This window comes from Neltuma alba, unplaced genomic scaffold (genome assembly GCF_004799145.2).
Source record: "Neltuma alba isolate B1F8T4 unplaced genomic scaffold, ASM479914v2 tig00002420_pilon, whole genome shotgun sequence".
Lineage (NCBI taxonomy): Eukaryota > Viridiplantae > Streptophyta > Magnoliopsida > Fabales > Fabaceae > Neltuma > Neltuma alba.
In genome coordinates this window covers 30,048-90,995 of record NW_021632854.1, presented here as the reverse complement: position 1 = coordinate 90,995, position 60,948 = coordinate 30,048, and the positions used below count along the sequence as shown (strand labels likewise).

At 35.6% G+C, this 60,948-nt stretch overlaps 8 protein-coding genes across 8 annotated transcripts in view; 4 read left to right on the top strand and 4 right to left on the bottom strand.

Moving 5' to 3' along the window:
* Window positions 1-2,294: 2,294 nt before the first annotated feature.
* Window positions 2,295-4,441, bottom strand: LOC114726342 (glucan endo-1,3-beta-glucosidase 7-like). Its single transcript, XM_028912923.1, has 3 exons — window positions 4,315-4,441; window positions 2,918-4,213; window positions 2,295-2,782 (listed from the first exon to the last, which is right to left on the bottom strand). The coding sequence occupies exons 1-3, from the start codon at window positions 4,379-4,381 to the stop codon at window positions 2,748-2,750; spliced, it is 1,398 nt and encodes a 465-aa protein (XP_028768756.1). The 5' UTR covers window positions 4,382-4,441; the 3' UTR covers window positions 2,295-2,747.
* Window positions 4,442-12,821: 8,380 nt separating this feature from the next.
* LOC114726361 (small ubiquitin-related modifier 2) lies at window positions 12,822-15,466 on the top strand. Its single transcript, XM_028912945.1, has 3 exons — window positions 12,822-13,059; window positions 14,906-15,055; window positions 15,165-15,466. The coding sequence occupies exons 1-3, from the start codon at window positions 12,982-12,984 to the stop codon at window positions 15,228-15,230; spliced, it is 294 nt and encodes a 97-aa protein (XP_028768778.1). The 5' UTR covers window positions 12,822-12,981; the 3' UTR covers window positions 15,231-15,466.
* A 4,578-nt stretch (window positions 15,467-20,044) lies between these two features.
* On the top strand, window positions 20,045-22,337 carry LOC114726349 (small ubiquitin-related modifier 2-like). Its single transcript, XM_028912936.1, has 3 exons — window positions 20,045-20,243; window positions 21,717-21,866; window positions 21,973-22,337. The coding sequence occupies exons 1-3, from the start codon at window positions 20,166-20,168 to the stop codon at window positions 22,036-22,038; spliced, it is 294 nt and encodes a 97-aa protein (XP_028768769.1). The 5' UTR covers window positions 20,045-20,165; the 3' UTR covers window positions 22,039-22,337.
* A 2,522-nt stretch (window positions 22,338-24,859) lies between these two features.
* Window positions 24,860-27,406, top strand: LOC114725881 (endoglucanase 11-like). Its single transcript, XM_028912452.1, has 5 exons — window positions 24,860-25,102; window positions 25,184-25,396; window positions 25,823-26,023; window positions 26,150-26,404; window positions 26,729-27,406. Exons 1-5 carry the CDS (start codon window positions 24,860-24,862, stop codon window positions 27,404-27,406), a joined length of 1,590 nt encoding a protein of 529 aa, XP_028768285.1.
* A 2,517-nt stretch (window positions 27,407-29,923) lies between these two features.
* Window positions 29,924-31,449, bottom strand: LOC114726751 (uncharacterized). The gene is made up of 2 exons (XM_028913445.1): window positions 31,287-31,449; window positions 29,924-30,451 (listed from the first exon to the last, which is right to left on the bottom strand). The coding sequence occupies exons 1-2, from the start codon at window positions 31,365-31,367 to the stop codon at window positions 30,206-30,208; spliced, it is 327 nt and encodes a 108-aa protein (XP_028769278.1). The 5' UTR covers window positions 31,368-31,449; the 3' UTR covers window positions 29,924-30,205.
* Window positions 31,450-44,675: 13,226 nt separating this feature from the next.
* On the bottom strand, window positions 44,676-46,160 carry LOC114725862 (UDP-glucose flavonoid 3-O-glucosyltransferase 7-like). The gene has a single exon (XM_028912436.1). The coding sequence runs from the start codon at window positions 46,158-46,160 to the stop codon at window positions 44,676-44,678; it is 1,485 nt and encodes a 494-aa protein (XP_028768269.1).
* Window positions 46,161-53,588: 7,428 nt separating this feature from the next.
* LOC114725853 (chaplin-A-like) lies at window positions 53,589-57,430 on the bottom strand. The gene is made up of 3 exons (XM_028912426.1): window positions 57,220-57,430; window positions 54,025-54,246; window positions 53,589-53,887 (listed from the first exon to the last, which is right to left on the bottom strand). Exons 1-3 carry the CDS (start codon window positions 57,428-57,430, stop codon window positions 53,589-53,591), a joined length of 732 nt encoding a protein of 243 aa, XP_028768259.1.
* A 981-nt stretch (window positions 57,431-58,411) lies between these two features.
* LOC114726331 (TMV resistance protein N) overlaps window positions 58,412-60,948 on the top strand; it is a 6,079-nt gene continuing 3,542 nt past the window's right edge. The window contains exons 1-3 of the mRNA XM_028912914.1: window positions 58,412-58,917; window positions 59,465-60,571; window positions 60,675-60,948. The exon at window positions 60,675-60,948 is cut by the window's right edge and continues 5 nt beyond it. Coding sequence (XP_028768747.1) covers window positions 58,448-58,917; window positions 59,465-60,374 — 1,380 coding nt within the window. The 5' untranslated portion in view covers window positions 58,412-58,447 and the 3' untranslated portion in view covers window positions 60,375-60,571; window positions 60,675-60,948. The remainder of the gene's footprint in view (window positions 58,918-59,464; window positions 60,572-60,674) is intronic.

The window sequence follows — 60,948 nt, the reverse complement described above, 5'->3', positions numbered from 1 at the left end:
ATAATGTAAAAGAGTTGTCGCTTGTCAATAGTTTGGTGACCTAACGAGAAGATCGTTAAAAATAACTTATAAATAGCTCTTTAATAATAATTTATGAAATATAAGATAATATATAAAAAAATTATCTCAATTTATATAAAATATGTTTATATTATTGCTATTCTAAACCAGGTTTAAATCTCATTTTATTTAGAACTTTTATATACTTCCCGCTAATTTTTCCTGAAAAAAAAAAATCAGAACTCGAATAAAGTGAAAGAAGCAGGCCGAAGAAGGAAACCCGCGGCGGGGGGGCATCAGTGGACAACTGTGAAACGTGGTCTCAAAAATAAATATGTGGGCCCCGCTGGCATCGAATACCAATCGAGCAACCCTGCGCATTACGCAGGCCTTGCTCTTCAGGCTTCAGCTCACCTTCGCAGCGCTGAGGACGTGGGAAGGCGCGTGTGGGTCCCACCCACTTGGGACACGTAGGTCGGGGGGATGGATGAGGAAGCGGGTTCAACCCGGAAACTCCCCCGTTCTGGTGTCACGTTTCGATGTAGGGTTGGGTGGAGGACAAAGCGCGGGATCTAGGCGGGGCCCACCTGTCTCTGTGACCGCGTATTCTCTCTCTACTCGTGACCCCAACCGCCACCTGTACGTGGCCACATGCCTTTTATTCCCGCCAATTCTCATCCCACTGACACATGTCATTATTTTAATCACCCTTTGACTCTGTCTTTTTTTTTTTTTAAAAAAAAAAAGGTCTTTGGGGTGTTGAAATATTAAACGGGGACTGAATTCATTATGGCGTTGTGGGGAGGAGGTGCCCCCACCCGGGTTGCTTTGGGAAATTGTCCGGTGTGCCCCCGTGTTCAGGATAAGCCTATTTTTCCACCACTAGCATCACGCCATGTCACCACGCGCATAGCACGTCCAACACGAGTTACGACTGAAGGGGCATAAACTAAATTTTGATTTCAGCCGCCTCAAGTTGCGCATGATGGCCGCAAGTTGATGAGTTATCCTATTTATCATTTGGGGAGCATAGTTTTTTAATCATTGTAATAAATTTATTTAATGATATTGACATATATTTTTTTTCCAAGCATGATTTCAATGTTAACTGGCTAGCTGGAACTTATTTTTTGGGTAAATCATTTTATTTCTAATAATTTGATTATTTTTAGTCATGCATACTTGAATGTTTGGTCCTTTAAAGTTTGATGGTTGCAGTAGGTAATCAGAGGACGAAATGAAAATAAATTAATTTCTGGTGAACTAAAAAAATAAAAAGAATTAACAAAGATTAAAATAAAATGGTTAGCTCCGTTTAAAAAGTTGGAAGTTGAAAGACGGGGGTGGGTAAGCGAATAGGGAAGAGAGAGAGAGAGAGAGAGAGAGAAGGGGATGGAAGCGGGAAAGAGGAGACAGGAAGGAAAATAAGGAAAGGCATCACCTTGGGAACACGCTTTTCCGTTTCCCTCCTCTCTTTTGAGCTGCGGCCTAATTAACGCGCCAAATGTGATTCCATTCCACCAACTCTCTCTCTCTCTCTCTCATCATCTTGTCCCGCATCTCAATTCAACAACCCTTCTTCTCTCCCTATCCCCCTCCTCCTCTTATGTCCCTTTCTGTACCCCCCAAATTGCTTCTCTCCTCCTATCCCTCCTTTTCTTTGTTTTTCCTTTTTTGCCATAAAAGAAACACTCCCCCATTGGACCTTGGTTTTTTAACACGATTTAAGTATCCAAACAATCCGCTAATCCGAAATAAAGAAGTCAGAGTATGTTATTTTAATGGATTACTTCTCCTTTTGTAACTTATAGTTTCTTTCTTATAGGAATCGAAGCCGTTTACTCTCTTGTCCAATATGTTGTTGATTTTTTTAATAATCGAATTAATTTGTATTTACTTGATTGCAAGCCCATTACCGAAGACTTATTGGATCTCATTACATGGGCTGAAGCCCAAATCATAAACACCAGCCCGATTTAATTCAGCCTTAGCTCGGCCCAAATCTCCTAGCTACTTTCACTTCATTTTTCCTACAAGACTCGTACCAACATATGTTAGAAGAAGTGAAATAAGTTTCAGCATCCTTCGCCATAAAACAAGACTTTTTGTTAAGAGAGGCAAAGCTCATTTGTATGCTCTCTATTATGCATCAAGAGACATGCTACGCAGGCTGATGGAGAAGGAATTAGCTAAGGTCTTTTTTTTTGGGTCTTTCTCTAATTATGTAAATTTTAATTTCATAAATTTCAATCTACTCAAAATTTATATGAATATCATCACTCCCCCCCCCCCTTCTAGACATGGATGTGGACACCTCCCTCAAGGAATTCAATTTATCACTGTTTTTTACTCTCAACCTCGTCTAGACTAAATCCTACATAAGCTGGCGGCAAAGGATGTGCAACTCAAAACGGCACCGTTCCTTCTAGCACCCAAGACAGAGAAGAAGAGCAAATGAAGTCGGCCATTATCCAACCATATTTGTGTCGTCCGTCGGATTTTGGTAGCCGGCCATCCCTTTATTTGGACGTCTCTAGTGAAATATAAATATACAATATTATACGAAATACAATCCATTAATTAATCGTAAGCAATAGTGTGTATATATTATTTATGTAGATAAAAAATGTACCTATGAACAGATACAGAGAATAACTCAAACTGAGTGAAATAATAACAATGACTCTATGAACTTAAATCAACACTCCGGTGCAAGATCACCCCAAACTCCATCAGTTTTGCTCCCTTCAGTTTCCCGTGGGGAACTCGCAATTCCCGAACTCTGCAACCAAAAACACAGTTTTTAAATATTTATCATATTATTCTTCTTATTTAATTCATAATACTTTTATTTATTTAATAAAACGCGACATTGTCGTTTCAGTTGTATGTAGTCTACAAGAGATACGACACTTACTAGGAGGCTGAGTCACGACGTAGGCCGTCCCGCCAAAGTCGCACGTGCCGGTGCCGCGTGACTTCCTCTGGTAATAACTGTTAAACGCGTACGAAGCATGAGCCTCCAACGAGTTCGGATTGTAACACGTGGCACCCGGTTGAATCGGACGGCAATCGGCCCCTCCTTCTCCACATGCATAATCTAGCGCCGCCTGCAATTTCTCCATCGCAGATTTGCCGTTCGCCACACACCACGTTTGGCCGCGAGACGGACTCGCTGCCGGCTCTCCCGCCGCTGGTGTCTGATTCTTGCTTACGTTAGCCGGCGCCTTGGACGCATCCGCCGCCGTGAGTGGAACTTCATATACCTTCTGCTCGCTGGGATAAAAAAGCCCGTAGTTTCTCTCCGACGTGGGTCCTGGTTTCTGGTTCTCGTTGAACAAAGCGAACAAGAATACGTTGAGTGGGTCCTTTGGCCTCAAAGGGGTCCCACTCCCAGTCGAGACCCGCTTGATCAAGTTTCCGTTATACGCCTCCGCATTGTCAGCGCCAGCTCCGACCTCGTTAGAATCTCCCTTAGAAGGCCAACCGGTCTCGGACACCACGACCTTTACGTCGTCGTATTTGAGAGCTGACATGGCGGCATAAACGGCGTCGATTTGAGCGTCGAGGAGGCTCATGTATCGCAACCCGTTACCCGAATCCACGTTCCCCGGGTTCTGCTTGAACAGTGCGTAGTCCAACGAGATTTTGTTGGAGTTTGCTTCGTAGGCGAAAAACGGGTAAGCGTTCACCATGAGGTACGATCCGGTCTGATGGAGGAAATCCAGCATGGGTTTGATTACTGGTTCGATCAGTTCCGACTTGAAGGCTCCCGATGAGGGTGGGTATGAAGATTGAAGCGCTGAAAGGGCCACCGGCGAAGAGATTTTGATGTTGAGGTTGTGTTTGGCGAGGGAAGCTTGGACGTTTTTCATGGCGGGAACTAGAAATTGGGCTGTGTTCTTGGGGTCGACGAAGACTTCATTTCCGACGGCAATGGCTTCGAACTGAGTGGCGGGGTGGTACTGGGAGATGTTTGCTTGGACCCATTTGTCGGTGAAGGACTGGTCAGCTGCGGCGGAGGAGAGTAGCTCGTTGGGGAGAGCCACGACGACTTGGATGCCGGAGTTGGCCAGAGCATTGAGGACGTCAGCGTCAGTGTCATAAAGCTTGACCCTGGTAATACCGTTGGCTTTAAGAAGCTGCACCACCTTTGACGGCGGAGGAAGGTCGTTGGCCACCCTTCCATAGTTAATTCCGATAGAACCCGCTCCTGAAAAAACAGGGTAACAAAACGATCAAGTAAATACAGAGGTAAGAAAAGGACGGACAAGTTCTGTGAGATCAAATTTTCAAAGAGAGTGGAAAGTTAACCTGAAGAAGCAGAAAAGGAGAGAAGAATGAGGAAGAATGATAGGGTGTGTGAGGCCGCCATTGCCATGCTCTGTTTCAGAGAGGAAAAACAGAGCAGTAGAGAATGGAGAAGTGGGAGCAGTTACTTTCTGATGATAATGTTAATTTTATATAGAGAAACGGCTGAATTTTTTTTTTAATTTTTATATTAAAGAAAAACCGTAACATAGACGGCGAAAGAGTGAGTTGGTACGTGGTGGTGGAACGATTATTATGGCACAACGGACCAAAGAATTTGCTGAGAACTGTTAATAATTTTTTTTTCTTCCATAACTCGAAACTTAATTTATTTTTGATCCTTCCTCGTTATATTAGGTAGCCAAATTGAGACTCTTTAACCTAATTAATTATTTTCTAATATACAATATTTAATATACATATATTTTTCTAATTAGGTTAACCGTGCAAACTAAAAGGGCTTCAGCGGCGTCTCCAATAAGGAGTCAGAAGGAATGGTAATGACCACTTTATATTTCATAATTACGGTAATTATACAATGATCATACAAATAATTGTATGTGATATATATTCTCATCGTTTCATAGATGGTATGATTTGGTGTTTGGGCTTAATAACAATGACACTCTTTTTCAATTTTTTTATAAAATACTTCTCCGGTCCTAAATATAAAACCCTTATATACATTATATAAGGGTTTTATATTTACGATCGGATTAGTATAAAATCCCTATAACTAGAGGTTAGGAATTGAAATGTATTTAACGATTTTAAAACAAGAACATCAAAATGCACGTGAAAGTGAAAAATTCAACATAGTTGAATTTTTATGGAGTTTTTCCAATGAAAAAGCGATTAGGATAGCAGTTCAATGGGTAACATTATTAAATTAATTCCAATAATTAATCTTTTGTTAGTTGAACAGTCAGTGTTAATATCACTAACATATAAAGATTCTGTTGGAACATTATATTAATTTCATTGACACCCTTGATGAAAAGGCATCAAAATTTGAGCTAATCACTTCAAGTTTCCACGGGAATAATTAACAAATAATAATCGTCGCAAAAAAAAAAAAGGAAAGAAAGAAATCTGGGACGATGCACGCCTGCATACAATATATGAATATAATAATACGGTCGACAAGAATTTAATGAATTGAAACTGTTTTATATATGTCTCCGAAGAAAGAAAAAAATGGCAAGAGGATGAGAGTTCAAGTATGATACGTCTTGTTGAGATGTGAAATGAAGAAATCATTAATATGCGAAATCTGAAATGAAATGAAAACACAGGACTTGTGCGACAAATATATGTAAATAATTAAAGGGAAGTGTATGACCAAAAAAAAAAATCAAAGGGAAGTGGGGTTAGTGATGAAGAAGATGATGAAGGTTTGACAATGAACAAGAAGATAGGAAGGTGGAGGTGGCAACTTGTGCGTACAAGTGAATGATGATCCCTTGTGGTTCTCCCTGTTTTGTGTGTATTCTCTCTGTCATCACATAAAGTGGCAATAATAATTTTCCTATTTCTTCAAGTTTCAACTACAATGCACATTGGCCCTGACTAAAGACACAAAACCCACGATGGATTATTTTTATTGGTCTATCATATACTACCTCCCGTTCTAAATATAAGAGTTAGTTGATTAATTTGATTAAATAAAAAAATAAGTTAAGTTAGTTATTTGTAATAAATAAGTATTGTCTTTTTTAAAATATCCTGACTCATTAAGTTTATTGGTTAAAACTACTATTATTAGAATGCCTATCTTGAAAAAAATAGATAGATATGAGAAATAAATTGAATTGGGGTTTTATATTTAGAACAAAAATAAAAATCAAACGAGTTATCACTCTGTTTTATTATAGGTCACTCGTACCCCAAAAGTTTGTTTCAAAATATAAGTCACTTGTAGTATAATTAATGATCTTTTTCCAATTTTACCCCTATTAATTTAATAAAAAATTAATTAATCTCTCTCTCCATCTTTCTCTCAACTTTTCATTTCCTACGTAATCCATCCCCCTTCTCTCTCTCAACTTTTAATAAGGGTAAATATGAAAAAAAAAAGGGTTAATTTAATATATTTTTTGGTTTGCAAGTTTGGGATACAAGTGACTTATAATAAGAAATAGAGTAATATTATATTAGGAATAGAAGGTGGTACTTTTTTTTTTTCAAAAGGTTCCGGATAATTTAATCATGTCTTCTTTGCTGTATTTTTGTCATTAGTGTAAAAAAACTACTTTTTTTTTTTAAACTGCAGCTAAAAAGAATGATACTCTCTCCGTTCCTTTTTATAAGATTCTTTTTTAATTTTTCTGAACATTTAATGTATTATTACTTATTTTACTCCTAATTTAATGTATTTAATACATTCTCTTTTTTCACTTACTTTACTATTACTCTCTCACATCTACCTATTTATATATAGGGGTATATTTAAAAAAAATTACATTTACTATATATTAATTGCTTTAAACTAATTTTAACTATTTTCTTAAACCGTGTAATTTAGTTAAAGAATCTTCTAATAAGAGACGAAGTACTACTTCATATAGAGAAACAGATGAAATTAATTATTTTTTTTATAACTATTTAAACTATAATGTGTCTGTACCGTGTGTGTGAAACACGGCCACAATCGCACCAAAAATTATTTAATTAATTTAACTAATTTTTTTAGCTTCTGTAACTTAATTACTAATTTTTGCCAAGGGTTAAGGTGAATCGTACTTCAACTGTGAAACGCCAAGTTGTAAGATAGATTAGTATAAAATTTCTCACATAATAAATTAACCTAGTGGCTAGCTTTTCTTTTCTTTTATAACTCTACATTCTACGGCCATAAATTGGTGTTTATAGCTGTAAATAAATAATAATTTAAAATGCTAGCTTTTCATAAGGTCAAAACAAGAATGCTCTTATACATTGAATATTTTGTTAACTAGAAAACTTAGCCGTGTAATGTCAAAACTACAGAATTGTTTAATTATTGTGAAATTTTATTGAAAAAGTTAACATCAAACACATAAATTTGCACTTGCATTTTTTAATTGCATGATAGGTATGAAATACTTTAATTTTGAAAGTCCCCTCCCTAATACATTAATTACCCAAATGTGGACTTAAGTTTTGTCCTTAGAGTTAGATTATATTTTATTAACCTTTTTTTTTTTGGCCGACAGTAGCATCGTCTTATATTATATTTTTATTATAATATGAAATTCACGTTTTATATCGATATTAAACATTTGTTATGGGTTAAAAAAAACAAGTTGTCTTTTTCAGAAATAACTAGAGATTGGCGACACCACAGACTTCTTATCCGCAAATGTTCAAGTTGATATATTATACAGATTTTTTAGGACAACGATGTATTGCATATTACTGTAGTTTTTACAGCTATATTTCATATGAAAATATGATAACATGAGCATACAAACCATGACCTTATTTGATGAAAAAAATATAATTCATATTAATTTAGTATCCGTCGACATGCAGTCCAAAAGAAGAATATCCGTCGACATAATATTTTGATCATGAATTGTCCTTAAAAGAAGAGAAAGCCAGATTGGCACACAATTAATTAAATACTCCTCCGGTCTTTATTATAAGATTCAATTTGACTTTTTATTTGGTCCTAATTATAAGACCCAATCCATTTTCTCTCTTATATTTATGCATTTTTTTCCAAGATAATCCTTCTAATAATGATAGTTTTAGCCATTACACTTAATTAGCAAGGATATTTTAGGAATGACAACACTTATTTATTATAAATAATCAACTTAACTTATTTCCTTAATCTCCTCAAATAAATCAATTGGGTCTTATAATTAGGACCGGAGGAGTACTATTTTTAGTTCTAATTATAAGATCTCGTTTATAGTTTACAAACTAGAACTTATAATTAGAACTGGGCGTAGTATTTTGGAAGACATTCACAATACCACGATTTAAAATTTAAACTTTCAAAGGGAAATATGCCTATATTTATTATATCTAGTGTTTCGATTAAGATTTCTTTCACTAAGCGGATAACTATGTGCTAGCAAAATGTGTGTGTATATATTTTGGATGAATTATTTACAGAGCCATAACACAAGATATCAACAGCCTAAAAAAAAGTATTTCAAAATATTTTTATATAACGGGGGAATTCTGAATTTATCATTATTTTAGATGAAAATTCCTCAATAATGTCAAGAAATTCGTAACACAATTTTAGAAATGAACTGTAAGCTTTTGAAAGGCCAATAATAATTTGTTGATATATATGATGATTGGGTGAAATTAATTATAGAATTTTACTATCAATATCAGGTATTATATAAATCAATAACGTTAATTAAACGTCATTTTTGCAAATATTTTTATTTTTGATGTTTACCCCACCAAAATTGGCTTAGCACCATTATGTAGGCAAACATGTGATAGGTAGTTTTCATAGAAACCAAAACATGTGACATGTAGTTTTGTATTTTGACCCATCATGTGATACATTGTGACATGTATTGATAGCCCGATGATAATGTTATAATTTTAAATTTTTTAAAAAAGTGTTTTTCTAAATATTATAAGCTTTATTATTGGCATTTTGCAATTTTTGTACACACAGAGCAGTGTTTTGCTATATATACATCCTTCTTATCGATAAAATTTTTGATGGGAGACTTTTCTCTAATTTTTTTCTGTATATTTTTGTCCACTTCATTTCATTTTCTTGCTTTATTTATTTAATTTTCCTTTGACACAATGCATTGCCACCGTCCGTACAACTTGTACGCTAATTCAAATAACCAGATAAGCATATCGAAAAAAATAAAAATAAAGAAATTGCCAATTTGCAATTATAATCAACGAATTAAAATTGATTGAGATGTGCAGAAATGGACTTGAAAGGTGCCTGTGTAGGCACGCGCACACACCCATATATATATATATATATATGCAAAGTAAACAACATTGATTTTTTCTGTAATCATTGAGGTTGATTATTATAATGAATGTGATAATATATATATATATATGTATGTGACGCAAAACATAGGCTTGATTTTACCAAGGGATATGCATAGACACGCGTGGGCGTGCTATAATTAGGTGAGGTGGCTGTTGCAATGTCACAAATTAAACTGTTGGAATGTCACAAACTAGGTCCATGGAATTAAATTAAACTATTTGACTTAGGTTGATGTTGGTGAAATACGCCCATTATGCATAAACGAAACTAACGCGTACTTAGTTTTATGATAGGAACAAAACAAAAAAATCTCCTGATTTTAATTAGAGCCAACAAAACAGGTTGAATTGAGGCTATTGGTGATTTGGTGAGAGGAGGATAAAGAAATAAGAACAGAGATTTTAAATCAATGAGAGTTAGGGGGTGTTTGAGTAAGAACAAAACCATAGTTTCAAAAGTACTTTTACGGTATACGAAGTAGATATGTGGAAGAGTTTGTCTCGATTTGCGAAAAAATTACTTCTGAAAAGTGATTATAGGGTGTTCCAAACACCCCCTTAAATCCAGCAAAAAGAGTTAGTCACAACAAATTAATGTTTGAATCTCCGTTAAAAGAAGTGTTCATATCTAGTTATATGATAGTATCTCGAACGGGATCGATTGATTTTAACAGAAGAATATGTGTGTGTAGAAAAAAAAAATGCGTTTGACTTTTTTGGTTTTGATGCGGAAGGTATTGGGTTATAAGGCGAGGTAGTCGTGGGGAGTAAGAAAAAGGGAGAGGACGATGAGTTTGAAAGCATTAAGGTCTAAGGGCGGGTATAGCGGTATAATTAATTTCAACTGCCCACGACGACAACAACAAAACATCAATCTCAAGGCCGTTGAATTAAGGGCGTTAATGGAGGTCAGCTGATCACTGTTTTTGTTCACCAGACACTACCAAAAGTTGAGATGCCTTTAATGTTTGTTCACAAGATTTTTTAATAACTACTTAGACCGATATGTACTAACAGTTTGTGGTTATAAACAAGATTAAACCTGCAACCTCTCACTTGCAAGGAAGCGTCGGTGTTACAAGTTAAACGGTGGTTGGATCAGAATTTCAAATTTTAAAAGAAGTAAAATATATATATCGCTATTTATCTACTTCTATGGCCACAGTAGTCATTACCATACCAACCTATACCATTGGCAGCTGCCTGCTGCTATCTTATTATGTTTTAATTTTAATCCAAAAAAATACATACAGACTGTGAAACAAGAATTAAAAATGCAACTTCCTTCTCAGTTTGTTATAAAATAATACCTTATTTACCCTAGACACGGAAACAGATTCCTTCCAGCCAAATCCAAGCAGCCCACAAAAAAGGAAATAATAATGAATCAACGAATGACATTTTGGTTATACATGTGTGGATTTCAGTTAATAATTAGTAAACCAATGTCTAAGATGTCGAATTATTAGACGGTGGCTTAAAGACAACTAGTTTTCTAAACGATTTATAGGAAGTAATTAAAGAGGGATATTCTCAATTACAGTAGTACAATAGAAAATTAATATGGTAATTTGAATAAGAGTCCCGTTTAATATAATGAGACTGTTATTATTCCGTGTGGCGTGGATTGTACCATAGTGATTACTAATTTAAAGGTATGGAACAAAATGATTAGGTTCAGTTTGTTTGGAGTATTAGGGCAAGGAAGCATCTTTAAGTTGGTAATAAAGACAAGCAAAATGTCTCCAAGTATAATTGGAGTGGCGTGTGCACAAGGCGAAGCTAGTGTGTGGCTTTTCCTTCTACACCTATAATGTTGACTTTATTGCTATTTTTCCCATTCATTAATTAAACTTTTTGGTCTGAGTGGTTTTTTTTTAATCACATAAAAAACATACGACTCTTATTACTCAGGCCATCTTTATCATCAAACTAATCTCTCTAATGATTGCCCGGAGTATGTCTATACAAGTTTGTATTCTCATTATGTCGTCTTCATGATTTTATTTTTATCTTGTTGTACTTGAAACAAAAAGAAAAAAGAAAGAGAAAAAAGCAAAGATAATATTTTCCTCCCTGCTAAATTGTCATAAATAGAAAGGACCCTGTTTATAAATAAATGATTGACAGCTTTGTTTTCTTTGAAGTAAGCCATTGTTTGGGGCCCATTTGAAATATCTTATAAACAATTATTTAATTATGATTTATAGAATATGAGATAAGTGTGTAAGATGAGTTTTGTTCCAACTTATATAAAACATACTTATAGGTACTTATGAGTGCCAATCCAAATAGGCCATAGGTCTTGGATGACTCTATTTTTTTTCCTTTCCTTTTTTCCACTATGGATAGGCATATCTTTAACGAGACAATTTTGTTCAAGGTACTTTCTGACATTACATGTGAACAAATACAATCCTTTTGAAAAAAACAACTCTACACTCATCAGTAGCATGGGATGGAGTTATAAGATTACTTGGTCCATTGTGTTATGGGAGACTAGTCCTTTTCGTTATACTTGTTTTTTTTTTTTTTTGAGTGTAAAAAGAGGGTTTAGCCCAAAATAACACTATCCTAGGCCGTTTCTGTACACAAAGCCCCTCAAATCATTTGGGCACACGTCAATATGGGCAGAAGTATTGATACCATTGTTTGCCAGACCATCAGCAACGGTGTTTCTATTCCTTGCAACATACTATATCCAATTCTCAATATAATTCTTAATATAAGAGTTAGTTAACTCATTTAAGTATATTAAAAAACTAGTTAAATTAGTTATCTGTAATCAAAAGACGTTGTCTTTCATAAATTATCATTACTAACTAAATGTATTGGTCAGAACTACTATTATTACAGGGATTATTTTGAAAAAAAGAAGAATAAATATAAGAGACAAAGTGAATTGAGATCTTATATTTAGAATCAAAATAAAAGTCAAATGAGTTCTTATAGTAAGGATCGAAGGTAGTATCTCAATTTGACTCCCAATTAAAGTTCAGCAAGTTTCAGTCCAAAAAAATAAAAGTTTAGCAAGTTGTGGATTGGCCAAGTCATGAGGCTATAGCAATCTCTAGTAATCCCGTTGGTCGGATGACTTTATGTCAGTCCCCTTGGTCGGAATAATTAGGCCCGTCAATACTACAGATTCTGATTTTGGATTTGAATTGGGCTTTTCCGTACTACCTCTGGACCGAAATTCTGAAATCCAGGCCCATCAATTGGGCCTGATCGATCCATGTCGCTTGGCGTCATTTCCTTATGGGCCCCCCCAGTTCTTTTCTTTTCAAATTTCCGTCCATTTATATCACCAAATCAAAAAAAAAAAAAAGGAACCGGAAGGTCTACAGAAGAGGTTTGTTTCTCACAACATAAAAAGACGTATACATTTAGTGCCTGATAATGTTTCGAATATGATTATCTCCAATAAAAAGATATCTATGTTTTAATAAAAAAATAAAAAAAAGAGAGAATGACCAATTTATTATACTTTTATTCTTCTCTTCCCACGTGAAACGAGCCTGCCCTCCGTTATCCATCCCTCTATTTAACTTTGTCGGCGGAGGGAATTTACAGAAGAAGCCATCAGCGAGCTCCGTGCGTACCGTACGTCGGCGTTGCTGTGACTGTAATCGGAGGCGATCCGTTTTTCCGTTGGAGGGTTCCGAGGTTTTTTCTTCAAGTCCAAGTGAACAGAAGATGTCTGGCGTCGCGAACGAGGAGGACAAGAAGCCCACCGATCAGGGGGCGCATATCAACCTTAAGGTCAAGGGACAGGTTTGTAGTGGATCCTTTTTATGCAGGCTTGATTTGCCTTTTCACTTGCTTTGCGAACCTGGGTTTTGGGGTCGATAGTGGAATCTAGGGTTTTGTTTCTATTTAGGGTCGTTTTAAGTGGAATCATGTGATGCTACTATTTTAGCTATACGTCCCGAATCTTTTGAACTGGAGATCCAAGAGTGTTATGAGTGGTTTCCAGTGGGGTATGCTATGCAGTTCCCTACTCTGACTTGCGGTTGTAGGCTCTATAATTCACAGAGACAATTTTTTAACTGTTTGATCAATGTGTCCGGCTGTTTTTATTGTCAATTACTTCTTCATGAGAATAAATTGTGGAGCTTGCCATATTTCGGAATTGCATTTAGCTGTTTCGTATGAGTTGTGAGCTTCTGGTCCTTCAGAGAGGTTTTTGCTTACTGTAAATTTGGGAGTTTGTTTGGGATGAAATGAAATGGAGTAGCATGACTATTGGGGATAAACCCTTTTTTTGGATTTCTTTAAAGGAGAGTAAGTGAAATGGCAAGAGATGGTCTCCCAAGCTATCTCTAGTCATTATAGACTAAATTTTTTCTGTCCCTCCAAATGGGGGCAACGTGGAACGGTCACCAGATAATATTATAATAACGAAACTGTGCTTGTCCATTTTAAACACTTTGCACAGTAGTTGTTATGCATTCCTCATCTTGTTTTCTTCATTCTGTTGAACACTATTCCAATTCTCTCCAGTCTCCACTACACCAAGCTGTCCTCCCATTCTCTCTATGCAGCAGTTATCAAGCCTAACCTCAAACTTTAACGATAGTTACAGGATGAAATAGGAAACTAAAACTATCTTAGCAGTCCATCTCAGATTAACAAGATAGCCTTATGCTTTGGCATAATAGCAAAAATAAGGACTTCGTATGAGTGCATTTAATGTTATGGTCATGACTAACTTATTATCATGCTCATGTAGTGACGTTAGATTTTTTTTTTTTTAAATGATTGTTATCTTTTATGGCATGATAATGATTATGTTTGTATAGTTAAGTTATATGGTATTTTTTGTTTTCAAGTTTTCATTTATCTGTTTTGTATTTATGTGACATATTCTCTTCCTATTTTGTCATCTTCTTTCACTTGAGCGTGCTCCTTCTTAGCGCCTCCTTCCAAAGGCGATTTAGAGGTTTATCAATTTTAAGGCACCTCTTGCCTTTGACTATGGTTTTTGTGCATCAGAAGGAAAATCAAATGTGGCCTTTTATCTTCTAGAGGATGTTAAAATTGATTTTTTTCCCCCTTGTAATCTAGTTTTGCAATGCTTGCCTTGTTTTTCTTTTCCCCTTACACATTGTTGTGTAATTATCTTTTTTGGAGGGATTTATGCCCTTCTGTTATGTTTGGACTTAAGTACCAAATGCTGTGCAGAGATTAGTCATAATTTTAATTGAGATGGTTAAAAGCTCAATATGTGAAATTGGCTTTGGAAGCATAGCTATGGGGTCAAGCTAATTGGTAATTATGTTTGAGCCAGAGTGTTATTATTATTATTATTATTTTTTCCCCGGGGGAGTAGGGAGATGATGGTGTGTATGAATGTAAGCCCATCAAGCTTAGCCTCAAACTTCAGCCTGGTACCATGTGAACTATTTGGTTTTTGGTGTTTGTTATTTGATTTGTCATTGGTCAATACTAGCTACTCCGCAACAGCAGGAATAAAAAGTCTGGCACGGGACTGTAAAAAGACCCGCAGTGGTTGTCATGGCCAAAATGTTACTGTTCTTCATATTGCTATCTGTGTGGTCTCAGGATTCAGTTGTGACATATAAAATTAGCATTATCTTCCCCCCCTTTGATGTTATAGGATGGGAATGAAGTTTTCTTCAGGATTAAGAGGAGCACTCAACTGAAAAAACTCATGAATGCTTACTGTGACCGACAATCAGTGGATTTTAATTCCATTGCCTTTCTATTTGATGGTCGCCGCCTTCGAGCAGAGCAGACTCCAGATGAGGTCCGTGTGGATTTTTTCGTCTTCCCATTTTCATGTAAAAGCTCCTCATATTTTGATCACTATTGACCATATTACTGTTTTTTCCTCGTTAAAATTTGATTGTGCGCAGCTGGAAATGGAGGACGGAGATGAAATAGATGCCATGCTTCATCAAACGGGAGGTTCTGTTGCCTAATGGAAGTGGAGATCTTTCTTCTTGCCTTGTTATAAATCTAGACTCACTTTAACTTGTTATTGATGCCTAAGATGTATCTTCCATCAAGCTACTGCTATGATACTGCTCTTGCCGCTTGAGTTTGTAGGGTATATGTTTTCGTTGTCAATATAATTACTGAGTGGTTTCTACTATCATACTGATGAAATCTGATAACTTATTGGATGCATAATTTACTGTCGTTTGTGCCTCAGCGAGCAATGTGTGAGATGTTTGTTTATTGCTGGTTGGGGATTTAAGCTTGCCTTCTTGTTGATGTGATGAAGGATTATCATCTATGCTTGATCTTACGTTGGATATGTTATCCCGAATTTGGTGACTTTTAACTGGTTGGTTATGTTTGGTATGAAATTTATGAACTGAATATTAGTATGAGTGAAGGGAATCAAGGGATAGAAGATAGTCCAGAGAAAGAGATGGTGCTGAAATTCTTCTCGTGCCATGGATTTCTTTTATTTTTATGCTCTTTTCTTTGTCAAACTAATCACCATACGTTGCCCGGTAAGTGATAACTGCAAAGAGATAAATATGCTAAAACAGTACAATATCAACTCCATGGACATTCAGTATATCATTCCATATTCTATTTATGGGCGTTACCCGTAATTATTTTCCTCATTACCCTCACTATTACTATTATCACATATCAATGTGCTTTCCCAGGAAGAAAAAACTCGTGCCCTCTGGGATCGGTACCGAAGCAGGAGAAAAAGGCACATATATAGGTTTAAGGTGTACAGATGCCAAGTTGTTAAGACTTGTAAAACAAAAACCATTTGAAAACAAGATAAATGGAAGCCAAAAGCCCGGCTTGCTTCAGTGTTCCTTCTGTCTCGAAGTTTATTGTAATCCTCTATGTAAGTCCAAGTGATGCCCAATGCTGAAACTTCAAGGCTTGTACGTCGAACATGCATTCAAATATTGTTAGGCCCATATATGTGTGAGCGGCCCAAACCACTTGTGGATGGGCATCATAGCCTCATTATTAATCCCATTTTCCATAAGGTCTTTGTTTTTGACCGGGCTTCAATAAGGTCTTTGTTGATTTCCCAAATCTTATTGATTTAAAGTCTATTATGACTATATTTAGAGAGTTATAAAAACAAAAGTGAAAATTTTCATGAATTAGCTAAAGAAATTAACCAAAGACATCATACTAGTACAAGGGTAATATCAACAAAGAAATGATGAACAATTGGTAAAAATTGGATCCCATGGATTTTTCACTTACAAATGCCTATTGTTGTTAGGTACACGTGAACAATATAAGAAGATTTATTGATGCCAAGACATATGTGCAAAGATGTTATGATACTCTGTTCTAAGAAAAGAAAGCAGCTTCTATGGCGTCATGGTACCAAAGTAGAGTGCTAAAACACCTTGTGCAAAGAAAGAAACAAGGCTCCAGTGCCACAGCATTGTGATAGGAGAGCCATGGCATCTTGATGGAATTCAAAACACAGAGTTCCATTTTTCTGGCACAAAATGACCCAGAGGACTCGACTTTGGGCATTCGGGATGTTATTTTCAACTCAGGAAATATAGAGAGTGGTAAATAAGACATTTGAGGAGAAAAAAGGAACCCGAGTTTGGTGTTTTGAAGGGATTTGGGACCCCAAGCATTGGTTTTCTTTCTTCCTTTTTTCTCTTTTCAGTTGTAATCTAGTATGGACCAAAGTATTTACTATATTTCTAGTTTCTTTAGGAACATGAGGAGCTAAACCCTTTTCTTTAAAGTTATTTCGAAGTTTGTATGGATTCAAGCTCATTTATCCCTCTCTTTTAACATTTACTAAGTTTGTGTGTTGAATTTATCTTAAGCTTAATGCTTCTTAGTGCGTGGCCATCATTCTGAATGTTTTGTTTATCTTAATTTGACTTGAGAAAGCTGATTGGGATATAGAAATTAGATAAATTCGTGCTTGACTTGAAATTTGCTGATTGAATAGATACATTATTTTTAACATAAAGATATAGTAACTAACCTGGTATTGTCAAATTAAGGTTGGTACTACAAATAATCTTCATTAAATGTTACAATATGTTGAGCATTTTATGGACAACTAAGATTTGGTTTTGACTCTTGAAAGCTTAATCAAACAATTCAGAACCTTAGACAAACAAATAGTTTCATTTAAATGCTATCAGAGAGGGATTTAATTAGGTTCTATGAGATATAGAGGAGAGAAATAATCCTAGGTTTTAATTGTCCTGAAATCAGATTTGCAATTTTAGTTATTTTATCATTTTGGAACAACCAAATTTTAAATCACAATTTTTAAATGATTTTACCCGATTTAATTATGAACACAAATGCGATAATTAGCTGATTTTTACCTTTCTTCTGATAAGAATGATATTTTTATACTATTTGAGACCCATGTGCTTGGGGTGTGTGCTTGATAAGGAACAATCTTGCTAATTGTCATGTGGCACGCACACTAGTTCCAAGGGCCAATCTTCGTGAATATGCTGAACTAGAGAAGTTTTAGTAATTCTCAAACTGAACCTGAAAATGGATTGAGCTCGCACCGGTTGAGTTGAAGAAAATATGAACCATTTGAATGTGGTCCTTTTCAATTCTTACCCTCAACCGATGGGCTACCATGCTTTTTTTATTATCACTTTCCTAATTTTTATTTTCATTTTAATAAAAATTTTTAAATCATTTTCACTCCATTTCTATATAGATTTGTACTTTGTTGATTTTAAATTTGATTTCTCATTTGTTTAATTGTTTTATCATTTTTGTACTAATAAAATAACTATAAAAAATTATATGTTTATATTTCAAGTTTTGAGATTAATTTAATCATATTTATATATAAAAAAAAAATTAGTCCACAAAAATTTGTAACCTAATTTAAAATTTAAAATACAAGTAAAATACCCAAAAAAAAAAAAAGATGGAGGGGTGGGCCAGCTAAATTTGAGCTCACTAGGAGGCAATCATTTTGGGACCGGCCTGTATGGGCTCCAACTTATGGTTCAACCCGCTTTACCACCTTTATCAAAATGTATAGCCTACACCAATGGGGGTTGGGTCTAGCAGAATGGGCTACTTTTTCATAACGAGACGAATCAAAATTTGAATTCCCGCTGGGAGAAGTATCTACATTTAGTGCCCGATAGTACCTCAAATAGGATTACCTCCAATAGGAGGCTACTTGTGCTTTAGGGGGAAAAAAATGTATAGCCTATCAAGAGCCCTGGCCGACCCATTTTCTGCCGGAGTCACACCCGACCCAAAAACAAATTCTTCTTCCCAATCCGATTCATCTATGGACTGTCCTTGGCCTCCAACGATTGAGATTCCTTTTCTGATGCCGAGTTCGGTACTTCTCCTATTGATGAATGATGCCAAGAGCTCCGATAAATGCAAAAGCAGAATTCACATGGGTGAGATGAAAGATCCTTGTGGCGATGAGGGAACCGCATATCACTGTTGACGCAACTTTTCCACCCATACGCCAGTGAAATCGAAGACTGGGAAGGAGAAGAATTCTCGCGGAACAAATTCGCAGAAACAAAGTGAAATGATCAAATTCCTCGTGTCTTGTGATTTGACTAGCAACCCTTCCGTATTATTGAATCCCATGCAGGTCTTGAGAACATTAGAAGGCATGATGGTGGGAGTGAAACGTAGAGGGAGAACCAACCATATTTTGATGTCAATCCTCTAAAGTCAAGATGATGGATATATCAGGTGCAGTCAGCAATACCTGAAGTACCAGTATCACAGGAATTTTCCAGAGAACAGGAAAACGAGACTTTGGTCAACAACTATTAATGGGGTACGCACGTATTTGAGTCTAGTAAAATGAGTCAGTTACTGTTAGCGTGATTGACGATTCTTAGCTAACACAAGTGTGAGGTACAACAGCCACTAGCCACCACCCATTTTAATTTGTATATAATGACACTATTACCCCTAAATAAACATGCTTGTCCACAAGGATGGAGTAAGAGGGTGGCACCCTTGAGTGAAGAAAAGATCCTTACTCGCTTGTTGTTTTCAGGACAAGTGTGGCGCCATGTTAGCCAATATATTACGGTCCTGTGGAAATTTTTATATCCTGTTATTAATTAATAATTAATAAAAATTTGAATTACTGTATATGGTTATCTATTTGTATATTGTTATTTGGGGTATCATTTTTAACGTTATTGATGATACTGTGACAAATTTTAATATCGTTACATTTTTAAGAAATAATATTTTAAGGTAGACTAAATTTCAGGGATTAAAATTATGGGTTAGAAATTTTAGGAACCGAACCAAAATGGGCTTCCATTTTAAGAACAAAAAATTATACCAACCATTATCTTTTAAAAAAAAAAACCCCTAATTCTCCCCCTTAAAAAAAACCCTAATTCTTTTTCAAATTAATTTTTGAAAGAATTACAATGAGATTCTAAAAAAAGAAAATAATTAATAAAAATTTCCAAAAATATAATAACAAGTTTCACAGCAGAAATAGATAATTTTTAAGATTTATTTTATAATTATTTTTTTCCTTAAAATCATATGGTAAGTTTTCTTTAATTTTTTGGGCCAACTTTTCAAGTTAGTTTAGACTTTAGATCATGATCCGCTTCAGCAGTTCTGATTTGTGCCGTGTTGACCCGAAAATCACAGATTTTCTCATCCGTCCGATCTTACCTGTTTCAACAGAATCCGAATCGTCAATTTTCATCGTTCTTCCCACGCTAAGGTTACGACCGTCAGTCGTCCATCTCTAAATAAAGTTTAAACTTTATCGGCGGAAAGAATTCGCAGCAGAAACTAGCAGTGACCTCCGTTCGAACCAAACGTTGTCGTTGCTGTGACTGTGATCGGGGGCGATCAGATCTTTTGTCCTGGATTTCCGAGGTTTAAGTCCCAGACAGTAGAAGATGTCAGGCGTCTCTAACGAGGAGGACAAGAAGCCCACCGATCAGGCTGCACATATCAACCTTAAGGTCAAGGGACAGGTTTGTGGTTGATCCTTTATATGTGAGCTTGATTTTCCTTTTACCCCTTGAATGCGAACTGAGGGGTTTTGGGGGCGATAGTGGAATCTAGGGTTTTGCTTCTATTCGGGGTTGTTTTGAGTGGAATCATTTGATGCTACTATTTTAGTTATCCCTACTGACTCTTTGGAACTGGGGATCCATGAGTGGGCTTTGAGGTGGTAGAATGAATGGTGGGGTTATACATAATCGCCGGGAGCATGGAAGATTTTGGTGTGTAGTTGGTCTTGGTGGAAATAGAGAGAACTTGCATCTCAGTTTTTCTGCCCTTGAATTCTGCTTGTGTTTTGTTTCGACTTTTGTGCGATCCTTGATTGTTACATTTTAGTGAGTTCTTATCGGGGATTATGTGTTTTCCAGCATGTGTACCATGCAATTTTCTCCTTTGTACTCCAACTTACGTTTGTAGGCTCGAAGAACCTCAAAGAGACAATTTTTGAATTGATCATTATGTCTGTTTGCTTCTATTGTCAATTACATCTTGATGAGAATGAGTAATGGAAGTTGCCTCTAAAGAATTGAGGCTGGAATTCTATTATCCGTTTTCTTTTTTTGAATTACGTGGAGAATTTAACTGCTTGGTATGAGACTGGAGCTGTGAGCTTCTGGCTTTTCGGGGATGTTTTTTCTTGTGGACCAACAGTATATTAGTATTTATTAGTGATGTATAAGTAGCTTGTTTGGTACGCAACTTGTAATTCTTCCTAGAATTGGGAAAAGGGTCTTGTTAAGAGGGATACTATACTGCTCAAAAACTGAGTCATCTAAAAAGGGATTGAGGGACATATTGGGCACGTTAGAGAAAAAAGTTATGGCTTTTAGTATAAGTCGTTTTTCGTTTTCTTGTACATCATTTGATAAGTCATTCCATGAATGCCCTCTTGCCACATTACAATGTAATATGGAAATTAATGATGGTGTTTGTAAGGGGTAAAAATGCAAAGCGATTCATTTTTAAGACAGTTTTATTGCTTCAATTAACTTGCCTTGGTTTTGGTGAGTGAGTTAGAAGTAACTTATATATAGGACCATGGTTAGTAGACTTTACAAATGGGTATTGAATGTCATTTTATGATGTCCAAGAGTTTCTTCCTAGATTTCTGGAATTTGTGGGTAAAGGCATTGAATGTCATTGTGTCAGGAAATATAGCGCTCTTGTTTATGTACTTCATAACATTTTACTTTTTCTTTTTTTTTCTTTCTTTTTTGTTTCTTTCGTTGCCTCTGTTTTTCACTTTTAAGGAATGTAAAAAAAGAACAGCATTATGGGTAAAAGACCAACAGTGGTAGTCATAGGCAAAACGTCCACATTCTTGGTATTGCTATCTATGTGATCTTAGGATTTGGTTGAATGTGTTTGTTATGTGATGCCATTATAAAATTAGAGATGTAAAATAAGCATAAAATATTATGCCTCGGACTATGATGTTGTAGGATGGGAATGAAGTTTTCTTCAGGATTAAGAGAAGCACTCAACTGAAGAAGCTTATGAATGCCTACTGTGACCGACAATCAGTGGATTTTAATTCCATTGCTTTTCTATTTGATGGCCGTCGCCTTCGAGCAGAGCAGACTCCGGATGAGGTCTATGTGTATCCCTTTGTCTTTCTATTTCCATGGAAACACGGCTCATATATCAATAACTGTTCACTGTATTTTTTTTTTCTCACTATATTTTTGTTGTTTGCAGCTGGAAATGGAGGATGGGGACGAAATAGATGCCATGCTTCATCAAACAGGAGGCGCGGTTGCATGATAGAAGTGGGGATCTTTCCTCTGCTTTGCCTTATTATGAACATAATAGACTTACTTTTATTGAGGTTGATGCCTAAGATGCATCTTCCATCAGCCTACTGCTATAATGCGACTCTTGCATCTCGAGTTTGTAGGGCATATGCTTTCTGTGTTAATATATTATCGAGTGGCTTCTGTCGTACTTTACTGTCTTTTGTGGGATGGGATGCATAATTTACTGTCTTTTGTGCCTCAGCGAGGAGCCTAAGAAATACTTGCTTATTGATGATTGGTGATTTAAGCTTGCCTAAGTTGCCGTGATGTGATGACTGATGTCGATTCTTAGTTCATGTGTGTGAATATGCCAAATTTGATGATAGTTCACTGGTGGTTTTGTTCAGAAAATTTTGAATTGAATATCAGTATCACTAAAAAGAAAGTAGTCCAGGGAATGAGAGTGCGGTTGATGAATTCATCCTGACCTAAGGATTTTACTTTTATCCGACCAATCACCAGATGGGTTGATTGGATATTAAGTTGTGTTGGTCTTGGGCATGAAATTTAACTCTGGGTGATGAGAGCTATGATGTGTGTCTTATGTATGCATATTGATGTCTGTGTGTGTGTTTCAATCTCTGGCTATGCTTTCACAACGTTAACCGAATTGGGTGCCTTTCTGGATGGCTTGAGAAATAAATAAGCTGCTGTCCAGTAGTACAATCTTCATAGTTTGATGCTGATTATCGGTTGATGAGTAAATTGATATTTTGTAGTTCTATGAAAAAATGAAAGTAGTTTCTCACTAACTTTGATGTATGATACAATATCTCGAATCACTGTCGTTCCTCTGTGTGTGAAATTTATTCGCAGTTTTGCTTTTATTTTAAATCCTGTTTTTATTAGTTTTGTGTAAAGTTTGTCTTCAAGTTTTACGGTTGTCTGGGTTTTTATTGCCAATTCAATATGGTTATTGAACTAATGGAATTTGGGAAATATACAAGAAGAAATGCACCAGATTCATTCCCACCTCGCCTTGATAATAAAAATGAAAACAGGGCCTAGCAGAATTTCATCGATGTATAACAGTGAAAAATCTGACTTCAACTATAACATTAAAATGCCGGAACGCTGAGCTCAAATGCTTCTCGCCATAGTGTAAAAGATTGTGTTGCGGTCCTACCGTGTTATAAATTATTTTGACTAATTTGTTCCGACTACCAAGAGGGATCCAGATTCATTTTGCAAGTTGGTTATTACAGGTGTTCCTAAATGGGATTGTTTTAGTTTTTAATTTAATATAAGACATACTCCTCCGGTCCTAATTATAAGACCCAATTGACTTATTTGAGGAGATTAAGGAAGTAAGTTAAGTTGGTTATTTATAATAAATAAGTGTTGTCATTCCTAAAATATCCTTGCTAATTAAGTATATTGGCTAAAACTATCATTATTAGAAGGATTATCTCGGAAAAAAATGCATAAATATAAGAGAGAAAATGGATTGGGTCTTATAATTAGGACCAAATAAAAAGTCAAATTGGGTCTTATAATAAGGACCGGAGGAGTAATTGACTAATTTAAAAAAATTAAGAAAAATATGAAATTAATTATAGCATATGTTATGTAATCTTTTTAAAATGTTTATATGTATTATTAAATTATATATCAATTTATAACTAAGACAAATTAGTTCAGAAAAAAATAATAAATATAAATAGTTTAAAGTAATTTAGTAATTTGAATCAATCGGCTTTTATATTAGGAACTGAAAAAAATAGTATTTGAATTTTCAATGCGAATGCTACATAACTGGTTTTTATTTTTCAGAGACTACGATTCTTTTGCTTATGTATGCCAAATGTCATTTGTACTTATTGTCATTATATACCAATTTAAACCTCATACACTATGTTACCAAGGGGGAAAAAAGAACCCTCATAAACTGTATAACCTCCCTTAAAAAACATGATAAAATGAGAATGATACAGAAAGGATTAACATGGCTCTTGCACTAAATATATTCTGTACATAATAAAATATTCTGTTTTTGTGGGGCACAATTAATAGCCTTCTTTATTTGTGAATATAACTGACCTCATGATGAGAGATCCTAATTTTTCACTGGCCACACTGATATTAATATTTTGGATTCTCAGTAATCCAATCATGTATTAATTCAATTACTGCCTTTAATTATGATGGGCTCAGATGTTCACTTCCTTCTCTGACATCATATTTGAAATTTCACCCTTGCTTCTCACCCCCCTTACCACTACTAAAAATCAAAGAGCACATTATTTTTCATATTTTATGCAAATTAAAAAAAGGTACATTAAAATATTGATAATGGTATTGAATAATTATTGATGCCCCTTTTATGAATGAACTGGATCTCCCCCCCAGGTGCACTTTTAGCTCAACTGTAAAGATAAATAAAGAGGACATGTGAAATCACACATGCTTATGACTAACATTCACACTCATCTCTTTATTCCCCTCTCTTGCTTATAAAGCAGGTACTCCTAATATGGAAAAGAACTGATTTCATTTTTGAAATATAATAAAAGTTAAAATATAATCTTTAGAAAAAAAAGAATTCTTCATTTTTTTTTTCTTTTTAACAATATGTTAATTTCTATTATAAGTTGACCCATGCAGTTGGAACTTAGTGCACAATATTGAGTCATAAATTAAACCAATCAGAATGAGCCTGCATGCCAATTCCCCATGAACATGCCCTCATCTGATCCCTGCCTCCTCCAGTAGTCTCCCTCCTCGATCACTTTACGAAACGCCTCACGTATAAATACACAGAGAGACTCTGAGAAAGAGAAGCAATCAAAATGGAGGCGAATCAGAAGAAACAAGTCAGAACGCAGAACCCAAGCACATGGCTTATGGCTTTTGTCTTTCTGTCATCAACCTCCTTCTTCTTCCCATCTGCTTCGTGCCGTTCCTTCAACTACAAGCAAGCTCTCTCTCACAGCCTCCTCTACTTCGAGTCTCAGCGTTCCGGTCACTTACCCCACAACCAGAGGGCCACCTGGCGCCACCATTCTGGCCTCACCGACGGCCTCGAACAAGGGGTAAGTACCCTGCAATACCTCCATTTCTCTCTCTCTCTCTCTCTCACATTGGGTCCTCATTCACGTTTTGTGTTCCGTTAGGTGGACTTGGTGGGAGGGTACTATGATGCCGGAGATAATGTCAAGTTTGGACTTCCCATGGCATTCACCATCACGTTGCTCTCTTGGGCAGTCATCGAATACAGTGACCTTATTGCCGGCGCCGGCGAGTACGAACACGCTCTCGAGGCTATCAAGTGGGGCACTGATTATTTCATCAAGGCACACACGCACCCTCATGTTCTTTGGGCACAGGTGATTTCCTATCAGTACAATATATTCTCATTGACTTCTGTCTGCTACATTATTGTTATTTCAATAGTGTATTATTCTGTGATTTGAGTATATAACTTTACCAAGAGTGAGCGCGGAGAATATAAATCCCATGCGCCGCCGTTTAGGCAGGTGGTGCTTCCGACGTCCATAATCACTAGAGAAATATGGACTGAATCAGATGTCAGAGCAATCAGCGGATCCTCCATGAGTTTCAGAGCTGACCAACCTCGCTACCGTGATTGGCGCGTGTCTCACTCGCGGCGGCACATGGGGGGAATGAAATTATGGGATTGTTCACTGAGAATTGGAATTACCGAGTCAAAAATCTAAATAGTGAAATGAGGCTAACCAGTCATATATGTTTTTTTTCAATTAAATACCTCTGAGAAAGTTAATCTTTTTCAGGTGGGCGACGGCGGCACGGATCATTACTGCTGGCAAAGGCCGGAGGATATGACGACATCCCGGCGAGCATACAAAGTGGACGCCAACAACCCCGGCTCGGAGGTTGCCGGAGAAACGGCGGCGGCAATGGCGGCCGCTTCTATAGTGTTTAGGAGAACAAATCCACATTACTCTCACCTACTATTGCACCATGCACAACAGGTACGCTAGTTATTTAGTTAACTAACAGCCCATTTCCATATAACTCAGATTAATTAATTTTTAATCAATTGGTATAATGTTAGAGAATATGTTGAGATGCTTAATTGGTTGTTGTTGATGGTGCAGTTATTTGAGTTTGGGGACAAGTACAGGGGGAAGTATGATGACAGCATTGGAGTGGCTAAAGGGTATTATTCGTCTGTGAGCGGGTACAGGGACGAGTTACTGTGGGCAGCCATATGGCTGTACAAGGCCACCCAAAGTGATGACTATTTAAACTATGTTTTGGAGAATGCTTATGACTTTGGTGGGGCCACTTGGGCCATCGCCGAATTTAGTTGGGATATCAAATATGCCGGCGTCCAATCCATTGCTTCCATGGTAACCATATATTACACCGTCCTTTTCTTTTCGACTTTATGGTAATTAACTTCTTTTTTTATTTACTAGATTTTTTGGTTCAGCACTTCATCAACTCAGATTCCTACCTTGTATCTTTCCAAATCTTCCAGAATATGTTTGGGTTATAGTTGCGAAAATTGAACAGAAAATTCAGTAACTACTCCTACACTTCATACATTGGTCAAATCTCAAAACTAATACATGATAATATATTTAGAAATCATTAAATTTCCATTAATGTTAGTATTATTTTCTCAATGGTCAACCTCAGCATTTTCCGTTTTATTTCTTTCCCTTTTTCAGCTGCTCATGGAAGAAAAACCCCTGAAAAATAAAAACCAAGTCATACTCCAACAGTACCGTTCAAAAGCAGAGCACTATCTCTGCGCCTGCCTCGGCCAAAACAACTCCACTAACGTGCGTCTCACCCCAGGGGGCTTACTCTACGTCCGCCAGTGGAACAACATGCAATACGTCTCAACGGCGTCGTTTCTCCTCACTGTCTACTCCGATCATCTCCGAGCCGCAGGTCAGAGGCTCCACTGCGACAAAGGAGAGGTTTCTCCGCAGGAGATCCTAGCCTTCGCAAAATCACAGGTGGACTACATCTTGGGTTCCAATCCAATGAGAACGAGCTATTTGGTTGGCTATGGACCCCACTTCCCCCTGAGGGTGCACCATAGGGGCGCATCCATTGGGTCATACAAAGAGAATAAGGGTTTTATTGGATGCACGCAGGGCTATGATGACTGGTATGGACGCCGTGATCCTAACCCTAATGTACTGGTTGGGGCCCTTGTGGGTGGGCCCAATAGTACGGACGGGTTTAACGACGACAGGGGGAATTACGTGCAGACGGAAGCATGCACTTACAATACAGCCGCATTAGTTGGGGTGTTTGCCAGATTGAACAGAGCACAAGAAGAGGAAGCTTTTAGTGATGAAGAAGAAGCTAATTTGGCTTTCATCAGTGATGGTTAATTGGGGTTAATAATGATAAAATTGTAATGCTGAGGGTGGAATTAAAACAATATATAGGGACACAGATTGCAAATACCAAAAATACTTAGAAAAAAGTTATAGCATTGGATAGTGAAAGTGGCTTTATTTTCAGAGGCACAGTTTAGAGTGTTTGTTCCATATATAGCCCGGAATTAGCCAAAAATTCATATGAAATTTTATTTTGTGGATTATTTTTAAATTTCTCACATGAAAATGACCAAAAAGTTGTTAGATCAGGTTATATATCAAACTGATTGGATGATAAATTGTACTAATGTAGGCCAAAACCAAATATGGGAGTACTGATAAATAACAATACGCATAAAACACGTATAGTTTTATTTGTTTATTATGATTATATCCATTTTTGTATTATTGACTGATTCATATTTGAGTATTAATAGGGCCAAATATAGAATAGGTTTTCAGCGTGGGCATAGTTTTTTCAACACCAAAATTTGAATTGAGTTTGTTCAGCCATGGTCAGCACACGTTCAAATAGGTAGTGCTCCTGTTTTATTAAGTTAGAATGAGTTGAAATAAATAGGGGAGGCTGCAAAATAAAGTGGCCTTTTGGTTTGTGGAAAATGAAATAGAAGCAGCCGGCAAGTAAAGCATGAAAATTTAATGGCAATTTGTACTGATGATTCTGTACACTTGTGAAAAGGATACCTTATTAATGAAATGCTGGGAATGTTATCACACCAATTTCAATTGCACATTTAATGGGACTGCTCGTAGTAACTATTTTCGAACCACCAATTTTGTCTGCCATTCCTTTGAGAGTAGTTGATACGATTATGTTCATGTTCTTTTGCCATCAGAATATACATGATTAGGTGTTTGGATTAACTTGAGTGATATATACGATAATGATTTTTGTCTCGGAGTAAAAATACTTTTTAAAGTGCGTTAAGGGGTTTTCCACCATCAAGAAATACTTCTTGGGGTGAGAAAGACGCAGTTATGCAGGGCTCATTTAATGTTTATTTTTCAATTTTGCCGTTATTTAATTATCTTCAGAGAGAGAGAAGGAAGAGAAAGATGTGAAAATGATTCGTAAATATAGATAAAGAAAAAAGCCTTTAATAAGAGTAAATTTAAAATTTTTTTTAATCAATTTAATGTATTTTTAATATGTGAGAATAAGTTACAAATAACTTATAATAATAAGACCTAGAATGATAACTCTTTTTCTCCCTCCCTCCCCCTCTTTCTCTCTCATGTTTTTTTGTTACATAATAATTTAGGTGATTTGAATCATGAGAATAATAAATTTAGGTGATTTGGATCATGAGACTCATTAGGATTAAACATACCTCCATACTTAAAAAGTATTTATAAAGATATTTACAGATTATTTATTAACAGAGTCTTTATATTAAGGTTTAAACTCATGACTTTTGGATTATGAGATGTACTAACTTTGCATATATGTGATGTCCCACACCTTTCAAGAGAACGGTTTTGAAAGGCCTTATATTGGCGGCAGCAACTGCGGTGGCTAACTCGGACCACGAAGTGATGTGATGTGGTCGCTGGTCGCTACTAAATCAGACTCAGGAAAGTCCCCGGGCCCAGTCTGCAGAGATGCAGCGTCGGTATCGGCGTCGTTGGAGCACGAAAATTAAATCAACCATATGATGGTTGGATGGGCTGAGACACGTGTGGAGCCCACCGATTTCCGGCCCAACAAATTTGGCCAATAACACAGTCATTCACATGGTCCCATGTGCGACTAACAGAACGGGGCTTACATCTTCGTGGTCGCTTTCTTTTCCGCAATCACACACACAATTGTCTTAATTATCCGAATCCCAATAAAACGACACTGATGATAACATTTTGCCGAATTTTTCAAACTCCTTCATCACTATCTTATCCTCCTTATCCCATCTGACACTCCAGCAGCATCTCCCAAGTTCTAAAGGATCCCTCGGCTTCTAAGACCTAAATAAAAATAATTGCGACACATCATACCTCAATCATGTATATGATATTTCCCTACTTTCAATATAAAATTTACTTAACTTAGATAGATTAAGAAAAATGACCACTCGCCCACCCATACTTCACCACTGAACCTAGGCAGTCAAATTTTGGCCCACAGCACCCCCACTTGTAGAGTTGGTTGGATAATGGATAAGAACAACTTTAACAGCCATACCCATCATTCCCTTTCATCTTTCAATCCCAGCTGGGCAGCTGGCTGAGCATCCTCCGCAATCTCAACACTTCAATTTATAGCTCATATAATTTATAACATGTATCCTATAGCCTATAATTTATATGATACAAGCTATCCGCTTGAGTCTACCTCGGATGAAATGAGATTCAAGTCCGAGGTTCAAGCCTTTCGATGCATATCAAAAAAATAAACAATATAAATATTAAATAGTCTCCCCCACACAAAGCACCATGTCTGGCATTAGGATAAACAATGGGTACCTCCACATAGATTATTATGAGTTGTGTACTTTATTTTGACAGGCCAGGACCACGAAAGCAATATATATTTATGGCAGAGAAAGGTTTTCTGATATAACAAAATTAAAACTACTTTTAAACAATTTTTCTCAGCCCATGATCAGTAAACTCACCACCAACTGGCATAATAATCCCATATGAATCATTAAGATCAGAAAATATGAAGACCAATTAAAGTAATAAAAAGGGTTTGATTTCTTCTAACACAAGAAAAAGTTGAGGGAAAAAAAAAAGGACAGGCTGTTGAAAACAAAGACATTCTCTTATTGTTGCTGCTTCACACACAGCTTTCTAATTTCCAGTCCTGCGGTAATCAGTGTCAGGTTCATGTTCCTTGTACCTGTTCTTCACTGATCCAACGTTGGAGTCAACCCTGGCAGCTTCCTCTGCTGCATCATAGGTCCTTTCTGTTGTTTGGCTTGCTATTCCCTCCTTGGATTCCCTTGCTTTCTCCTCTGCAACTCTCTGGAATTCCTCAGCTGTTGACGGTGCCCTCTCTTCCACTCTATGGTTCCCTCGGGTTGATTGCCCGAAGTTCTGATTCCAAACAGCCCATTCATTACACACGGAACAAGAAATTACTTTGTTTAATGAATTATCACAATTTCAAACAATGTTCTTTATACTGAGACAAAACAACATATGGTATCTGATTGAAACTCAAAAAATCAGATTCCAAACTCTAACGCTGTATTTTGTGGGGTCTCCTTCTTTCTTAGGTTTGATGCTTAGGTTACCCTAACAGCAAAGGAAAATTGGGAACCTAATGGAGTGTATATTACATTGAAGCTTCAGAAGCACAAAAGCTCACTTGCCTTGTGATTTTAGCCTCCTTGATTCCCCTAAACTTCCATTCCCAAACACCGAATCCATTGGAACATAGATGACTTTTGATGTTTGAAGGGTAAGATGCTGGCGAATTCACTTTCCATGAGGTTTCAATCGACTTAACAACCCTTTAATTTTCACTCTCAAACATTATGCAGAAAAAGTGCTTACAAAATCAACCGACAGAACAGTACAAGTCATATCAATCACAGAACATTGGACCAATAACCAAAACAATCAATCAGAACGCCACAATTGGGTTTCCCCGATCAAAATTTCCCGAAAATAAAAGAAGAAGATTCACAAAACAAGAAGTCAACAAAAAGTGGCAATCATAAAAAAGGCAGAGAAACTCAGAAAAATACACGCACAGACAGCAAATCAGTGAGAACCCCACATTGGGTTTCCCCAAAACAATTTTCCTACCCAGGTGGGTATTGCAGAATTCACAAGCCAAGAAGGTGACAGAAAGTACGTAATTTTACAGAAAAGAAAGAAAAAGGCAGGGAATGATTAAGAAGCAGAAAGAGAAGAAAGATGAGACCTTGATGGGGTTGAAGAAGAAGGGCCTGTTGGAGGGTTTGGTGACGGAGGATCGAAGAGTGAGGAAACAGGAGGCAGCCATGTTCGATGATGGTGGGGTGATGGCGGTGGACAGCCGGCGAAATGAAAAACCAAAATTGTTTGGGTTTGGAAGAGAGGAGCAACAAGAGTTGGTGCAGCTAATATGTAATTGGTGTGGGGACGGGACGTGTCTGTTGAACGCAGCAGATGAAAGGCACGTGCTGACGTCCCAATCCACCACTTCGTAGCTTCCGCTTTCCTCAACAACTTAACGCCTCGTTTGGTTCACTCGAAATGAGTCCCCGTAAAAAGAAATGGAAAAAATAAAACCAACATTTTCTTATGTTTAATTCGTTTAAAACACATTTCATTTCTTTCTCAATAAATTCTGAAAAATCATTTCCTCACATAATGTTATGAAAATTGTATTTTCCTTGAAAAATAATGGTGAAGAAAGAGAAGATATTTTTTGATTATATCTATGAGATACTCAGAAATTTTTTTTGTATACATATATAATTTTACCTTTTATTTATTATTGCGTTGATTTTGTTTACATAAGATATAATATATATTAAATGAGGATAAAGTTAAAAATTTATTAAATTTTAAATTAGAATTAATTAAATTAAAATTTTTTTCTGTGTAAAACATATCAAATGTAACTTATAAACAGGATTGGATAAGTCTTTACATTTTGGTGGAAAAAAAAAAACTACTTCTTGATCTTTAATATAAATCTAATTAGGAACTATTTATTTATATGTCATTTTCAACATGTTTCATACGGATTAAAAAAAACTTTAAATTTTATTAACTCTCGTACAAAGGTTAAGAATTTTTCAACTTTATTCATATTTAATATATTATATATATTATATCTCATGAGAACAAAATAAACATAATAATAAATAACGATTAAATTATACATCTATATAAAAATTTATAAAAATAAAACTTGAATCATCATTAAATGGCGATCACATCATTACCATTTCTGTTCTCTTTTTCTCGATTTTTTGGGGCTAAAATTCCTCTATCAATTGTGCTTTATGCCCTGCGTCTTTCATTTTGTGGTTATTGCACCATAAAAAAAAAACCCGACTTTTATACATTTTTTTAAAAAAATTCGGTTAAAAATTTCTATTTAAAAATTGAATTGGTTAAAAAAATTTAAATTTGAGCAAGTACAATTATAATCTATAAGTTTAACTATTCTTTTATTATACGCAATATATCATTAATGATGTGTAATAATCATCAATATAGAAGTCATTTACACAAAACCAAAGATATGTTGTACATATTCACGAACATAGTTGACACTTAAATTTAAGTTCTTTTAGTTAATTAAGTTTTTAAATAGGGATCTTTTACTAAATTTTGTTTTTTTTTCTATTAATTCTGATAATTTAATAATTGGTTGTTTGAAAAATATCTCCAGTATCCTATTTCGAATAACTTTAAATGTAAATTGTCTTCTAAATTCCATAATAAATTGATTCTTAAAACAATTACAATCAAGTCTTAAAAAAATTACTAAAAAATATCAATAACAACTTAGGTATTCTATAATAACAAGTTTCAAAATATAGAATAACAACTTTTTAGATTTATTTTATAATTTTTTTGGACCTCATTATAATTCTCCATTGATTCTTTAAAATTTAATAATATATTTATTTTTAATAATATAAATTTGACAAAATCAAACTTGCGGATGAATATTTCACTTTTTCTCTCTCGTGCTTTTCCTTTTATGTGACGTGGTCCAATCTAACATCATATTCCGCAGATATGATTTTGTGCAAAAAAAATTAGTTTGCAATTTTGGTGTTAAAATAGTTTTGTCAGGAGAATTAGTTTCATAATTCATCTAAGAAGACAATTATTGATAAAATTAGGTTTCATATCATTATTTAAAATTGATATTTGCTAACTCTTTCACACAAAATAAGGGATGTCTTGATGGGAAAATTTCATGTAGTTCTACAAATTTTTTAATAAAAAACTTAAAAGGAAAATGACAGAAAAAGAAACTGAAAATTGCAAATCTCAAGTAAAATTTGGTATCATAACTTTATTTGGTATTGATAAGTTTGAATTTGCAAATGACAATAAATTTTTGTTAACATTTCTTATTTAATATTTACAAAATTCTAACTTTTTTTCTAATCAGTGTCTCAAATTTAAAACCATGACCCAAAAGAATTAAATTAAAGGAGCAATGTAAATCTTATCGTAAGGGAATATTTATCTTCTGGTTTTTTAAACTTTGGTGAAAGTTCTGGTCTCTAATATCATTGTAATATCATTAATATGTTCATATGTAATTGGCCCAACACATGCATGTACCTTTTTACTTTTCAGTTCACGAATCAGGGATATACCTTTTTCTGTCTTAAGATAAAGGTGAATTTATTTTGTTTTCCACTTTTTAGCCGGTTCATGAATGTACGTTTTCTGTTACATTATGAAAGTAATTTAATTGTTGTTATTAAATTAGTTTACCTATTTAAATATAATTAATTGAACGTGATTAAGACTCCCCGTCTTCTGGTATATCCTTCATCATAACCCAAATGGGTCCATTGATGCCATTTCATTTATGACAATTAGCAATTATATATTTTAGGCAAAAATATACCCTTTTTTTTACCAAAAAAAAATTTAGTTCGATCTTTTAGTCTTATTAAAAAAATTCATTCCTCTAACTCCTATATCATTATTTTAAAATGATAATTATTTATGCTTATAATTGTTATCTTTAAGAATTAAATATAATATATCATCATCTAATTAGGAATATTGCATCAACATTTAAAATTTTAATAGTGACTTTTTTTAATGAAACCAATAGTGTTAAGATCAGAGGGCTGAAAAAGATATTTTAAAAAATTAAGAGATAAAAACAAAATATGAAGTGAAAGACTAAAGACACACCTTTATTTATATATTTTTTTGGGTAAAAATGAGGCACTAAGCCCAAATAAATTAACTAAGTCATTAGGGGATCAGATCCCATACAATCGGTAATCCAAAGTGTGCCAAGGCATCTGCAAGAGTATTTTGTTCTCTTGGGATATTGACTAATTTAACCTCCCAATCATATCCCATCACCTCATGGATTTGCATCGATAGAAGGCTGGGGTTCCTGGAACTGCCTTTGTTTAGTAGCATATCTGTGAGGATTTTAGAATCTGATTCAAGAATGACTTCCTGGAAATGCCCTTGAAAATAGCCCATTCCTCTGCTTGTATAACATCATAGATTCCTAGTGAAGCCAGCGATCAATGTCCCTTTGTTATCTCTAATCACTCCACCACAACCAGCCTTTCCTTTAGATTTTGAAACTGCACCATCTGTGTTGACTTTAAACCTATCCAAGGGTGGTGGAATCGACACAATATGACTATCAGTAAGGCTCTTGCTGTGCAGTGGTGAAGTATCATTGAATTGAGCAAACCATGCGCTGAAAATGACAGCAACAGGATTTTGAGGTTTATTAGAATCATCTTTGAAGGAAAAGTTGTTTCTCCATATCCACAAATGCCAAATTAATACACCCCAAACAATATTCCACGAGGCTTTCACATTCAATCTCATGTTTATATTGAAATTCATGCCCATCCAGTCATTTAGGCCAGCAGAAAAAAATTGAAGAGTGTACCTGGGGTTTAAAATTGCTGTCTATAGTAATTTAGCATAAGAGCAATCTCTCAAGATATGAAGTAGACTCTCAGAACCAGCTTTGCAGAAGCTGCAAATTGAGGAAATGCCTGACCATTTACTTCTCTACTCACTGGCGGGAAGTTTGTTGTTAAAAGCTAACCATAGGAATACTCTCATTTTTTCTGCTCCTTTCCAACTCCAAATATACAAGTTCACCTGAAAAGTCCTGGATTTCCGATTTGGAAATATTCACTTTTGACTGTAAAGCAACCATGTGGAGTGGGGCTCCAAGTCATTACATCTTCACCAGCATGAGGCATCGGTGGCAAAAAAAAAAGTAAGTGTCTGAACAACCTCATTTCTGACAACACTCGCTCGCCGTGCCACGTCCCAAGTTCCATGTAGCACCCAATCCATTACTGTGCTATTTTCTTCTTGGGGAGTAAGTGGTCTTAAGCATAAGTCTTTGATTTTTGGTCCTTTGAAGAGCCATTGATCATTGAAGAAATTCACCAAAGCACCATTTCTTATCTGCCATTTTGTGCCTTCATTAATAATCTCAATTGGCTGACATATGAATTTTCAAAGACGAGTCACCTTTTTGAACATTGAGGGGACTATCTTCACTTCGAAGCATATATTTTTGCTGAAGCACTTCTACCCATAATCCTTTGGTACCAATTAATAAGTTCCAGGCAAGTTTAGCACCAAATGCCCTATTGATAGAGCTTAATTTCTTGAGTCCAAGACCACCGCATTGCTTTGGTAGAGTGATTCTATCCCAGCCAACAAGGTGAAATCCATTTCTATTGTTCATCTTCCCCCAGTGAAATTCCTTTGTAGCCCCTCAACTTGGCTGCAAATACTTCTAGGAATCATTGCAGCTTGCATAGGATAAAGAGGCACCGTACTAAGCACAGACTCAGCCAAAGTAATACTTCTGGCTGTTGATAAACTGTTAACTTTCCATGTTGCTAGTTTATCTCTGACTCGGTCTACAATATAATGGAAAGTCTCTGTCGGCTTCTTCTTTCTTATCAGTGGAAAACCAAGGTATTGCCCAATATCAGTTGATATTTTCATGCCAGTCAAGTCTTTAATTTTCCCTTTCAAGTTAGCTGCCAATTTGGGAGAGAAAATATTAAGGACTTGAGTTTATTAACCTTTTCTCCAGAAGCTTGGCAGAAATGGTGAAGGCATTCCGTCATTAAATAGGCTTGTTGTTCAGAAGTTTCTCCAAAGAGTAATAAATCATTTGCAAACATCAAGTGAGATACTGAAAGCCATTGTTTAGTGACTTGGATAGGTTTCCATTTACCAGCGTTGATATTGTCACTAATAAAATGAGACAATCTGTCCATACACAAAACAAACAAGAACGGGAAAATAGGATCTACTTGCTAGAAGCCTCTTTTGGGTACAAAAAATTCAGTTTCAGCACCATTTCACAACACATTATATGAAGTACTAGTTATACAATTCATGACAATATTAATGAAATTACCACTCATTCCTGCATCATAAAGCACCTGCTTCAAGAAGCTCCATTCTATATGATCATAGGCCTTTTCTAATCAATTTTTAAAGCCATGAAGCCTTTCTTGCCTTTAGCCTTCTTCATAATGTGAAGTATCTCTTGCCTCACAACAATATTGTCTTGGATGTGCCTTCTAGAAATAAAGCTAGCTTAAAACGGAGAAATAATTTCATCCGTAAGCCCCTTTATTCTTTGAGTAATAATTTTTGTAACACATTATAGTTACCTCAATGAGGTACATAAATTTATTTATTCATTTAAAGGCCTCTTTGTGTGGGTAATTCATTAGTTATGGGCTGCAACAACAGACAGAAACCTTTTAGCCTTTTAGGCTTCTAGCATTTTCTGTTCCTTCAAAGCCGAATTTCATTGAGTCATATACAATTGCATAACAATCGGGTATTCCAACAAAAAACTCTACTAAAAAAATACGGACATTTAGTATCATTTAGTATCTCGAACAGACACTTTTGAACCCTAAAATTTTTTGCTAGACTAGAGCAAAAAAGGCGGCACAAAGGCCCTTGCTCATTATATTCATCAAAATGCGGTCAACGGCTAGTTGCCTCAACAGTAATGCCGCTTACTATATTTGGATAAAGTCTCAGACTTAGATTTGGTGTTGATATGTTTGTATATGTGCATGTGTTTAAATTATTACTCCTCCGATCCTTATTATAAGACCCAATTTGACTTTTTATTTGGTCCTAATTATAAGACTCAATCCATTTTGTCTCTTATATTTATGTATTTTTTTCCAAGATAATCCTTCTAATAATGATAATTTTAGCCAATATACTTAATTAGCAAGGATATTTTAGGAATGACAACACTTATTTATTATAAATAACCAACTTAATTTACTTCCTTAATCTCCTCAAATAAGTCAATTGGGTCTTATAATTAGGACCGGAGGAGTATATTAAATAAAAAATGTGTAATGGATAATATAATATTTACCCCATCTTGATTGATCAGGATCTTAAAAATAAACAATTAATTTTTTTCCTATTTGTAGAAACAACAAAACTTTCTGGGCTGTTCTGAATCGTCTCGTTTCGGCCTGTAGAAACTCCTCTATCTTCCAATCAATCCAGTTTAAAGTGTCAAAGATTGATTGTAATTTTGGACGTTAATTCATCCACATGTCATCGCCAGCATTGTTTTGAATCAGCTCTGATTCATACCTACACACGAAAGCAAGATACGATGCTTATCATTGATTATTGATTCAAGAACTCTCCGATATGCCAAATGCTTTGTAGCCCAATGAAGGGGATGCTTCTTATAGGTGGGAGGTTGCGATCTTAAATCCTTAATGGCTATCACTTTAAGTAACACAAAAAGAAAGAAGAAACTTACCGATCATCGGATTCCCAGCCAGACAAGTTAGCAACTTCCGTCAAAGCGTCCCTCCATCTCCGAACCTTGTCTTTATCATGTCTGAATCTCTCTTCATGTCGAACAAAATCTTCTACGAATTTCCCCCCTTTGGTGTCGCGCGTACATCGGACGAATCTACATCGTAAAACACGGGGAAGATGCTCGCCGCCTCAACCGTAAAGCCTTCTGGAGCTCATCGAGGCACGGGGTGGAGGAAGCGCACGTAGTTTTGGGACAGGACGACGACAAAGAATAAGGATTGTTCGATTGCTCGGGGGAGCTCAGGAGAAATGGATTGTCCCTTGGCTTCTCAAGGGATCGGTCGTCCATGAAAGTGATGATTCCTCGTTGCTTTAGCTTCGGGTGTAAGTGGTTGTTGAAGCCATGGATGGCGGATGTCTTCTCCTCTGAAGCTCAAGGACACGTGGTAGCTTCGTCGTGGAATCGGGTTTTTGCCGAATTGTGCCATCGTTTTCAAATGCCCCTTTTTTTCCTCACCTCAACGTTATTCTAAAATGATACAAAGTACTATAGGCTCGTAAAAGGGCAAATTTATTTGAAGTAAAATAAAATGGTGCATTAGCACTATAGGCTTCTTATCAAAATTCAAAACATAATACTAAAACTTAAGGTATATTAATATATTTTCTCTGTCATATTTATTATTAAAAAACAACTACCAGAATCATATATTTCGAAATATTACTCTTTTTGTTCTTATTTATAGATGATTTATTTCTTATATTTAGTAATTTCGTTTCTTATAACCGAGGGAGTAGTTTGAAACAAAACTAACGAGAGAAAAAAAACATGCTGAAACATAAATAAAACAAATATAACTGAGATATAAGATCCAAAAACAAGTTAAAGCATAATCATAAGCCCATATTTACCATGACACTGCCACCATATTCTTATGCATGTAGAAGAGTACTTTATTCCTTAGTGTCTCCCCATTTTTGATCTAGTTCAGTCTTACCTTTTGCCACCAGAATATCTGTTCCCAATCCCAAGCCTCTTCCATTTTCTTCATCAAGTTTTCTGCATGAAGGGCCTTCTCCTCGGACCACACACCTTTAAGGCAATCGTTAAGCTTTAATCGTAGCAATAAGCTTTCTATTGTTAGGGAATTCCCTCTTATCCCAATCAACTAAAGCCTTTCTACAATTACTCAATCTTCTAACAAACTCATCCATTCTATTCATCATTCGTCTGTCTCTATACCTCCAAGCCTCCTTTACCATGCTCATGTACGGATCATGTTCTACCCAAGTTGCATTAAATTTAAACATTCTAGGGACTCTTTTAATCTTGGTAACACAATGAACCAATACCAAATGATGATCAGACCCAATAGGTTCAGAATGAAAAACTTAGGCTTTGTCAAAGTATTCCTTGAACAAGATATTGCCATAAGCACATCAATTCTTTCACGAATGTTGGCACCCCCACACTCTTATTATTCCAAGTGAACTTAGCACCTTTAAATTCTAAATCAATAAGGCCACAATCATCCAGAAGCATATGAAAGTTCATGACCCTTCTCACATTAATAGGCCTACCACCTTCCTTCTCTTCTTGAGCTATTACCTCATTAAAGTCTCCAACACACAACAAGGGCCCACTAACACTCCTAGCAATGGATCTTAGCCTTCTCCAAACTATCTCTCTATCTTCAACTTTAGGGGCACCATAAACAAACATGATAAATTTAGAAATATTTATCACAGTAGAGTTCACTTTAATGTGAATCAAATTTCGTGAGTGAAATAGAAATTCAAAGTGAATACCTTCACTCCACCAAAGCGCTAGACCACCAGATCTACCTTGAGGATCAACATAAAATTCATTCTCTAGTTTGTAGGATCTTTTAATTTTCTTTAACTTCTTACTTCTCATTCTAGTTTCCATTAAGTACATAACAGAAGGCTTAAACTTTCTATTGCAATCCTTAAGATTTTTTACTGCCAAGGTAGCCCCCAAACCTTGACAGTTCCAGGAAAGTAGCTTCATGGTTCTATGAGGGCTGTTTGAGGCCACCCACCCATGCCTTCAGCATCACCAAATTCAAACCCCTCCATCCTATCATAGGGATTTACCTCTTGAGTCTTCACTACAGACTTCTTCCTTCCTCTCTTTAAAGCAGCCTTCCTTATCTTCATCTTTGTTTTCCTTAGACTACCAGCAAAGCTTGTAACAATAGAAGGCTGCTCACATACTGCTTCAGTAATTCTTCTCCTTTTACTCAGATCAGAAACCAGATTTTCTTCAGCCTCACGCTTCAGACCAAGCCTTTGGAAACTCTCCATCACCTCATGCAGATCCTGCTTCACATAAAGCACCAATGCTTGTTCTCCTACTTCTTCTTCAGGAGGCAATTCAACATTGTAACCACAGTTTTCCACAGTGTCCTCCAAGGCATATTCAAAATCGTCTTTCACCAGTCCGGAGCTAGATCCAACCTCATAATTGTTTGCCTTTGAAGTCCTCAGTTTTATGTCAACATTTTCAGTGAAATTCTCAACATCTTTTTTCATACTTAGATCAGCAGAGTCATCTCTCAACTTCTCTTTCAAACTCTCCTTCATCTCAGGAACCACATTACTCATTTCCTCCTTATTCTCCATTGAGAGTGAGAAAATATTCTCATTCTTGATAGCTTCTTTTTGTAACTTCCTCCTTCTCTCCTTAGTTCTATGCCACTTCACATTTATTTCAGGCCATACCTCTCTGGTTACAACCAGTGTATCTTCTAGCGTCTTTACCTATTCAGTAGTAGTCCATTTATTATAGCACAGTTTCTCAGGGTCTGGCACTAACATTATTCTTGGCAAGTTGCAGTTACGAAAATCATGAGCAACATTTCCACAGCAATAACAGAAATCGGGAAGTTTTTCTCATACTTGACAGAAATCCAAGTTTGCTTCCTATTGGGCTTTGACATCCAGAATCCAGCAACCAATGGCGTCCTAAGATCCAAAATTACTCGTATGTGCAAAAAACTACAAAACGTACGCTTGCTGTAATTAAGATCCTCCACAATTACTACCTCACCAATCCGATTCCCAATACTAATAGCATTGGACAGATTCGCTGCTTCTAAAGGAACTCCGTGCAGCTGAATCCAAATCGGGCATTTACTAAAATCGCAGTCCTCAATGACCATAAATTTCGCCACTTCAATGCAATTAGAAGTTTGAAATATCATAATCTCATGAATTATAGGTTAAATTTTTACAAACTAGATAACTTTGTTTGCTTTTTCCCTTTATTTCTTGTAGTTCTGCTTTGTGATCATAGGAATGACGTGTTTAAATTGCTTAAGATTTTTTGCGAAATAAGTTATAGATGTTGATGTAGTTAATTCTTAATAATTATTATTAATATAGTCCTCTGTGTGTGATAAGATGAGCTCCTATATTGTTGGTGGAATGGACGCGAAAAAAATTAATGAGGTGCAAATTATAGTGCTCCACTTGAGAGCCTTCTTCCCTATTATGTTCTGTTCACTAATATAATGGGAAAGAATCTCCCACCACTAATCAAGATTTCCTGTACATAATGGCCCACTCGTGAGTCTTCGCCGTCTGAGTTGACGAGTAGATATTGGAAAAACCAAGCCAATTAATTTGTCGCACTATCTAAATTTCCTCTCTTTAATCATCAATTTCAGTTCTATTTCCTGTCGTCTTTTTCTTCCCCTTCTACCGATGATAATGAATTTTCAGATATAAGCTAAAATTAACATGTTCCTTTTTAATTACTTCCCTGGTCTTATTTATAGAACAGAGAGAGAAGATATTTTTTGATCCTATTCATAAGGCACTGAGAGAAAATTTTTTTTCTATAAATGTACAATTTTACTCTTTATTTATTATTGTATTGATTTTATTTACATGAGATATAATATATATTAAATAGAAATAAAATTAAAAAATTGTTGAATTTTAAAAAGAGTTAATAAAATTTAAAGTTTTTTTTTAGTTTGTGTGAAACAGTTAGAGATAACGTATAAATAAGACCAGAGAAGTATCTCATTGCAAATGCACATTTCTCTTAATTGAATGTGTAAGATGTATACATATTTTTTTAAATTATACTCTTGTTTTTAATTAAGAGACTGCATGAGAGATAATTGAAAATTCATTACGGAGAAATAATAAATATCATATATTTAATAGGAGTAAAAGTAAAAAGGTAATTTTAAAACTTCATAAAATAGATGATTTATTTCTTATATTTAGTAATTTCGTTTCTTATAACCGAGGGAGTAGTTTGAAACAAAACTAACGAGAAAAAAACATGCTGAAACATAAATAAAACAAATATAAGTGAGATATAAGATCCAAGGACAAGTTAAAGCATAATCATAAGTCCACATTTACCATGACACTGCCACCATATTCTTATGCATGTAGAAGAGTACTGCCATAGCCTCATATAAAATTACGCTACTTGATCTCATTATATTAATATGAATACTAATTCAACAATAATACTGCTATCAACGTGGGAATTTAATCCTTGTTCTTCATCGCCACAATTAACATTTAAAGATTCTTTCCATTCAATAAATAATCGAAGATTTCACGCCTTGGGTAATTAGTTTAATTATAGTTTATTTCGTTGGTATTTTATTTATTTCTTATAATTTAATAATTTATAATCGAGCTTTGATTTTTATAAGTTCCATTTACTGCATGTAAAACAAATTGGAACACTTCCAATATGGGACGATAGATGACTTTTACAAGCCCACAAAAAATGGTCAGAGATTTTTTCTGCAGCAAAAACAAAAAGAATTTTATTGGGGAATTCTTGTAAAGACTAAACAGAGAAATTAAAAAAAAAATAATTTTTTGAAGTTTTCCTCCTAATATTACAACTTTTCATATTTCCTTTCCGTACATTCAAAAACGAAGATAACAGTCCACAAAGTCAAAACATTCTTCATAATCATTCCCAAAAAAAAAAAACTTCATATATTACTTTAATGATTATTGAGGATTGTTAGAATCATGGCAATATAGTTTTATGATTTAATTAGATTTGATAATCATCAATACTTGCAATTTCAAATAATTATGAATGGTGTGATAATTTTATTTTATTTTAATTGTAATCAATTTAAGCACATAAAATATATTAACACCAAATTCAGACTCGTGACTTTATTCAAATTGCCGTTAGCAATTTCGTTTCCTTTGATCATTATATAAACATCTTCACATATTACTGAAAATGGCAACAACCGAAGCAAAATTAAAAACGAACTGAAAATCACAAGTTTTCTAATGAAGACGGATACGAAAAAAGGAAAAATAAAAAACCAAAAATTACTAAATGTCAAATGAGGAATGTAAACAAAAACGAACTGAAAATCACAAGTTTTTTAATGAAGACGGATACGGAAAAAAAATGAAAAAAAAAACTGAAAATTACTGAATGTTGAATGAGGAATGTGAACAAAATATTATTTACAAATTCAGTGTTATCAATAGATTTAGTATGGGTTGGCTCATGGCGGACCTGAGGGCCGGTGGATTGGTCTTTTTAGGACCAATCTTTGGCAGGCTAGAAATTTTCCAACCCAACCCGCTAATTTTTGTGATTTTTTTTAAACTTTTTTTCTTTTAATAAAATCTACTCAAATTTCTAAATACCTAAAATAAAACATGCAAATAGAAATTATTATAAATAAAACATGGAATCTAAAGTTTTAAATATCTCAAAATATTAAACATACGATTACATGATACATTCTAAGTGATTTAACAAACATCCCAAATTAAAACATAAATCTAAATCAACAACACCACAAAGTCACAAACATAATGTTTCACTATACAAATCACTATCAAATGGTCAATCGTGAGTCATCACTCAATATCAACAGGCTTGGAGGCATGATTTGAAGATGTGAAATTATTTGATTGAGCTTAAAAAAAATTTAAAAAAAAAGGTAAAACAGGTCGGCTCACCAACCTGCAAGTTAGCCCACCACGGGTTATAGCCTACCACGGATTCGGTCTTGACGGTTATGAACTCAAAAAAATTATTTTAAAATCGTCCCAATTTTTATCAACCCAACCCCTTACTTCTTGACGGGTTGGCGGATTGAGTTCCCGAGCTCAACTTATATTATCGGTTCTAGTTATTAATACTAAATAAAATACTGTTGCCGAACCTCATTTAAAATTGGGTTAATATGCGCCCAGCACCCCGAACTATTTACCCAGGTGCGTCCAGTGGCCTAGAGTAATTTTGGGTGCATCCAGTGTCCTAAACTAATTAAAATGATGCGTCTATATCCTAGGCTAACAAAAAATGTTATGTTTAACTGTACTTTTCTTGACTCAGCTTAAAGTTTCCCTAAATATTCTACATGGTAGACATATGGGCATCCGATGTGTATTATTCTTACTTAAAAGTCAATTTATTTAAAAGAAGAGGAAAGAAATAAATTCAATTTTGAGTAAGAATAATACATATCAAATGTTCATATGTCTACCATTTAGAATATTTGGGGTTAACTTTAAGCTGAGTCAGGAAAGTAACAGTTAAACATAACAATTCTGTTAGCCTGGGATATGGACGAACCATTTTAATTAGTTTAGGACACTGGATGCACCCAAAATTACTTTAGACCACTGGACGCACCTGGATAAATAGTTCAGGGTGTTGGGTGCACCTTAACCCTTTAAAATTTAGTAATTTTCAGTTGTTTTTTATTTTTCAAAAGAAAAATTCAAAGCTTTCTTGCTGGTAAAGCTGAGCTTAAGTAGCATTTACGAGCTTAGAGTCTCGAGTTTCCTGGAGCTCACGAATCAGTGTCTTCAAGTTCTCGTGAGATGATCCTCCTTCCTTAACAGCTTCTCGAGCCTTCTCGCCCAGTTCTCTCGCGCGTCTTCTCATCTCCTCACCTTCTTCTCCTTCGTCCATCAACCTCCTCACCGCCTTCTCTATTCTGTCTCTCTTCACCGTCTTCTTCCTCTCGTCCAGCACCCACACTCCCCACTCCTCTACGCCCACCTCCACCCCAACACCCTGCACCTGCGTCACCAACTTCTCGTTGTAGAACTGGTCGCTGTGCAGCGGCCACGTCACCATCGGAACCCCCGCCCCCACGCTCTCCACCACCGAGTTCCACCCACAGTGTGTCATGAATCCTCCCACCGCCGCGTGGCCCAATATCTTCACCTGTGGGGCCCAACCCCTTAATATCAGTCCCTTTTCTTCTTTCATCATTCTCTCTTCGAACCCTTTCGGCAGCCACCTTTCCTTCTCTTCTTCCTTCTCTGCTTCATCTTTTCCGGGAACCACCCATATAAAGCTGTGACCGCAGGACTCCATGGCACAAGCAATCTCGTAGAGTTGGTTATCAGGGAGAGTGCCAGAACTGCCGAAGCAAATGTAAATCACTGAGTCGGGTTTCCTCGACTCGAGCCAACTCATGCATGGCTCGTTCTTGTGGGTTCCTTTTGCTGTTTCTTCCTCTGTTCTGTGGATAAGAGCCGTCGGCCCGATATGCCAAACCTTGTGGCCGGTGATTTTGTTGTAATGCTCGACGAACACCCCGTCGAGCTCGACGAAGTTGTTCACGAGCAGGCCGTAGCTCTTTGCCTCGAGCTCCAGCGGTTTATCTATAGCTTTCAAGAAAGGTATCGGCGGTCGGATATTCATGGTGATCGGAAGGGGAAGGTCCGGGATAGTAAACGCGTGGGGGTCCTGTCCGGTTATCGGATTCTTCTTGATGGACTCCATCACGCAGACGGAGAAGACGCAGAAGCTGTTGAAAACCAGTCTGGGAATCCCCAAGCGAGCCGCCAAGTCATGAGCCCACGGATACATGAAGTCCGCGACGAGACAGTCCGGTGGGTTTTGGAGGACGAAGTCCTCGAAGCTTTTTTGCAGCAGTGATGTGGCGGCCCGACAAACTTTGAGGAGACTATCGTTGTCGGTGACGGCAGTGAGATTCTCGACACCGTCGGGGAGGCCAACTTCCTCGGAGGGGAATTGGAGGGTGTGAATGTTGATGCAGTGACCGGCGGCTATGTCAAGGTGGACGTCGTTTTCAAGGGATATGGCGTTGAGGGCGGTGGTGATGATGGTCACGTGGTGGCCATATGCGGCGAAGGAGCGAGCCATTTCGCAGAGCGGGGTCATGTGACCAGCAGCCAGAAAAGGAATGAAGTGAAGCTTCAATGGGCGGCGGAGGGCTTCCACGGCGGTGGTGATACGGTTGGATTGCCATACATCCATGGATGCGGACGAAATATCTCTAACCAAAATCAATATTAAGATGTTAAGGCGAGCATAGCATGCAATGTGCTCCCACTTTATACAAGAAAATACGATGATGGGCGCGTTGCACGTGGCTTCCTAAAATATCATCTCGAGTGAATAGTGAAAAGCACTTAGGAAAGTTTTAATTTTTTTTTCCAAAATGAGTTATAAGCTAATTAAAAATGCCCTTTATTTAATATCAACCCCTAATTAATTAAATCACTCTTTAATGAATTAATCAGGGTATTTTTGAAACAAAGTTATTAATTAGTTGTTATTTTCTAAAACATCTTATATTATGGAGCATGAAACTCCACTTTTAAGGAATATTTTATGAATTGAAATGGAAGCAGTAGTACCCCCTCTATTATTGGGGTCATTCTAGAAGAAATTTTTAGTCCTTTCTATAAAACCATTTAATAGTTTCGATGAGCGTTAAATTTTTTTTCCAATATATATTCCCATTTAATGAGAATAGTAAAAGAATAGAAATTAATATAATATTAAAATTTAGTGTAATTAATAAGAATATATTAAAAATCACTTGAATTTTATAATAAATTTAAAGGTTAATATAATTTTTGGCCTTTTAAATTTGTTTTTGTTTTAGTTTTGGTCTCTCAAATTTTAAATAATAAGTTTGTTCCCTTAAATTTCTTTTAATTTAAAATATTGGTCTCTATAATACAATAAAAATTTGAACCATTTTGTCTATAGAGGGGGTAAAACCTATGTTTTAAAATTTGAAAGATTAAAACTAAGATGACAATGAATTTAAGAAACTAAAGTTTATATAACCCTAAATTTAAGGCTTTTAGCTGTTTTTATTGATAAATATAAATTAGTTAACGGACTCAACAGCCAAGATGGAGTACAAGTTAATGAAAGATGGTGAAATCTACACGATCTCCTGATCTCTTCCTTGCCATCCCCCAAAAAGGCAATGGGTTGACTGGTATATATTTGGAACCCATTTAAGCTTGTATTAAATAGATAGGAGTAATCCATGTGGGTTGAAAGGAATATAAGGTAGCCTGTTCACACCCCAATCACAAAAAAAAAAAAAAAAAAAGAACAAGTCGTCTACCTCACTAACAATTACCAGAGGTACATGGCATATATTATTATATTGCCCTTCAACTATCTCACATGCAATTAATTAAGAAAATGTGGTTAAGCCATTAAATTTATATAAAAATAAAAAAATTCAAATTTATTCATATTTAAAGCATGAATTACATCCGCGTCCTGAGAAGGAAAAAAAAGAAAAAAATTACATCCAACTTTATACAGGGACAAAGTTAAAAAGGACATAGCTAATACCTCAATTAATAATTTACGATAAGGACTACTCACAATCCTTCTAAAAAAAATGTTTTATAATAGAAATGAGAGGGAGTAGACGTAAAACTAAACGTATTTTCGGTTCAAAAAAGAATGAATGGATTCGGCATGGTACTAATTAATAATTAATTGTTAAGTTAAGGGCAATTTTTTTTTTTTATGCGTAACATTCTGTACATGCTAGAAGTTTAATGTACGACAACAAATTAAAAAGGAGTCATTAGGAAAGCTTTTGAGAAATATGAAGCAACATTTCCAGATTTTATGGTGACAAGATGGAGAAGAGCTTTGACACAAGTTGCAAACCTAGCTGGTTGGGATGCTAGAAACAAGTAAGTTTTTGAATTCTACTCTTGAACGTCACACAGAATGAAATTTCATTAAGGGCATATTCAGATAACATTGCAATTTCTTAACTATATACTGTCATATTGTTAGAGCAGTTCATTATTTAGAAGGCTGTGGAGCCAAGCTAGAAAAAATTTCCCTTGTTTTCTCCATTTAGAAACCTTTCCACGGCTAATAATGCCAGTCATTCTATATCAGCATTAATTAATGGGAGAATATCAGTTCGGTGCCAAAAGAACAAATTCATCGGAGTTAGGTTCTTGACAATTTTTTTTTCCCGAAAAATGAGTTACAAATATTGATTCAAATAACTGTAAATTTAGGAGTCTTAATTGCAAATGAGACAATTAAATTTCAAATGTAGCTTTTAATTTACGGCTAGGATTTCTGTTTACAACTAGCTGAATCGATATTTGCAACTCATTTTTAGAAAATTTAATTTGTTGGGAACCTAACTGTGATTCCCCCTCAATTAATTGTGATTTTCATTCGAACGACTATTATTTCTAACTTGGTCTGCAAAATTTGTAGGCATGAAGCAGAAATCGTAGAAAATATTGCTAAAACTATATGGACCAAATTGCCTGTTAAATTGCCATCTAATTTTGCTCATTTAGAAGGACCACCCAAAGGTATGGGGTATGGGTGGAATAGGCAAGACAACTCTTGCTGGAGTTGTCTATGAGTCAATTCAAAAAGAATTTGACACTAGATGCTTTCTTGCCAATGTAAGGGAGGCTTCAGAAAGTAATGGTTTGGTTTATTTGCAAAAGAAGCTTCTTTCTGGTCTTCAACTAGGAAACATTGAAATCAATGACGCCTACGATGGAGTTATGGCAATAGGAAGCTTTTCATGCAACTAAAAAATCCTTATTGTTCTCGATGATGCAAGTCATATAAGCCAACTACAGAATTTAGTTGGCGACAAAGAGTGGCTTGGGAATGGAAGCAGAATTTTAGTAACTACTAGAGATATACATTTGTTGACAACACATGATCAATTTGAGAAGTATGAAATGAAGATGCTAGCTAGGAAGAGGTGAATCTCTCAATCTCTTGTATGAGCACGCATTCAAAATGGAATATCCTCAACGAGGTTATTGGGAATTATCCAAAAAGGTGGTTGATTATGCAGGTCGTCTTCCTTTAGCTCTCCAAGTGTTGGGCTCATTCCTTCATAAAAGAAGTATATCTGAATGGAGAGACAAATTGAACAAGTTAAAGAAAAATTTACATAAAGATATTTTCAAGATGCTTCGAATAAGTTATGATGGGCTAGATGATGAAGAGTACAAAAGTCTTAGATATTTCATGCTTTTTTAAATTGGGAGAAAAAAGCTGAAGTGACTAAAATATTGGAAAATCGTGGTCTTCATCCAACAATTGAAATCCAAGTTCTGATTGAAAAATCATTGTTGAGTACTTACGTTTCATGGGATGGCCAAGAATATGTACATGTGCATGATATGCTCCAAGAGTTGGGAAAAAAATTGTTTTGCGAGAATGTCCAAGTGATGCTGGCAGAAGCAGTAGGTTGTGGTCTTGGGAGCAGATTGATCAAGTGTTTAGAGGAAATGCAGTAAGTTACTGATGTGTGCTAACACTCTTAATAATTTAACTAATTACATTATTTCCGAATGTATACTTGTATTCAATCTTAATTTCAAGACATCTCCGTTGATGTTTACCATGGAAGCAAAAAAGTACAAAGTATACTTTTGAATATAAAGCAATCATATGAAGCAAAATTGGCACCCGAATTGCTTCTGAAAGATGGGTAATCTTAGAATATTACTCTACTTGAGTAATGTGCATCTTTTGCACGGCCTCAATTCTCTTCCTACTACACTGAAAGATGTCATATGGGAGAAATATCCTTTGGAAGCTCTACCACGCAATATTGACCAGCTCTATCAGCTTGTGGAGCTTACCTTACATCGTAGCAGAATCAGGAAACTTTGGAATGGAAGACCGGTAATTGCCACCCACAATACTCTTTTTATGGTCAAAGAGTTACTTTAACTTGCCACTAAATTGTGGATGAGCCTGATATATATATTCTGTTTTTGTTGATCAGTTCTTAGGAATGCTGAAGTTCATGGACTTGAGTTTCTCCAAGGAGCTAATTGAGACTCCAGAATTTAAGGGAGTTCCAAACCTTGAAAGATTGTTTCTTGAGTATTGCACAAATCTAATTAAGGTAAATGAGACTCTTGGGCAACTCAAGAAGCTAGTTAAGTTGAGTTTGAGAACCTGCCATAATCTCACGACCCTCCCAAGGAAATTGGAACTGAACTCTCTGCAAGAGTTTTCTCTTTATGGATGCTCAAAACTTGAAAAGCTTCCTGAATTCGGAGAAAACATGAAATGTCTATCCATCTTTGATTTGAGCGGAACTAATATAAGAAAATTGCCCTCTTCCATTGTTCATCTGACAAATCTTAAGGAGCCAAACCTCCATGGATGCAACTGGCAAGCCTAGAATTCATGGAGTTTCTTTGGGTACTTCGGGGTCGGTTCCTGGGGAATCCAGTAGGATCCAAGGGATTAAAGTTGCCCAATTCTTTCACAGGCCTTTCTTCATTAAGAAAACTGGATTTAAGTTTTAGCAATCTGTACGATGGAGCAATCCCTAATGATTTAAGTGGCTTATCGTCGTTGATGGACTTTAATCTGAGTGGAAACAATTGTACTTCCCTGCCTATTGGCTGCATCTCCAATCTTGTCAACCTTGAACAATTTGACTTTAGTAATTGTGTTGAGCTTCAGTCGATTCCTCAGCTTCCACCTAATTTAATTAGAGTATATGCAGGCTGCTGTCCTTCCACTGAGCCGTTATTAGACATGCAACATCTCTTTGATTCACTACTTCTCTATAAGGTTTGTTTCACCATCTTTCTACCCTTATATCATATCCTCCTTACTTCATTTTTCGCCATTACTTTCTCGCAAAATCTCCCAATATGTGTTGAATTTATCAGTGTATTTAATTAGTTGACTTTTTTTTTTTGGTTACAGCGATGAAGTCTTCTCCAACATGAAGTCATTTTCCTGCACATTTCAGGAGATAAGATCCCAATTGCAGTGTTTAAAGAGCAAAAATTTCACATTGATCCTTTTGGAGCAAGTGTATCTATAAGAGCGAGCATTCCTAGTCTTGACTATGAGAATGAACTGTGGGGGATTGCTGTATGCATGGTGGTAAAAAGCAAGAGGGCTTTATATTACTGCTCAAGATCCTATTTTTCTTGGATATTCAGAGCTGTTGATGATGATGAAGATGAAAGCTTTGAGGAACCACCACATTCGTTTTATGTTGGAAAAGCATATTCGATCCCTCATCTTTACATAGCATTCTTTCCTTTGATCCATACTCACAAGTTTGGGCGACATCTAAGAGGTGAACCCCACCAACTTGAATTGCAAATTAGGGTTGAAAAAGAGTTTAGCATCAAGGATTGTGGTTGGCGTATTATGTGCAGCAAAGTTTTTCATGTGTGCAATACAAGCATTGCCACCCGTGGTGTTCATAATAACAACTCACAAGCAACAATGCTGCGATAGAACTTGAGGTGATTGGATTTGTTATTACCATTCATTTATTATTTCTCTATTTCATAATAGAATTCAATTAATTGGCCCAATTCAATCTGTCTATTGCTCAATTGATGTGGCTTGGTGACTTACAAACATTTCGGCCCAGAGATGTTATCCGTTGGATAATGGATAGTGCTGTGGAAACTAAACAATTTTTTCTTTTTTCTTTTTTGCCAACGGAAACTAAACATTTAAATATCAGTTTCTAAGTTTTTTTTAATTATTATTTGGATTTAGCTTTCGAAGTGAATGTGTTTCAGTGTTATGTTTTATTACTATCAAACAAATTAATACTACCTCCGGTCCTAATTATAAGACCCAGTTGACCTATTTGAGGAGATTAAGGAAGTAAGTTAAGTTAGTTATTTGTAATAAATAAGTGTTGTCATTCCTAAAATATTCTTGCTAATTAAGTGTATTGGCTAGAACTATCATTATTAGAAGGACTATCTTGAAAAAAATACATAAATATGAGAGAAAAAATGGATTGGGGTCTTATAATTAGGACAAAAAAAAAGTCAAACAGGGTCTTATATTAAGGACCGGAGGTAGTAAGAGCTAACCTCTTGAAAGGAATTCAAATGTGGGCTTACTTCGGTATGAGGAATTAATCTCTTTTACCAGATTCAATCCCTCCTTGGTATGTGGTCCGTCACTTGAAACAACAGTCACTTGAGGCCCACATGAAAAAAGGCCCAACAATCATTTTGGACTAATATGCTGTAAGAGGCCCAATCCAAAGTTGCCCTAAATTTCTGATACGAAACGCCAGGCCCAAATTAAAAAGACCCAGCAATCATGTTGGACTTGCGTTCTCCCTATGCGGCTTGCAAGCGGCCTAAAATCTCTGAGAATTTCTGGTGCTGCAATTTTTTGGGCCAAAAGCCCTGCAATCGTATCATTGATATTGTGCCAGGAAAGGAAAAAAAAAAAAGACTGGCAATATTAATGGGTTCCCAAAAAAGAAAACAATATAAATAAAAATAGATAAAATTTAGTACTCTTTCGGTTCTTAATATAGGATTTAATTGTTAAATTAGTTTTGGTCCTAAATATAAGACCTATTTCTCATATTTATCAATTTTTCTTAAATTACCCATATGATTACTCCCTCAACCATAATCAAGTAAGTGGGGAAGGGAGGATATTAAAGAAGATGATTATGATGTTTTAGAAAAAACATGTCATATTTTTTATAACTAACTAACTAACTTACCTAACTTTCTTAATATAATCAAATTAGTTAAATAAATCTTATATTAAGTATGGGAGGAGTACAACACAATAGCATATGCTAGTTAACGGTAACAAAATTCATAAAAAGAGTTATGCACCAATAAAAGGTTAATAAATAATTTTTTAAAAAAAGTCTATGCAGTTTTCTCTCGGTATTTCTCCTTACACTTCAGCTAAAGGGCACTTTAGGAAATCCAGATCCTAGTTTGCCTCATTTTCGGCCTTTCATCTTTTTGAAGTGATTGCGTAAAGAAATTTAAAGTTATATGATCACACAAATCATGAAACTCTTGCACACTAATAATATTGTCGAATGTGGCGGGCAGTTAAAACTAAAGTTGGACGCAAAATTATATTTGAGAGACTTGCAGTTAAAGAGGATTTGGTTCAGTCTGTATCTATGAAGATTGAAGATGAATAACCTCAAAATGCCATATCAATAACTCAAGTAACTTCAGTGTTTCTCTCATGATGGAAGAAGCAACACAAAAAGCAAGATAATAAAGAAATATTCGAACAAAGATATTAAACACACAATAGAACAAAACACAAACATATAGGAAGTAAAAATCATATTGAAAAATCAAATCCAACTACATAATAATAAATATCAAATTCTTATATTTTATAAAAAAAAAAGAAAGAGATAAAAAAAAAATGACCTTCTCCCCTCCCTGAACACTTCTTACTTTTTGCACATACTAGATCTGTTTGCTTCACACGTTTTAACTACTAAACTTCTCAATTTATCATTCGTAAATCATTCGAAGCAACTACAAAATATAGAGTAAACATATAAAAAATGAATTCTAATAAAATGTGCGCGTAATCACACGTCATAATCAAATTAATCTTCTTTGCGGGTTGGGTTGAACTTTGCTACAGTTCAGTTGGCCGATGATGTTCGGAGAGTGGTTGACGAAGAACGTGGTGGTGATCAGCCGTAGGTGGCGGCGGCGGCATCTGCTTTGGCATAGGAGGACATGGAGGCGGTGGTGGAGACGTAGGAGGACATGGCGGAGGAGGAGGAGGAGGAGGAGGACACGACGGGGATGATGGTGGAGGCGGCGGCTGCTGTGCATAACCACACAACCCAAAGACACACAAGTTGCCGAAGGAGCAAACGTTCCCACAGGAACCACAGTTGAAAGGATCGATGTTAGTGTTGGTACACAAACCTGCACAACATCGCATGTTAAAGAGACATCTCACGCCACAAAACCCACAATTGTTTCTGTCTGATGTTACATCCACACATCGATTTCTGCAGCACAGTCTCCTCCACGGAGGCAACTCTCCTCGGCTGCACATCAACGGTCTGTTCCAACACCCACTAATGCGTCTCCGGTATGCAACTTCTTCAACCACGGCGAGGATGAGGACGACGACGACGAAACAGGGTTTGTGACATTCTCGAAGGTTGCTTCTATTTTGATGGAAAGTAGCAGAAACAAAATTAACAATTTGGACTGTTGGAGAGCCATTTTGGGTGATGCACGAACGACGACGATGATGGCTGAGTTTGCAGAAAGCTTCGCTTTTTATGGAATAAAAAACAAAAGGCAATTTAAAGAATGACTGATATTCCTGAAAACATATTAATAATTAAGTTTTACTATATAGAAATATTTCATGGAAATATTTTTGTGGGCATGGTTTTTGATATATGAAGTAGTGTATAAGTAAAGGTTTAGATAATTTTAAAATAAGTAAAGGTGGTTTAATATCAATTTAAAATTAAAAAGTAAAATACCGATATAGTAATACATAATAATTACAAAAATAAAAAAAATCATAAATTTTCTCCAACAAAAAAAAACCAAATTAAACAACCTTAATATAGAACCCAATTTTGAATTGGTTTTGGTCCTAAATATAAGACCTATTTTTATATTTATCAATTTTCTCTAAATTACCCTTATGGATACTCTCTCAACCATAATCAAGTAGAAGATAGAGATGAATTATTAAGAAAGATGATTATGGTGTTTTAGGAAAAATGTGTTACTTTTTTTATAATTAACTAACTTACCTAACTTCTTTAATCTAATCAAATTAGTTAAATGAGTTTTATATTAAGGATTGGAGGAGTATGATTCTTTTTTTTTTTTTTGAAAAAAAATTAAAGATTAATATATACCTTCGCAAGCATTTGCGTGTACTCCATTGGTGTATGCTTTTGAAGCTGTGTGTGTGTGTGTTTTTTTTTTTTTTTTTTTGGGGTCTCGGTGATAAGCTCTCTCCATGTCTTTTGTACATTTTTTTCCTCCAAACAATCAAGGTCTTGTGACCCTTTGATTTTTTTTTTGGGACGAATTTGTTTTTAAGAAATGCTCTACGTCTATTAGTAAAACAATGAAGTCATTATAGTTTTGATTGAAAAGCATCTCTTATGAGATTACACAAGAAAAACAACTCAATTCCATTGACATACATATTAAATAATAGAGTCAAATTTACATAGTTACTAATGAAACTGCGTCAATTAAAAATTAAATGTAACAATTTTTTGTTTACGCATCAAATTTTATATTTACAAATCGAGTTATTGAACAAGTTAAACTCATACAAAGTTATTTTTTTGCCCCCCGAGATATTTAGTATTTTTTTCGTGAAACCTATGTGTAATTTTCAAAGTAAAGCCACTTGGTTGAAGAACTAACATGACGGACAAGAGAAAAACAGGGTTCATTCATTTTGAAAAAAAATTTGAAAAAAGAAAAAAAAATTATTGTCATGTGTCACGCCATGAATCATTGGATACATCTAATAATTAATAATTTTTTTTTGCCAACATCTAACGATTAATAATTAGCGAATGCACTTTGCAGTTAATTGGAAAAAAATTATTGCGAGGATCAGCTTGGACACAGGCAATGAAACGTGTTAAATAAGAGTTATCGTTAAAGTAGCCAACTCAAATTGATAATGGAAGTAATAATGAGAATTTTCAAGTAAGGCGGCAGATAGTATCTTTAATCTCACAAAAAAAAGCAGGAGTTACAATTAAAGTAAGCCAGGTTTAATTGAAACTGCTCCTAGGCTTTCGCTAAAAGGAAACAGGCATCAACGTGTATCAAACAGTGTAAGTGGAATTATGTATAGTCAAAAGTGGGTTGGCTTTCTTAAAAAACTTGGATTTCATCATCAACCCTTTTTAATTACTGTATTCAAATTCAATACATGAGGGAATCACGTTGGACAAATACCCATTCACATGAAAATGCCATAATCCTTTTGAAACAGAAAAAATTGACCAAGTTTTACAATAAGCGCAACCTCCCTTGAAATCTGCATTAACTATAATACTACTGCCTCAAGTCCTTAATATAAGAACTTTTGACTAGTTTAAGTAGATTAAGAAATTTATTAAATTAGTTATTTGTTACCCTTACTAATTACATGTATTAATTATAACTATCAGATAATGAAACATTTAACATATACAGTTACTATAAAGACTGCTTTAAAAAAATAGATAAATATAAAAGACAAAGTGAATTGAAATTTTATTTTTAGGATTAAATTGAATGTCAAAACTAGCTCTTATATGAAAAACTGAAAGTAGTAATAATTATAAAACTAGCATATTACTGTAATGGTATGATATGTCTGACTAGCACTAGTGGGATTTCAAGAAAAAATAACAAGTGGTTTCTTGTTTATCTCTGTTACAGAATAAGGAATGTGGGAATCTTGCTGATACTATTTCTGAATTCTGATATTAAATTGGGTTTGTTTGGTTGCTGAAAGAGATGAATACCCACATCACAGGAGTGCCTAACTTGTAGTTAAGTAAAGGTTAACAAGACTCAGTTTTTTGGCTCACCTAACATTTATAGTCACATTCTCCATACAACCTATTTTAAGTTGTGTACACTAAGTTAGTCTTACACTTTCTTTTTTGAGTATAGAGCTTCAACTCGCGAGGCAATCTGTCATAAACATCTTAATCAATAATCAGACTCGATTTGTGAAAATTTGATGACTGATTCATTCGTAATTCATAAATAAACAATCAATACATCAACAGAGCTTGATAGAATATCATTACAGGTATATTCAACAAGTGTGATTTCTTCTATTATTTTTAATTTAAACAAGCCAAGTTTATCCAGGGATTTATTAGTATTACTGTCACCCAATACCATACTGTACTTCTTAAAGGGTGAGAGAAAACAAGATAAAAAGACAGTTTAAAGAGCATAATCGTGCACATAATCATACGGCATTACCAAGGGCTCATAGCACCAGTTATTACACAATTATTCTTCAGAGACATTGATGCAGACAAGCACAAAGACAACAATGTCACTGATCACTAGACAGATACATTAGAACCCTTTCAAGTCCTTAATGCACACACATCACACTGCAATGCAAACTCAGTTTACAACGAATTAAGCGACACTAACATGCAGGAAGAGGGATACTGACTTAAAACAGAGAATAAAGTAGCTACTTTTACAACAGAATGACGAGGAATGTGTTCATTCAGAGCCTTGTTTACTGGAGTACAAGGCATTCTCGGGAAGTGGCCACCATAGACGGGTAGCAGGTTGAGTCTGCTGCTTCGACTTCCTTGGCAGATTGAGGATTGGCAGCCGGCTCAACAGAGGCATCAATGGCTTCAAAGATGAGTGCCATGACTTCTTCAAACCTCTCTTCCGAGAGGGAAACCTCTGCAAGAAGCCTCCAGGCCTTTGCTTCTTATGCCTCATCATATTCTGCCCATATGGATATCACTGTTTCGAACATTGCCTCCAATGACCCATGGTCGTACACGTGAGATCTTTCTTCTTTTTTAGGCCCATTTACTAGTCCAAAAATACAAGCTAGTATTTATGAACTCGTGTTTTCACTCTCTTGAATAACATGAAACCTGTTCTTTTTGACACACCCACATTATATCTTCAATAGGATTCACTTGGGTGTCGAGTAGCTCAGTACTCACTTCTCCAAGAGCTTGCTTCTCTGCATAGCACTGTTCATTTAGAAGAAAAAGTGTGAGTAATTGGTTATCAAAATATCAGTAATGCTGCTGATGAATGTGGTTCCAACGAAAATAAGCTGTAATGTTGATTTCTGCTTTTTCTATAATTAACTCCTCAAAAAAGGCTAAGACAAACATGTTATAGAAACAGTTTTACTTGTGGCAGGAGAAAGATTAGCCTTCCACAATCAGAAGTAAGGACATTGTAAGATTTGTTGTTCTCTTGAAGGTAGATGCATGTATTTGAAACAACATTTGAAAGATCTTCTAGAGTATCGCCGCCACCCTCAAAGACGAGGCCTTTGACTGGATACCACGAGAAAAACAGCAAGAGAGAGAAGAAGAGAAAAAATTTTAACGGGTTTATTTAAAAAAATTTAAAAGTTTTTAATTAAATTTTATTATTTATTTACTTTACATCTTTTTTTATTAAAATTTTAAAGCATCACTTTTCCAATTTTTTAAAATAAATTTGTTAAAATTTTTCTTCCCCTCTTTTTACTTCCATTTCCCTAAGACCAAGTGTTGAATTCATATGTATATTTTCTGTTATTTCATTTACCCTCTTTTTGCACCGTCCCAACCGACAGTGGTCCTTATGATTGGCCCATGCAATTAAGATTGCCACCGAAAGATCAGCCGCGCATATATGGCGGTGGTGGGATATCTATTCGGATTATAAAACAGGCCATAATGAATCTGCTCCTTGTCTTCCATAACCATTACTCTCTCCTGTTCTCCTATAATGACACTGATGGGCTCTAGAACTACTCGTCGATGGAATTACCATGTTTTCTTGAGTTTTAGAGGAGAGGACACTCGCAGAAACTTTACCGACCACTTGTACGCTGCGTTGCAGCGAAAAGGGATCGTCACTTTCAGGGACGACAAAAAACTCGAGAGGGGACAAGTTATTTCCAACGAACTCATGAAAGCTATTGAGGAATCTCTGTTTGCAATTGTCATTCTCTCCCAGGATTATGCTTCCTCCTCTTGGTGTTTGGATGAACTGCAAAAAATTGTTGAATCCAACCAAAACTTGACAGTTTTCCCAGTTTTTTTTGAAGTAGATCCGTCTGATGTACGCCAACAAAAAGGAATTATTGGGAAAGCTTTTGAGAAACATGAAGGAAAATTTCCAGATTGTAGGGTGACAGGATGGAGAAGAGCTTTAACACAAGTTGCGAACTTCGCTGGTTGGGATACTAGAAACAAGTAAGTTTTTTAAATTTTACTCTTGTACATCACACGCAATAATGCAACTTCATTAAGGCCACGTTCTGATAGCATTGCAATTCTTTAGCTATATACTGTCATGTTGTTTGAGTAATTTATCCTCTGGAAGGCCGTGGAGCCATGCTTAGGGGGGGGGGGGGGAAAAACCTTGTTTTCTTCATTTTAGATACCTTTTCACGGCTAATGCGAGTCATTCTATATCCGCATTAATTAACGGGAGAGCAACAGTTAGGTCCCAAAAGAGTAATAAATTAATCAAGGTAAGGTTCCCGACAATTTTTTTTTTTGGGGAAAAATGAGTTACAAATATGGAGTCTAATAACTGTTAATTTAGGAGTTTTAATTAGAAACAAGACATTTAAATTTCTCAGTCTACAACTGGGATTCTTAGTTACAGTTATCTGAATCGATATCTGCAACTCATTTTTCAGAAAATTTTGTTGAAGACCTAACTGTCATTTCCCGGTTAATTGTGATTTTCATTTAAACGACTATTATTTCTAATTTGGTCTTTGTAAATTTGTAGGCGTGAAGCAGAAATCGTAGAAAATATTGCTAAAACAATATGGACCAAAGTGCGTGTTAAATTGCCATCTAATTTCGCTCATTTAGTTGGACTTCAACCAAAGGTGGATACATTGATCCCTCTTTTGAAGATAGAGTTGAATCATACATGTTTTATAGGAATATGGGGTATGGGCGGAATAGGCAAGACAACTCTTGCTAGAGTTGTTTATGAGGCAATTCGCAACAAATTTGAAACTAGTTGCTTTCTTGCCAATGTAAGGGAGGAATCAGAGCGTAACGGTTTGGTTTACTTGCAAAAGAAGCTTCTTTCTAGTCTTCTACTAGGAAACATTGAAATCAATGACTCCTATGACGGAGTTGAGGCAATAAGAAACTTCTCATGCAATAAAAAAGTTCTTATTGTTCTCGATGACGTAAGTCATATAAGCCAACTACAGAGTTTAGTTGGAGATAAAGATTGGTTTGGACATGGAAGCAAAATTTTAGTAACTACAAGAGACATACACTTGTTGACAGCACATGATCAGTTTGAGAAGTATGAAATGATGATGCTTGGAAGAGATGAATCTCTCAATCTCTTGTGTAGGCATGCATTTAAAAGGAATTATCCTCAACAGGGTTATTTTGAATTGTCCAAAAAGGTGGTTGATTATGCAGGTGGTCTTCCTTTAGCTCTCCAAGTGTTGGGCTCATTTCTTTGTAAAAGAAGTATACCTGAATGGAGAGACACATTGAATAAGTTAAAGCAAAATTTACATAAAGATATTTTCAAGATACTTAGAATAAGTTATGATGGGCTAGATGATGAAGAGTTCAAAGCAATATTCTTAGACATTGCATGCTTTTTTAATAGGGAGGAAAAAGTTGAAGTGACTAAATATTGGAAAATTGTGGTCTTCATCCAATAATTGGAATCCAAGTTCTAATTGAAAAGTCTTTGTTGAGTACTTACATTTCATGGGATGGCCAAGAATATGTTCATATGCATGATTTGCTTCAATACATGGGGAAAAACATTGTTTTGCAAGAATCTCCAAGTGATGCTGGCGGACGCAGTAGGTTGTGGTCTTGGGTTCAGATTGATCAAGTGCTTAGAATAAATGCAGTAAGTTATTGATTTTTACGTGTGCTAAAACTTTTAATAAACTAATTACATTATTTCCAAATGTATGCTTATATTCAATCTTGATTTCATGTTTATCGGCCAGGGAAGCAAAAATGTTCAAAGCATAGTTTTGAATCTAAAGCAACCATATGAAACAAAATGGCACCCGGATTGCTTCTCAAAGATGGCTAATCTTACATTACTCTACTTGAGTAATGTGCATCTTTTGCATGGTCTCAATTTTCTTCCTACTGCATTGAAAGTTCTCAAATGGGAGAAATATCCTTTGGAAGCTTTACCACGCAATATTGACCAGCTATATCAGCTTGTGGAGCTTACCTTACGTCGTAGCAGAATCAGAAAAGTCTGGAATGGAA

What these genes read in the sequence shown, in the direction of transcription:
- LOC114726342 (XM_028912923.1), bottom strand. Translation starts at nt 4,381, where the DNA reads ATGGCAATGGCGGCCTCACACACCCTATCATTCTTCCTCATTCTTCTC. An exon ending in CTCCTTTTCTGCTTCTTCAG is followed by an intron (nt 4,214 to 4,314) that starts GTTAACTTTCCA and finishes CTGTTTTTTCAG; the next exon opens with GAGCGGGTTCTATCGGAATT. An exon ending in CGTCGTGACTCAGCCTCCTA is followed by an intron (nt 2,783 to 2,917) that starts GTAAGTGTCGTA and finishes TTTTGGTTGCAG; the next exon opens with AGTTCGGGAATTGCGAGTTC.
- LOC114726361 (XM_028912945.1), top strand. Translation starts at nt 12,982, where the DNA reads ATGTCTGGCGTCGCGAACGAGGAGGACAAGAAGCCCACCGATCAGGGG. An exon ending in ACCTTAAGGTCAAGGGACAG is followed by an intron (nt 13,060 to 14,905) that starts GTTTGTAGTGGA and finishes TTGATGTTATAG; the next exon opens with GATGGGAATGAAGTTTTCTT. An exon ending in CAGAGCAGACTCCAGATGAG is followed by an intron (nt 15,056 to 15,164) that starts GTCCGTGTGGAT and finishes GATTGTGCGCAG; the next exon opens with CTGGAAATGGAGGACGGAGA.
- LOC114726349 (XM_028912936.1), top strand. Translation starts at nt 20,166, where the DNA reads ATGTCAGGCGTCTCTAACGAGGAGGACAAGAAGCCCACCGATCAGGCT. An exon ending in ACCTTAAGGTCAAGGGACAG is followed by an intron (nt 20,244 to 21,716) that starts GTTTGTGGTTGA and finishes ATGATGTTGTAG; the next exon opens with GATGGGAATGAAGTTTTCTT. An exon ending in CAGAGCAGACTCCGGATGAG is followed by an intron (nt 21,867 to 21,972) that starts GTCTATGTGTAT and finishes TGTTGTTTGCAG; the next exon opens with CTGGAAATGGAGGATGGGGA.
- LOC114725881 (XM_028912452.1), top strand. Translation starts at nt 24,860, where the DNA reads ATGGAGGCGAATCAGAAGAAACAAGTCAGAACGCAGAACCCAAGCACA. An exon ending in CCGACGGCCTCGAACAAGGG is followed by an intron (nt 25,103 to 25,183) that starts GTAAGTACCCTG and finishes GTGTTCCGTTAG; the next exon opens with GTGGACTTGGTGGGAGGGTA. An exon ending in CTCATGTTCTTTGGGCACAG is followed by an intron (nt 25,397 to 25,822) that starts GTGATTTCCTAT and finishes AATCTTTTTCAG; the next exon opens with GTGGGCGACGGCGGCACGGA.
- LOC114726751 (XM_028913445.1), bottom strand. Translation starts at nt 31,367, where the DNA reads ATGGCTGCCTCCTGTTTCCTCACTCTTCGATCCTCCGTCACCAAACCC. An exon ending in TCTTCTTCAACCCCATCAAG is followed by an intron (nt 30,452 to 31,286) that starts GTCTCATCTTTC and finishes GTTTGGAATCAG; the next exon opens with AACTTCGGGCAATCAACCCG.
- LOC114725862 (XM_028912436.1), bottom strand. Translation starts at nt 46,160, where the DNA reads ATGGATGTATGGCAATCCAACCGTATCACCACCGCCGTGGAAGCCCTC.
- LOC114725853 (XM_028912426.1), bottom strand. Translation starts at nt 57,430, where the DNA reads ATGAGGCATAAGAAGCAAAGGCCTGGAGGCTTCTTGCAGAGGTTTCCC. An exon ending in CGAGAATGCCTTGTACTCCA is followed by an intron (nt 54,247 to 57,219) that starts GTAAACAAGGCT and finishes TTCCATAAAAAG; the next exon opens with CGAAGCTTTCTGCAAACTCA. An exon ending in AGTGGGTGTTGGAACAGACC is followed by an intron (nt 53,888 to 54,024) that starts GTTGATGTGCAG and finishes GATGTTGTGCAG; the next exon opens with GTTTGTGTACCAACACTAAC.